At 36.9% G+C, this 68,824-nt stretch overlaps 1 long non-coding RNA gene across 1 annotated transcript; it reads right to left on the bottom strand.

Moving 5' to 3' along the window:
* Positions 1–18,081: 18,081 nt before the first annotated feature.
* On the bottom strand, positions 18,082–38,001 carry LOC113611050 (uncharacterized). The gene is made up of 3 exons (XR_003429339.1): positions 37,905–38,001; positions 27,997–28,075; positions 18,082–18,131 (listed from the first exon to the last, which is right to left on the bottom strand). It is a non-coding gene; the product is annotated as an uncharacterized LOC113611050 (long non-coding RNA).
* Between the last annotated feature and the right edge of the window lie 30,823 nt (positions 38,002–68,824).

The raw sequence follows: 68,824 nt of genomic DNA, 5'->3' as shown, positions 1-68,824 counted from the left end.
ACACACACACACACACACACACACACACACACACACACACACACACACACACACACAGCACTCACACAGAGGATAACTACTTTCCAAATCAATAAAATCCTTTGTAAGTAGGAAGAACATCTGCATCTTTGAAAACTCAGGTGAGAATGACAGAAATACACACTTAGTTCATTTGCCTTTAGAATTAAGTTTTATTCACTAACCATAATTTTGCATTTGTGAATCAAGATAGTTAAGTCACTGTAGTGATCTTAGATTTTGGCTGTAAGCTAAGTAAGAGTTGCAAGTTAGAGTGCCCTATATGATTTACTTTTCCTTCAGGAGACCAGGAAAGAATCCTAATCCAAATTCAAACCCTAACCCTAAATATGCTGCTGATAACCAAAGGAGAAATCTCTACCTAGAATGTTTGTCTTCCCTAGATTTGAAAGGTTCTAAAGAGAAAATATTGTCCTACAATTTCCACTTTTTTTAAATAAGGAAACAGGAATGGGTGATTTGCAAAATCCCTGCCATCTCCAAAGGGCCATGCATCTCTCATTTTAGGAAATTTACACTGAAGAGAAGTTTGAAGTCAAACAATCTCCCTAGTAAACAAGTTGTTGTTTACAAGAATCACTTTTTTGTCACCTTATAGACAAATAAGGAGAAACAATAAATTAAATGTATCTGAATCTATAGGTTAAACTGTTGTAAAATTGACAATATAAATTTTTTTTGATCTACAAAAGCAGCATCTTTATATAGCTCAATCTGTTAGAAAAACACAGTTGAGATAAATAGAAAATATACTCCAAGTATTTGCCACATCAAATTTCACACTCCATTTATCACATTTTCATTGAAGTTTATTCCATGGCAAGCTGTATTGAAGAAAACATAGAGATATATACCTTTGGGTATGGAAGAGGTTGCTTTAGTATAATATACTAATCTACAAGAATTTAAGTTATGAGGGTTTTACCATATCATTTAGTCTTTTCTTTTTCCAAAAACTTTATATTATACACTGTTCTAGATTCAGTAAGTGAATTGGTCCAATTGAAAAGTGTTTTCCTCTAAACTTTTACATAGTGAGGTGTCCTTTAGGGTTTTTTATTTTATTATAGATCAAAAGAGTTCATGAACATCATACTTCCATGGAAATATTGAGATATTAATTTTTATGTGCAGGATGCAAACATAACTTTGACAAACAATATTTAAATAGTCAAAGTCAGTGTTCTTTTTAAGTAAAAGGAAATTTCTAAAAAGCTTAAGATTTGGAAATGTATCTGCTCTGGGGATCTAGTAAATATTTCTTCAGGGAATATTACCTTTCAGGGAATGACTGTTAACTAAAAACTAAATTTTCTGATAGATATTTGACTCTGTTTGCAAATAAAATCAAACTAACATTAAGTGTTTTTAAACCAATCAACATTTAGCATAGTCATTTCAGTGAAATGTTGATATATATATCAGATACATTTTTCACACACACAAACATACAAGCATACCTGGAATATTGTATGTATGGGTATATACTATATAAAATATATAATATAAATAAAATATGTATATTATGTTAGTAATATAAATATGAAATATTTATATTAATATATATAAACCAAACATAAAATACAAAAATATGTTATGGACTGAACTGTGTCCCCTCAAAATTCATATATTGAAGTCCTGACCTAATACCTCAAAATGTGATTGTATTTGGAGATAGGGTCTCCAAAGACACCTTAGGTTATGAGGAGGTCATTAGGTGGGCCCTAATCCAATGTAACTTGTGTCTTTATAAGAAGAGGAAACTAGGACACAGACATGTATAAAGAGAAGACTATGTATAGACATAAGGAGAAAAATTCATCTATAAGCCAAAGAGAGAGGCCTCAGAAGAAACCAAATCTGCTGAAACCTTGATCTCAGACTTCTAGCCTCCAGATGACTTCTGAAGGCTGTTTTGATTAAAGCATTAAAAAGGCAGACTTGAGTCCTAAAATACTCATAGTTACTTTAAAGCTAAATAGCCTAAATATACCAGTAAAAGACATATATTAACAGAATGGATTGAAAAACATAATCCAGTCATATGTTGTCTACAAGAAACTCACTTCAAATATAACAATATAGGCAGATTAACTGTAAAAGAATGGCAAAAAGGCCTATCATGTAATATTATTTAAAACATTACTCAAAGGAAAGCAGGAGTGGCTAAATTAATATTAGATAAAGAAGTAGACTTCAGAGCAAAGAAAATTACCAGAATGGGACATTGTATAATGATAAAAGAGTCAATCAACCAAGACGACATACCAACCCTAAAAGTGTATGTACCAAACAGAGAAGCAAAATATGTGAAGAAAAGAAACTGAAAGGAGAAATTCAAAAGTCAAAATTACAGTTGTAGACTTCAACACCTCTCTCTCAATTGTTGAATATCTATGCAGAAAAACAAGATATAGAATAAACAATGCCAACATCAACAGGAGCTAGTCGACATTCATAGAAAACTCCAACAACAGCAGGACACATTCTTTTTAAGGACCCATAGAACATATGCCAAGATATATTCAGTGCCATAAAACAAACCTCAACAAATTTAAAAGAATTTAAAAATCATATATAGCGTGTCTTTCAACCACAGTGGAGTTCAACTAGAAGTCAATAAGGAAAAGGAGTATCTCAAAACACTTGGAAACTCAACAACACATTTCTAAGTAATCCAGAACTCGAAGAGAAATTCTAAAAGGGTGTTTTAAAAATACATGGAATGAAAATGAAAATAAAATACATGAAATTTGTACGACACAGCTAAAACAGTGGTGAGATGGAAATTTATAGCATTAAAAGCATGCATTAGAAAAGAGAAAAAGTCTCAAATCAATAATTTAGGCTCCCAGGGAGCTTCCCTGGTGATGTATTGTTTAACAATCCACCTGCCAATGCAGGGGACGTGGGTCTGAGCCCTTGTCCAGGAAGATCCCACATGCCACGGAGCAACTAAGCCCGTGCACCACAACTACTGAGCCTGCGCTCTAGAGCCCACGAGCCACAACTACTGAGCCCACATGCTGCAGCTACTGAAGCCTGCACACCTAAAGCCCGTGCTTCACAAGAGAAGCCACTGCAATGAGAAGCCCACACACCGCAACTAAGAGTAGCCCCCACTCCCCGCAACTAGAGAAAGCCCGTGTGCAGCAATGAAGACCCAATGCAGCCAAAAATAAACAAAATAAATAAATTTTTTATAATAATAATTTAAGTTCCCACTGCAAGAACTTAGAAAAAGAAGAGTAAAGGAAACCCAAAGCAAGCAGAAAGATGGAAATAACAAAGATAAGCACAGAAATTAATGAGATGAAAAAAGAAAACAATGGTTCTTAGAAAAAAATCAATAAAATTAGCAAATCTCTGGAAAACTGACAAAGGAAAAGAAGAAAAAACACAAATTACCAATATCAGGAATGAAACGGGATATAGGTACATGTAGACATCAAAAGGATAAGGGAATACTACCAACAACTCTACACACATAAATTTGACAATTTGGACAAAATGGACCAATTCTTTGAAAAACACAAACTATCCCAACTCAAACAATATGAAATAAATCATTGGAATAGACTCATAATTATTAAGGAAATTGAAATTGCAATTTAAAAACACACACACACACAAAATCCAGTGAGGTTTATGCCAGAGGTGCAAGGCTGGTTCAATATTTTTTTTAAAAGCAATATAATCCACCATATTAACAAACTAAAGTAGAAACGTTACATATCATTGGATGTAAAAAGGTATTTGACAAGATTCAACACTGTTTCATGACAAAAACTCTAGGGAAAATAGGAATAGAGAGAAACTCTCAACTTGAAAAAAAATCTACAAAAAACTTAAAATAATGGTGAAAGACTAAATGCTGTCCCACTAATATCAGGCACAAGACAAAAATGTCCACTCTCATGACTCTTTTTTTTTATTTTTGCAGTACACGGGCCTCTCACTGCTGTGGCCTCTCCCGTTGCGGAGCACAGGCTCCGGACGCACAGCCTCAGCAGCCATGGCTTACGGGCCCAGCCACTTCGTGGCATGTGGGATCTTCCCGGACCGGGAGCATGAACCCGTGTCCCCTGCATCGGCAGGCGGACTCTCAACCACTGCGCCACCAGGGAAGCCCATGACTCTTATTTAACATAGTGATGAAGTTCTGGTCAGAGCAATCAGATAAGTAAAGAAAATTAAAAGCTTACAGATTGGATAGTAAGAAATAAAACTGAGCCTATTTGCCAATAGGACCAATAGGACATGATTGTCTACATAGAAAATCCCAAGGAATCTGAAAAAAAATAAAAGGCTACTTCCTAGAACTAAAAAGTGAGCCCAACAAGTCACAGGATGCAAGATAAACTGCAAAAATTAATCGTATTTCTATATAATAGCAATGAACAATGGACTTCTAAATCAAAACATAATACTATTTACAATTGCTTAAAAAAAAGAGCGAGAGAAAGAACTTAAGTGTAAACAAAATATTGTTTTGTTTACAAAATATTTATAGGATTTGTATGCTTAAAACTGCACAACACTGATGAAAGAAATCAAAGACGAGCTAATTAAATGGAAAGACATGCTATGTGGATTAGAAGACTCAGCATAGTAAAGATGTTAATTATCTCCAAATTGATATAGTGTTTTACAGCAAAGCCTATCAAAATCAAAGCAAGATTTTTATTTAGATATACACAAGATTATCTAAAGTTTATGTGGAAAAGCAAAGAAACTAGAAAGCTAAAAAAATTTTCACAAAGAAGATAGTGTGGGAGGAATAGTTCTACCTGATTTTAAGACTTACTATATAACTACAGTAATGGAGATTGTGTGGTATTGGAGGAAAAAAAGACACATAGATCAATGGAACAAAAGAGAACTCAGAAATAGACCCATATAAATATGCCCAACTGATTGTTTGACCAGAATACAAAAGCAATACAATGGAGGAAAGATAGACTTTTCAGCAAATGGGGCTGGAGCAACTAGCAATCCGAAGGAACAAATTAACCTCAACCTAAGTTTCTTACCTCATGTAAAAATTAATTCTAAATGGATCATAGCATAAAATGTACAAAATTTTTATGAAAAAATATAAGACAATCTAGGTCAAGGCAGACTTCTTAGATTTGACACCAAAAGTGTCGTCCATGAGAGAAAAATTTGAGAAATTCGCCTTCATCAAAATTAAAAACTTTTGCTTTGTGAAAAGACTGTTAGGAAGGTGAAAAGACAAGCTACAAACTGGGGGGAAATTATTTGCAAAACACAGATTCTACAAAGGACTAGTATCTAGAATATACAAAGAATTCTCAAAACTCAACAGTTAAAAAGAACAATCCAATTATTAAACAGACAAAAGATATAAACAGACATTTCAGAGGATAGGCATATAACAAATTAGCACACATGTAAAGATGTTCAACACCATTAGTCAATGCAAATTAAAACTACGGGGTACCTCTCTATACCTATCAAAATTGTTAAAATTAAAAATCATGATAAATGTTGACATGGATGCAGAGGAACTGGATCACTTATGCATTGCTGGTGGAAATATAAAATGTTGCATCCACTCTGGAAAACAGTTTGGCAGTTTCTTAAAATTTAAACATACAACTACCATATGTCTCAGCAATTACACCTCCAGACATTTATTCCAAACAAATGAGGACATGTTTGTGCAAAAACATCTATGTATATAGCACCTTTATTCCTAACAGCCAAGAAGTGGAGATAGTCCAGATGTCCTTCAGTGAGTAAATGATTAAACAAACTATAGTACATCTATACTATGACTTACTTCTTAACATAACTGTTTTAAAAAAGAACTATTGATACATGCAACAACCTGAATGAATTGACAAAGAATTTTGCTGAGTGAAAAAGCAAAATCCAAAAAGGTTTCATATTTATATAACATTCTTGAAATTATAGAAAAGGAGAACAAATTAGTGGTTACCAGGGTTAAGGAGGGCAATGGTACTGGAGGCAAGTGAATGTGACTATAAAAAAGGGCAACATGAAGAACGCTTGTGATGGAAATCTTGGTATCTTAGTTTCTTGGTTAGTTTTCTTGGCTGTATCAATGTAAATATCCTGGTTATGATATCATATATAGTTTTGCAATTTGTTACCATTGGGGGAAACTGGGTAAAATATATAAGGGATCTCTCTGTATTATTTCTTATTACTGCATGAGAGTCTAATTGTCACAAAATGTTAATTTTTTTTTAATTTATTTATTTTTGGCTGTGTTGGATCTTCGCTGCTGCACACAGGCTTTCTCTAGGGGCAGCGAGCAGGGGCTACTTTTCGTTGCAGTGCGAGGGCTTGTTGTGGTGGCCTCTCCTGTTGCAGAGCATGGGCTCTAGGCACGCGGGCTTCAGTAGTTGTGGCATGCAGGCTCAGTAGCTGTGGCTTGCAGGCTCTAGAGTGCAGGCTCAGTAGCTGTGGCACACAGGATTAGTTGCTCTGCAGCATGTGGGATCTTCCCAAACCAGGGATCCAACTGGTGTCCCCTGCATTGGCAGGCGGATTCTTAACCACTGCGCCACCAGGGAAGTCCACAACATTTTAATTTAAAATATTTGAAAAATATACAAACTTCTCTTAGTAGAACATTCTGACACAACTGACCCAGTACTTTCAATAAGTCAATGTCACAAAAAAATTAAAAAGGAAAGCAGAGTATGAAAGGTATTCTAGATTAAAAGAGACATAAGAGAAATAATAACCAAATGCAATGTGAGGGTTTTGATCTGATTTGTGTTCAACAACAACAACAAAATTTGTAAAAGACATTTTGAGGACATTTTAAGTACAAAAAGGGATGTTTGAATATGAACTTGGTATTAGAGTATATTAAAGAATTATTGCTAATTTCATTAGAGGTGATCATTTTTTAAATGCCCTTATTTTTTAGATGGAAAAATCTAAAATGATTTTTCCATTGTGAATATCATAAGGCAATTATTTTCCTGGAACTATTTTTAAATGCTTCAGAAAAATAGATGAAATCTTGCAAAATGTTCAACTTTTAAATCTATGTGATTGATAAACAAAAGTTTATTAAGCTATTTTCTCTACTTTTATGTATATTTAAAATTTTCCATAATAAAATAAAATTTCTCTTGATCCCATTTCCTTCACCATGTATATATTCCCATTTCTTTACACCCCTTTTTCAGCAAAATCTTTGAAAGAGTGGTCAGTGGTCACTGTCTCTAGCTCCTCTACTTCCATTCTCTTTCAAACCATCTCTAACCATTCTCATGCCCCTTCCACTCCTAAAATTTCTTGCATCAAGGTCACCAATTACCTCCATAATGCTAATCCAATGATCAATTTTCAGTGCTCATTTGCTCATCTTGTTTATGAGCCATCAGCAACATCTGACACAGTTGATCCCCTTCACAAATCTTGGTACACTTCTATGGGCTCCCAGGACACCACTTTTTCTTGGTTTTCCTCCTACCCTCACTGGTTGCTTCCTCTCAGTGTCCTTTGCTTGGTCTTCCTCTTCTCCCTGATCTCTTAATATGGGAATGTCCCAGTGATCATCTCTTGGTCTTCTTCTCTAGCTACACTTGCTCCCTTGGTAATCTCATCTAGTCCCAGAGCATAATCTCTATGTTGAAGAATGCCAAATGTACATCACCAGCCCAGACCTCTATCCAAAATTCCAGACTTGTATATCCAACCTGCATCTTCACTTGGATGAATGACTAGTGAACATCTAAAACATAAAACTGAAATAATAATCATCCCCTCAAAACCTGCTATATCAGCAACCTTCCCATCTCAGAAGAAGACAACTCCCTCCCTCAAGTCCTCAAGCTAAAGAACTGGAAACCATCTTTGACACCTCTTTTCCATTCACATTCCACCAATTCATCAGGAACTCCTATCAACTCTGTATTCAAAATATATCCAAACTTCAAACACTTTTCATTTCCTCCACCTCCACCACTCTGGTCCAAGCCAACATCATCTTGTGCTTCAATGATTAGAATCAATTCTTATCTTGTCACTCTGCTTCCACCCTTGTACTGTATAATTTACTTTCCAAAAAGCAGTCAGAGGGATCGCATTAAGAAATTAGGCCAAATCATCATAGTCTTCCACTCAAAGACTTCCAAAGCTCACATTTAACTCAGAGGGAAAAAACCAAAGTTATTACAATGACCCACACGTCTCTATATGATCTGGGCCCTCGTAACACCAAGAAGTACTCTTACTACATTACTCCTCATTCACAGTGCCCTCCTAATATGCCCCTCCTTCAGGGCCTTCGTAGGGTCATTCCCTCTGCCAGGAACATCCCAGATACCTGTATGGCTAACACCATTGCCTGTTTCAAGTCTGCTCAGATTTTACCTTCTCAATAGGTCTAATCTGACCACTCTGTTTAATATCGCATCCTGCCACCACCACCACCATCTCTCACACACACCCCACATTCCTGATCTTCTTTACCTAGCTCTACTTTTCCTACAGTATTTATTACCTTTTTACCAGTTATGTATTTTATTCATTAATTATACTTCATTTGTTGTCTATCTCCGCTCAGTAAAATGTAATCTCCATAACAAAAGAGATTTTTATTCCTACAACTATGCCTAGTAGGTCATCTATAAAAATTTGCTGAATGAATAAAGTTTGATTTTAGTATATTATTCATACATGCTGAAAAATAAGCAGGTCAAATATTAATTCACTACTTCTGCTTGTTGTTCTACAAGCTAAGCAGTCCACTGAGTCCATAATTAATGTAAAACAAAATATACTTCTACACTTAACATCAAGTCCATATGTATTTCTGAAAGTATCCTATATTTTGCTCATATTAACACTTGCTTCCCTGTCCTTTCTGCTCAAAAGAACAGATTCAAACACAAAAATGAAAATCACAAGCTGTGGAAAGATTACCCTGTGTATCTTAATGATGGTCATCACCATTGTAGTCTTCAGACTCATTGTTTATTTTGTCACTTATGCTGAGTACTCAATATGTCTTTCTAATCACACAGAAATATTGGTTCCATTATTGGGAAAATTAGGAATTTTGAGAATGAGGGAAGAGAAGCAGTCAGACAATATTATTAGGCAGAGAAAATTTCTTATGGTTAATAACATTTAACGAGATTGTTCTTTAGCAAACTTTGGTTTAGGGCACTCTAAACCAAAAGATTTAGTGTACTCTTTTTAAAATTTCTGATAAAGATTTAGGTTCTTGGAAAATATGAGTGAAGCAAGTAGTCATTCTCCCTACCTTAGCTAAACTTGTAACTATCTGAAGAGATAATCAATGAGTTAACAAACATTAAAAGTCTATAATATGGGATTCTAAGCTTTCTTCTTTCAAAGCCTATAATTTTTTCTCTATACAAAGTTTTCTTCTGATAAAATTCTTATTAAAAAGTAGAGTATTCCCTATTATTGAGGAATAAAATTTAAAAGGTCAGTAAAAACTTTTATATATATTTTCCATACAGGAAAAATTCTGGGGTTCTCATATTGATTTTCCTTAAAAACAGCTCTATGTGCCAAGTTCTCTGTCCTATTCTTCTTACTATCTTTTTTTTTTTAATCTTTATTGAGGTCTAATTGCATTACATTGTTGTGTTAGTTGCTGCTGTATAACAAAGTGAATTAGCTGTACATATACATATATCCCCATATGCCCTCCCTCTTGCATCTCCCTCCCAATCTTCTTATCCCCACCCCTCTAGGTGGGCACAAAGCACAGAGCTCATTTCCCTGTGCTATGCTGCTGTGTCCCACTAGCTATCTATTTTACATTTGGTAATGTATATATGTCCATGCCACTCTCTCGCTTCGTCTCAGCTAACACTTAGCTTTCCCCATGTCCTCAAGTCCATTCTCTACGTCTGCATCTTTATTCCTGTCCTAACCCTAGGTTCTTCAAAAACAATTTTTTTTTTTTTTTAGATTCCATATATATGTGTTAGCATATGGTATTTGTTTTTCTCTTTCTAACTTCACTCTGTATGACAGACTGGGTCCATCCACCTCACTACAAATAACCCAATTTTGTTTCTTTTTATGGCTGAGTAATATTCCATTGTACATATGTGCCACATCTTCTTTATCCATTCATCTGTCAATGGACGTTTAGGTTGCTTCTATGTCCTGGCTATTGTAAACAGTGCTGCAGTGAACATTGTGGTACATGACACTTTTCGAATTATGGTTTTCTCAGGGTATATGCCCAGTAGTGGGATTGCGGGGTCATGTGGTAGTTCTATTTTAAGCTTTTTAAAGAATCTCCATACTTTTCTCCATAGTGGCTGTATCAATTTACATTCCCAGCAACAGACCAAAAGGGTTCCCTTTTCACCACACACTGTCCAGGATTTATTGTTTGTAGATTTTATGATGATGGCCATTCTGATCGGTGTGAGGTGATACCTCATTGTAGTTTTCTTTGTTTTTCTCATTGTAGTTTTGATTTACATTTTTCTAATGATTGGTGATGTTGAGCATCCTTTCATGTGTTTCTTGGCAATCTGTATGTCTTCTTTGGAGAAATGTCTATTTAAGCCTTCTGCCCATTTTCGGATTGGATTGTTTGGTTTTTTTTAAATTGAGCTGCAAAAGCTGCTTGTATATTTTGAAGATTAATCCTTTGTCACTTGCTATGTTTGCAAATATTTTCTCTCATTCTGAGGGTTGTCTTTTCATCTTGTTTATGGTTTTCTTTGCTGTACAAAAGCTTTTAAGTTTCATTAGACCCCATTTGTTTATTTTTGTTTTTATTTCCATTTCTCTAGGAGGTGGGTCAAAAAGGATCTTGCTGTGATTTATGTCATAGTGTGTTCTGCCTATATTTTTCTCTAAGAGTTTTATACTTTCTGGCCTTACATTTAGTTCTTTAATCCATTTTGAGTTTATTTTTGTGTATGGTGTTAAGGAGTGTTCTAATGTCATTCTTTTACATGTAGCCATCCAGTTTTCCCAGCACCACTTTTTGAAGAGGCTGTCTTTTCTCCATTGTATATTCTTGCCTCCTTTATCAAAGATAAGGTGACCATAAGTGCGTGGGTTTATCTCTGGGCTTTCTATCCTGTTCCATTGATCTATATTTCTGTTTTTGTGCCAGTACCATACTGTCTTGATAACTGTAGCTTTGTAGTATAGTCTGAAGTCAGGGAGCCTGATTCCACCAGCTCCATCTTTCGTTCTCAAGGTTGCTTTGGTTATTCGGGGTCTTTTATGCTTCCATACAAATTGTGAAATTTTTTGTTCTAGTTCTGTGAAAAATGCCAGTGGTAGTTTGATAGGGATTGCATTGAATCTGTAGATTGCTTTGGGTAGTAGAGTCATTTTCACAATATTGATTCTTTCAATCCAAGAACATGGTATATCTCTCCATCTATTTGTATCATCTATAATTTCTTTCATCAGTGTCGTATAATTTTCTGCATACAGGTATTTTGTCTCCTTAGGGAGGTTTATTCCTAGATATTTTATTCTTTTTGTTGCAATGGTAAATGGGAGTGTTTTCGTAATATCACTTTCAGTTTTTTCATCATTAGTGTGTAGGAATGCCACAGATTTCTGTGCATTAATTTTGTATCCTCCTACTTTACCAAATTCATTGATTAGCTCTAGTAGTTTTCTAGTAGCATCTTTAGGATTCTCTATGTATAGTATCATGTCATCTGCAGACAGTGACAGCTTTACTTCTTCTTTTCCGATTTGGATTCCTTTTATTTCTTTTTCTTCTCTGATGGCTGTGGCTAAAACTTACAAAACTATGTTGAATAATAGTGGTGACAGTGGGCAACCTTGACTTGTTCCTGATCTTATTGGAAATGTTTTCAGTTTTTCACCATTGAGGATGATGTTGGCTGTGGGTTTGTCATTTATGGCCTTTATTATGTTGAGTAAGTTTCCCCCTATGCCTCCTTTCTGCAGGGTTCTTATCATAAATGGGTGTTGAATTTTGTTGAAAGCTTTCTCTGCATCTATTAAGATGATCATATGGTTTTTCTCCTTCAGTTTGTTAATATGGTGTATCACATTGATTTATTTGCGTATATTGAAGAATCCTTGCATTCCTGGAATAAACACCACTTTATCATGGTGTATGATCCTTTTAATGTGCTGTTGGATTCTCTTTGCTAGTATTTTGCTGAGGATTTTTGCATCTATGTTCATCAGTGATATTGACCTGTAGTTTTCTTTCTTTGTGACATCTTTGTCTGGTTTTGGTATCAGGGTGATGGTGGCCTCGTAGAATGAATTTGGGAGTGTTCCTCCCTCTGATATATTTTGGAAGAGTGTGAGAAGGATAGGTGCTATCTCTTCTCTAAATGTTTGATAGAAGTCGCCTGTGAAGCCATCTGGTCCTGGGCTTTTGTTTGTTGGAAGATTTTTAATCACAGTTTCAATTTCAGTGCTTGTGATTGGTCTGTTCATATTTTCTATTTCTTCCTGGTTCAGTCTCAGCAGGTTGTGCATTTCTAAGAATTTGTCCAGTTCTTCCAGGTTGTCCATTTTATTGGCATAGAGTTGCTTGTAGTAATCTCTCATGATCCTTTGTATTTCTGCAGTGTCAGTTGTTACTTCTTTTTCATTTCTAATTCTGTTGATTTGAGTCTTCTCCAATTTTTTGTTGATGAGTCTGGCTAATGGTTTATCACTTTTGTTTATCTTCTCAAAGAACCAGCATTTAATTTTATTGATCTTTGCTATCGTTTCCTTCCTTTTTCATTTACTTCTGATCTGATCTTTATGATTTCTTTCCTTCTGCTAACTTTGGGGGTTTTTTGTTCTTCTTTCTCTAATTTCTTTGCAAGGTTAAGTTGTTTATTTGAGATGTTCCCTGTTTCTTAAGGTATTGCTATTAACTTCCCTCTTAGAACTGCTTTTGCTGCATCCCATAGGTTTTCGGTCATTGTGTTTTCATTGTCATTTGTTTCTAGGTATTTTTTGATTTCCTCTTTGATGTCTTCAGTGATCTCTTGGTTATTAAGTAGTATATTGTTTAGCCTCCATGTGTGTATTTTTTACAGATCTTTTCCTGTAATTGATATCTAGTCTCATAGCGTTGTGGTCGGAAAAGATACTTGATACGATTTCAATTCTCTTAAATTTACCAAGGCTTGATTTGTGACCCAAGATATGATCTATCCTGCAGAATTTTCCATGAGCACTTGAGAAAAAGTGTATTCTGTTGTTTTTGGATGGAATGTCCTATAAATATCAATTAAGTCCATCTTGTTTAATGTATCATTTAAAGCTTGTGTTTCCTTAATTTATTTTCATTTTGGATGATCTGTCCACTGGTGAAAGTGGGGTGTTAAAGTCCCCTACTATGATTGTGTTACTGTCGATTTCCCCTTTTATGGCTGTTAGTATTTCCCTTATGTATTGAGGTGCTCCTATGTTGGTGCATAAATATTACAATTGTTATGTCTTCTTCTTGGATCGATCCCTTGATCATTCTGTAGTGTCCTTCTTTGTCTCTTGTAATAGTCTTTATTTTAAAGTCTATTTTGTCTCATATGAGAATTGCTACTCCAGCTTTTGATTTCTTTTGATTTCCATTTGCGTGGAATATATTTTTCCATCCCCTCACTTTCAGTCTGTATGTGTCCCTAGGTCTAAAGTGGGTCTCTTGTAGACAGCAGATATACAGGTCTTGTTTTTGTATCCATCCAGCCAGTCTGTGTCTTTTGGTGGGACCATTTAATCCATTTACATTTAAGGTAATTATCGATATGTATGTTCCTATTCCCATTTTCTTAATTGTTTTGGGTTTATTATTGTAGGTCTTTTCTGTCTCTTGTGTTTCCTGCCTAGAGAAGTTCCTTTAACATTTGTTGTAAAGCTGGTTTGTTGGTGCTGAACTCTCTCAGCTTTTGCTTGTCTGTAAAGGTTTTAATTTCTCCATTAAATCTGAATGAGATCCTTGCTCGGTAGAGTAATCTTGGTTGTAGGTTTTCTCCTTCATTACTTTAAATATGTCCTGCCACTCCCTTCTGGCTTGCAGAGTTTCTTCTGAAAGATCAGCTGTTAACCTTATGGGGATTCCCGTATGTGTTACTGGTTGTTTTTCCCTTCCTGCTTTTAATATGTGTTCTTTGTACTGAATTTTTGGTAGTTTGATTAATATGTGTCTTGGCATGTTTCTCCTTGGATTTATCCTGTATGAGACTCTCTGTGCTTCCTGTGCTTGATTAAGTATTTTCTTTCCCATATTAGGGAAGTTTTCAACTATAATCTCTTCAAATATTTTCTCAGTCCCTTTCTTTTTCTCTTCTCTTCTGGGACCCCTATAATTCGAATGTTGGTGGTTTAATGTTGTCCCACAGGTCTTTGAGACTGTCCTCAGTTCTTTTCATTCTTTTTTCTTTATTCTGCTCTGCAGTAGTTATTTCCACTATTTTATCTTCCAGGTCACTTATCCGTCCTTCTGCCTCAGTTATTCTGCTATTAATCCCTTCTAGAGTAGTTTTAATTTCATTTATTGTGTTGTTCCTCATTGCTTGTTTCCTCTTTAGTTCTTCTAAGTCCTTGTTAAGTGTATCTTGCATTTTCTCTATTCAATTTCCAAGATTTTGGATCATCTTTACTGTCATTATTCTGAATTCTTTTTCAGGTAGACTGCCTATTTCCTCTTCATTTGTTAGGTCTGGGGGGCTTTTACTTTGCTCCTTCATCTGCTGTGTGTTTTTCTGTCTTCTCATTTTGCTTATCTTACTGTGTTTGGGGTCTCCTTTTCGCAGGCTGCAAGTTCGTATTTCCCGTTGTTTTTGGTGTCTTTCCCCAGTGGCTAAGGTTTGTTCAGTGGGTTGTGTAGGCTTCCTGTTGGAGGGGACTAGTGCCTGTATTCTGGTGGATGAGGCTGGATCTTGTCTTTCTGTTGCGCAGGTCCATGTCTGGTGGTGTGTTTTCGGGTGTCTGTGGCCTTATTATGATTTTAGGCAGTCTCTCTACTAATGGATGGGGCTGTGTTCCTGTCTTGCTAGTTTTTGGCATAGGGTGTCCAGCACTGTAGCTTGCTGGTCGTTGAGTGAAGCTGGGTCTTGGTGTTGAAATGGAGATCTCTGGGAGATTTTCACCATTTGATATTATGTGGAGCTGGGAGGTCTCTTGTGGACCAGTGTCCTAAACTCAGCTCTCCCAACTCAGAGACACAGGCCTGACACCTGGCCAGAGCACCAAGAGACTGTCATCCACACAGCTCAGGATAAAAGGGAGAAAGAATAGAAAGAAAGAAAGAGAATAAAATAAAGTAAAATAAAATAAAGTTATTAAAATAAAATATAAAAAATAATTAAGAGAAAATTTTAAAAAGTAAACAAAAAACGGACGGACAGAACCCTAGGACAAATGGTGAAAGCAAAGCTACACAGACAAAATCACACACAGAAGCATACACATACACACTCACAAAAAGAGAAAAAGGGGAAAAAATATATATCTTTGCTCCTAAAGTCCACCTCCTCAATTTGGGATGATTCGTTGTCTATTCAGGTATTCCACAGATGCAGGGTACATCAACTTGATTGTGGAGCTTTAATACGCTGCTTCTGAGGCTGCTGGGAGAGATTTCCCTTTCTCTTCTTTGTTTGCACAGCTCCCGGGGTTCAGTTTTGGATTGGGCCCCGCCTCTGCGTGTAGGTCGCCTGAGGGCGTCTGTTCTTTGCTCAGACAGGACGGGGTTAAAGGAGCAGCTGATTCAGGGACTCTGGCTCCCTCAGGCCAGGGATAAGGAGGGGTACGGATGCTGGGCGAGCCTGTGGCAGCAGAGACCAGCATGACTTTGCACCAGCCTGATGCGCGCCGTGTTCTCCCAGGTACCTTGTCCCTGGATCACGGGACCCTGGCATTGGTGGGCTGCACAGGCTCCTGGGAGGGGAGGTGTGGATAGTGACCTGTGCTTGCACACAGGCTTCTTGGTGGCTGCAGCAGCCTTAGCATTTCATGTACATCTCTGGGGTCCACGCTGATAGCCACGGCTCGCACCGCTCTCTGGAGCTCCTTTAAGTAGCGCTCTTAATCCCCTCTCCTCGCGCAACAGGAAACAAAGAGGGAAGAAAAGGTCTCTTGCGTCTTCGGCAGTTCCAGACCTTTTCCCGGACTCCCTCCCAGCTAGCCGTGGTGCACAAGCCCCCTTCAGGCTGTGTTCACTCAGCCAACCCTCTCCCTGGGATCCGACCTTGAATCCCAAGCCTCAGCTCCCAGCCCCCACCCGTCCCGGCGGGTGAGCAGACAAGCTTCTCGGGCTGGTGAGTGCTGGTCAGCACCGATCCTCTGTGCGGGAATCTCTCCGCTTTGCCCTCTGCACACCTGTGGCTGCGCTCTCCTCCATGGCTCTGAAGCTTCCCCCCTCTGCCACCTGCAATCTCCGCCCGTGAAGGGGCTTCTAGTGTGTGGAAACCTTTCCTCCTTCACAGCTCCCTCCCACTGGTGCAGGTCCCGTCCCTATTCTTTTGTCTCTGTTTTTTCTTTTTTCTTTTGCCCTAGCCAGGTACGTGGGGAGTTTCTTGCCTTTTGGGAGGTCTGAGGTCTTCTGCCAGCGTTCAGTAGGTGTTCTGTAGGAGTTGTTCCACGTGTAGTTGTATTTCTGATATATCTGTGGGGTGGAAGGTGATCTCCGCATCTTACTCTTCCACCATCTTGTCCCGGCCCAACGTCCCCACGACTGTCGCGGCCTCGGCCGCCGGGGCCCCTCCAGAGCCAGCAGCCTCAGTGAGGCCCCCCTCGCCTCGGGCTCCAGGGCAATTCCGTGACGGCGGAGGGAACAGACCCTGAGCCGGGTGTTCCAGCTCTGCGGGCTCCATTCTGCCCATTACCATTTTAAGATTTTCTAGTTCACTATTCTAGACACCAAACCTGGAAGCTACTACTAGCCATATCCTCAAAATAACTACTCTTTCGCTTGGGCCAGTAACTAGTTAAACAAAGACAGCTAGACAACCAAAGCACAGCACAGATATTCACTCCACAAAACCTACCTTTTTATACTTCACATGACTCTATGTAATAATAATGTTGTGTTATCTATTTGGTTAACTTTTTAAGAGAAGATAGATAAATAGATAGATGGATAGCCTTCCTCTTTCTCCCATTCTATCTGAAACTGCATACAGATTCAACCCAACAAGCCATTCATTGGGTGACTACTGTGTACTTAATGGCAGGTAGTAGGCTAGGTGCTATAATGGGAGTAATGGAGTAATGAAGGAGAGTTTCTAGAACATCACACTAGTCCTTGCCTTAAAGTGCTCAGCATCTAGAGCAGGGTCAGCACACTTTTCCTGTAAAGGATCAGACAGTATACATTTTCCTCTCCGTGGGCCATAATAGTCTCTATCACAACTTGAGTCTAATGTTGTAATGCTAAAGTAGCCAATATGTAAATAAGTGAATGTAGTTAATTTCCAATAAAACTTTATTCATGGACACTGAAATTTGAACTTCATGTAATTTTCACATGTCACAAAATATTATTATTTTGACTTTTTTTCAACTTTTAAAAAATGTAGAAACCTTCTCAGGCACAGACCATACAAAACTAGGCAGCAAGCTAGATTACACAGTTTGCTGATCCCTGATCTAGATTAATAAAATTTAACCCTGACTGCACCTTAGAATCACCTGGAAAGTTTTTTTCAAATACTACTAGTACAAAAGCCCCACTCAAAGATGCTGTCTGGAGTGGAAATTTTAACTTTAAAAGCTCCCCAGGTGGTTCTAATGTTCAGCCAAGATTTGAGAACCACTGATCTAGGGGGAAACAGATACATATATTTATAAGATTCAGACACAAATATGTTCAGAAGTCAGTGACTCAGGTTCAGTATGTCACTTCAAGATGTCAGAGACCCAGGCTCCTTCAATCTTGCTATGCTACCATGACCTATATTGCCCAGATCATCTCACTATTCAAAGTGACTGTGCCAGTTCTGACCATCATGTTCACATTCCAGCCAGACAGAAGGCAGAATAGGAAGAAGAGCACGGCTTGTATTAAGAAAACATGTCATAAATTGCACATACCACTTTCCATTTCATTCCACTTGTCAGAACTTAAATGTACTCCATCACTCCTAGATGGAACAAACAGAGACAGGAAAACATAGTTTTTATTTTGGGATAGAATCTGCTCAGTTAAAAATCACAAACTGTATCACTATAGGAAAAGAGAAGAAAGAATATCAAGAAGTAGCACACAATTTCATCCTCAGGAGGTTAAAATTCTCTTGCAGTAGTTTAGGATGTGAGTAATTGATGAGGAAATGAACAGATGAGATTTCCAGGAAAGTTTCTGGATATGCATGGAGAAAGTTAATCTATCTTGCTGATTTTCTCACTACCACTAGTTCAGGATATTTCAAATACTCCTGTGCCAACTGTAAATGGAAATTGTTAATCCCAAAATAGCAACTTCACTTTCAAGGAATAGGAAATGAAAGGGAAAGCATTAGAGTCAAGGCAAAAATAATTTCTTCTCAAATTCAAATTTATTTTCTTTTTTTTCTTGCTTCTTAGCCAAAGGCCAAAATGGTAAATATGTGAGGTACTTTTTCTAGACTGTCTCTTCAGGGCCAAGTTTAATGTTAACTAATAGATTTTGTAAAAGGCATCTCTTTGACTCTCTAGAGGCACATTTGGGAGATCCTGGCCTGGAGAACTACTTTCAACAAGTCTTTTTTTTTTTTTTTTCTTTTTTTTTTTTTTGCGGTACGCGGGCCTCTCACTGTTGTGGCCTCTCCCGTTACGGAGCACAGGCTCTGGACACGCAGGCTTAGTGGCCATGGCTCACGGGCCCAGCCGCTCCGCGGCATGTGGGATCTTCCCGGACCGGGGCACGAACCCGTGTCCCCTGTGTCGGCAGGAGGACTCTCAACCACTGTGCCACCAGGGAAGCCCAACAAGTCTTAAATGTTGAGAATAGAAGCCAAGGACCAAGCTGAGGGTATTTAAGGTGATTCATCTTCTAAGATAATAGCAGACAAAAGTGAGAGCAATTGGTGGCCACCAGAATGCAGTTTTGAGCAAGTAAGTCACCATGTGTGAGAAAGATCTAGGTGTGGAAATATCTAGGGACAAGTGTACTGATACTGTTATCAGTTAATTATAAGCCCACAATATATTTATAGTCCTGATCACAGAAAGAATTCTATGGGGCAAGAATTCTCACAGGACAAGTGGTATTGTAAAAGAAAATTCAACATAAAACCATTTCCTTGAACACCATTTTTAGATTACTTTTCAGTAGTTTTGAAAAGATACAAAGAGTAGGGGAGGGAATCTGCCGCATGAACCAAGTGAATGAAGTTAACATCAGCTGTAATGGGACAAACTGATATCAGGTGCCTAATGTTTGCCAAAGGACATATAACTGCTGTGATATTTACTGGCCAGAAAAATAAGCAAATCATAATCTAAATCTAGTCATGAAAAACATCAGTGTTATTCAAATGTCAAGCCACATAGAGTGCCCATATTCCTCAATCTCTAATACAGTAGTGTCTTTAAATAATCTTTCTTTAGCATTCTAGAGAGGCAGTGTCTCCTAATTACTCTTATCTTTCAGAAATTTCTGCATTATTCTGGGCCATAAATGCCATCCTGTTTAGATGTGCATTTTCTTATTTATTTTTTTTTATTATAATTTTTTTTGGCTGCTTTGGGTCTTTGTTGCTGTGCATGGACTTTCTCTAGTTGCAGCAAGTGGGGGCTACTCTTCGTTACAGTGCACAGGCTTCTCATTGCGGTGGCTTCTCTTGTTGCAGAGCATGGGCTCTAGGCACACGGGCTTCAGTAGTTGTGGCTCAGAAGCTCTAGAGTGCAGGCTCAGTAGTTGTGGCACAGTGGCTTACCTCCTCCATGGCATGTGGTATCTTCCCGGACCAGGGCTCAAACCCGTGTTCCTGCATTGGCAGGCGATTCTTAACCACTGTGCCACCAGGGAAGCCCTAGATGTGCATTTTCTTAATCCTGATCTACATAGAGCTGACAGACCATCCATATGGGAACTAAACACTACACTTCCCTTCTTCACTGATATCCCAGGTCCCCACTTCATCCTACATATGAATCTTAGCTATCAATAACTTTCCAAAGTGATCTGTCACAAAGGGAACATTATCTGTAGTTTCAGATCATTACTTCATGGTGGCAAGTGCTCAAGGCCCATCAGAAGTCTGAATGGAGAAAACAAAGAAGGATCTGGGATACAAGGGAGAAGTGTTCTTAAGAGTTAACCTTGACTGTCACAAGAAAGAAGAAAAAAAAGGTAGTTGAAAAAAACTTGTTAGGCAGAAACACCAGAAGTACAGAAGTAAAATTTTGCATGTTCTAAAACCATGGCATTTCAAGAAGTAAGGAGGACATAGCCCCTGACCCAAGACAGGACATTTACCTGAGAACCTGCCATTTCTTCCTCTTCTGCTTCCTCCTCTAGGTTTCTTCCTCAGGTGAGATTATGTGGAGAAATCACGTCAGCATCTTGAGAATATGCCTTTAAAGGCTTCGGCACAGATCCTTTACCTGCTACCAATGTGGCCATGGGCAGAAGGGCCTTGAAACTTAGGAAAGTCAACCCTTCCTCGTCTCAGGAGAGATTCAGGAACAATGAGCTCCTACCTGGAGAACAAACTTTGAGCTTCTTCTTTCTTGTCTTCGATGACCCTCCCTTCCCACAGATGCCCCTAAATTTTGCTACACAATAGCTAATGTGGGCTCCACCGCCCTGCCTCTACCAAACCCACGTAGAACAGACCCTGTTACCTCCCCTTGGACAAAAGCCTGGACTCAACTCTCATAAATATACTCGGAAGCCCACATACTTAACCCTGGCCTCATTAGAATCACCTGGAGCACTTAATTAAAGCAACATTGACGTTCTCACCCAGACCAATGAACAGAATCTGTGGGAGAGGACCCAAGATTTGATAGTTCTCAAAAATCCACATGTGATCTTTGTTGAAAGCCCAGGCTGAGAGCCACTTATGTAAACCTTGCTTCTCAAGCTTTAATGTGCATAAAAATCGCTTGGATGGATGTTAACTAGACTTATTGTGGTGATCATTTTGCAATATGTACATATATTGAATCATTATGTTGTACACCTGAAACTAATATAAAGTTATATGTCAATTATATCTCAATTGTAAAAACCACTTGGAAAGCAAATAAAAATAAATAAATAAAGATACAAAGAGAAGAATTGGTCAGGATCTAGTCCTCCCTGGAGCTCTTAGCCCTAGCCCAGAATGTGACCTGGATTATTTGAAAAACATGACTCTTATAGGGAGGAAAAACCAATCAAAATAACACTCAGAAGAGATCCTAGATCATAATTTTTCCTTTTCTCTGCTCAAGGTCCAGGTTACATTTGAAGGAGAGAAACGAATCCTTTAGTATAATTGCCTGTTAGTTCCTCTGAATACCAACAGTAGCACCTAATTTATCACTACACCTTCCAATTCAGGACTTAGTGCTCTAACAGGATAACAGAGCTAAGGAATGGCTTTCCTTTCTAGTGTTTAAAATTTGTTTAGTACTCCAACAAGTTAATAAAGCCTAATACTGTCTTAATGCCCTAGATTTTCAGCCCTGATATCCTAATAGAAAATTAAGGTCATATAGTATTTATAAATAAAAATATATAATAACAAAAATATTATGTTCCTTTGGAATTTTCTTCTTCCAGCTTTATTGAGATATAATTGACATATAACATTGTGTAAGTTGAAGACATACAATGAGTTGATTTGATATATATTGCAAAATTGTTACCACCATACACTTGTATATTGCAAAATGATTATCATAATATGCTTATGTGTATATTTTTCTAATAGATCTTTTTTGGAGTATAATTGCTTCACAATACTGTGTTAGTTTCTGTTGCACAACAAAGTGAATCAGCCATATGCAAACACATGTCCCCATATCCCCTTCCTCTTGAACCTCCCTCCCGTCCTCCCTATCCCACCCCTCTAAGTCATTGCAAAGCACTGAGCTGATCTCCCTGTGCTATGCTGCTGCTTCCCACCAGCCAACTATTTTACATTCGGTAGTGTATATGTGTCGATGCTACATTCACTTCGCCTCAGCTTCCCCCTCCCACCCCATGTCCTCTTTATTCCTGCCCTGCAACTAGGTTCATCAGTACCATTTTTTTTTTTTTAGATTCCATATACATCCGTTAGCATACAGTATTTGTTTTTCTCTTTCTGACTTACTTCACTCTGTATGACAGACTCTAGGTCCATCCACCTCACTACAAATAACTCAATTTTGTTTGTTTTTATGGCTGAGTAATATTCCATTGTATATATGTGCCACATCTTCTTTATCCATTCATCTGTCAATGGACATTTAGGTTGGTTCCATGTCCTGCCTATTGCAAATAGTGCTGCAATGAACATTGTGGTACATGTCTCCTTTTGAATTATGGTTTTCGAGGTATCACCTCACGCCGGTCAGAATGGTCATTATCAAAAAATCTAGAAACAATAAATGCTGGAAAGAGTGTGGTGAAAAGGGAACCCTCCTGCATTGTTGGTGGGAATGTAAATTGATCCAACTACTATGGAAAACAGTATGGAAGTTCCTTACAAAACTAAGAATAGAACTACCATATGACCCAGCAATCCCACTACTATGCTTATATATTATTTCAGATGTTTCATTGTTAGTATATAGAAACACAACTAATTTTGTGTCCAGCAGCTTTACTGACTCAATTAGTTCTAACAGTTTTTTGGAAGAGTCTATAAGATTTTCTATACATAAGGTCATCAATGTGCAAATAACAACTTTCCTTCTTTCTTCCTAGGTTGGATGCCTTTTAATTCTTTCTCTTGCCTTTGCTCCAGCTAGGATTTCCAGCACTATATTGAATAGGAGTGGTGAGAGTGGGCACCCTTATCTTGTTCCTGACCTTGGAGGAAAAGCTTTCAACCTTTCACTCTTGATTATCATGTTGGCTGTGGGTTTATCATATATGGTCTTTATTATGTTGAGGTTTGTTCCCTTTAGACCCAACGGGTTTTTACAACATGAAAGGTTTTGTATTTTGTCAAAAGCTTTACTGATCTATTGAGATGATCATATGATTTTTATCTGTCATTCTATTAAAATGGTATATCAGGGGCTTCCTTGGTGGTGCAGTGGTTGAGAGTCCACCTGCTGATGCAGGGGACACGGGTTCATGCCCCAGTCCGGGAAGATCCCACATGCTGCAGAGCGGATGGGCCCGTGAGCCATGGCCGCTAGGCCTGTGCGTCCGGAGCCTGTGCTTCACAACGGGAGAGGCCACATCAGTGAGAGGCCCACATACCGCAAAAAAAAAAAAAAAAAAAAAGGTATATCAAATTTATTGATTTGTATATATTGATCCATCCTTGGATTCCAGGGATAAATCTCGATTGTGGTGTATGATCCTTTTAATGTGTTGTTAAATTCAGTTTGCTAGCATTTTGTTGAGGATTTTTGTACCATATTCATCAAGGATATTGATCTATAGTTTTATTGTAGTGTCCTTATCTGGTTTTGGTCAGGGTAATACTGGTCTTGTAAAATGAGTTTAGAAGTGTTCCCTTCTCCTCCTACACTATTGGTGGGAGTGCGAATTAGTACAGCCACTATGGAAAATAGTATCGAGGTTCCTTAAAAAACTAAAAATAGAGCTACCATATGATCCAGCAATCCCACTCCTGGACATATATCCAGAAAAAAACACAATTCGAAAAGATACATGCACTCCAATGTTCATTGCAGCGCTATTTACAATAGCAACCTAAATGTCCATCAACAGAGGAATGGATAAAGAAGATGTGGTACATATATACAATGGAATATTACTCAGCCATAAAAAAGAACAAGGGCTTCCCTGGTGGCACAGTCGTTGAGCGTCTGCCTGCTGATGCAGGGGACACGGGTTCGTGCCCCAGTCCAGGAAGATCCCACATGCTGCAGAGCGGCTAGGCCCATGAGCCATGGCCACTGAGCCTGTGCGTCTGGAGCCTGTGCTCTGCAATGGGAGAGGCCACAACAGTGAGAGGCCCATGTACCACAAAAAAAAAAAAAAGAACAAAATAATGACATTTGCAGCAACACAGATGGACCTAGAGGTTGTCATACTGAGCAAAGTAAGTCAGACAGAGAAAGACAAATATCATATGATATTGCTTATATGTGGAATATAAAAAAAGGCTACAAATGAACTTATTTACAAAACAGAAATAGAGTTACAGATGTAGAAGATAAACTTATGGTTACCCGGGGGTGAGGGTGGGGGGAGGGTTAAATTGGAAGATTGGGATTGACATATACACACTACTATATATAGAATAGATAACTAATAAGGACCAACTGTTTAGCACAGGGAACTCTGCTCAATACTCTGTAATGGCTTATATGGGAAAAGAATCTAAAGAAGAGTGGATACATATATATATATATATATATATATATGTATAACAGATTCACTTTGCTCTACACCTGAAACTAACACAACATTGTAAATCAACTATACTCCAATAAAATTTTCTTTTTAAAAAAAGTGTTCCCTTCACTTCTATTTTTTAGATAATTTTGAGAAAGATTAACATTAATTCCTTAAATGTTTGGTAGAATTCACCAGGGAAACCATCTGGTCCTGGGCTTTTCTGTTTCGGGAGGTTTTTGATTATTGATTCAAACCCCTAACTCATTGTTGGTCTGTTCAGATTTTCTGTTTCTTCATGATTTAGTCTTGGCAGGTTGTATATTTCTAGGAATTTATCCGTTTCTTCTAGGTTATTCAATTATTTGGTGTATAATTATTCATAGTAATCTCTTATGATCCTTTGCATGCCTGAGGTATCAGTTGTAAAGTCTCCTCTTTCATTTCTGATTTTGAGTCTTCTCTCTTTTTTCTCAGTTAGTCTAGCTAAAGTTTTTTTAATCTTGTTTATCTTTTCAAAAAACCTTGATCTTGACTATTGTTTTTCTGGTCTCTGTTTCATTTATTTCTCTGATTTGGTTATTTCCTTCCTTCTGGTAACTTTGGGCTTAGTTTGTTCTTCTTTTCCTAGTTCCTTGAGGTGTAAATTTAGAGTTTTTATTTGAGATCTTTCTTTTGTCTTCATGTCAGTGTTTATCACTGTAAAATTCCCTCCTAGAACTGTTTTTGAAGCAACCCATAGATTTTGGTATGTTGTGTTTCCATTTTAATTTGTTTCAAGATATTTTTCAATTTCTTCTTTGATCCATTGGTTGTTCAGGGGTGTGTTGTTTAATTTCCACATATTTGTGAATTTTCCAGCTTTATTTCTGTTAACTGATTTCTACTTTCATACCATTATGGTAAGAAAAGATAGTTGATTTCAATCTTCTTAAATTTTCTAAGACTTGTTTTGTGACCTGTCATATGCTTTATCCTGGAGAATATTCTGTGTAAACTTGAGAAAATGTGTATTCTGCTGCTGTTGGATAGAATGTTCTACAGAAGTCTGTTAAGTCAATTTCTCTAAAGTATGATTCAAGTTCAACGTTTCTTTGTTGACTTTCTCTCTGGATGATCTATCCATTATTGAAAATGAGGTATTGAAGTCCCCTACAATTACTGCATTCTTGTCTATTTCTCCCTTCAGATCTGTTAGTATTTGCTTAATATATTTAGATGCTCTGATGTTGGGTACATATATATTTATGATTGTTATGTCTTCTTGATGAATTGACCCCTTTATCATTGCATAATAATAGGTCATATTATATTATTTAATATGTATATAATATTATATAATGAACTTCTTTGTCTCTTAATACTATTTTTAGCTTAAAGTCTATTTTGTCTGATATATGTATAGCTACTCCAGCCTATTATTATTTTTGTCATCTTTGCCAATACAATCCAGGAAAAATGCTATGTCATTTTTTTGTTTGTTTTTTTAAGTTATTTGTGACTGTATAGGAAAGATTTTTTGGATAATTAACTGCAGCCACTAACATGAAGAATTTTATCAGAATGTTACAAAATGGTTTACATTCTTGGGCAAGGTTATAATTTAATAGACATGTCAAAGTTATTTCCACAATCACTAGGTATTAAGACTATTTAAATGTTAAGTTACTTGAAATTTAATCAGAGTATTCTGTTTCACATTATTCCTTAAGAATGAAAGGAGTTACACAATAAGCAAAGTCAGAACTATTTTTTCTTTTTTCTGCTTCTCAGGAAAAACATTTTTTACTATCACATGAGCTTTAAAGTCAGTAATATTGACTATGACAGCAAGTTCAAAAAACCATATTCACAAGAATATATGGACCTAACTAAAAAGATAGTATCTTTGGTAAGATGAAATTCTTTTCTTAGCATTGTTTTTTTAAAATGCTATGCTCTTTAAAATGCCAGAATCCTAGCACTCACCTTCCAAGTTGGAAATGATTGATAATTTGATATTATTTCTTACCACTACCTCAGTTCTAGATAAGGATAGTGAGCCCTTTCAGAAAGTCAGTTAGAATACATGTATGGGAGGAAAAATGTAAGAGGGACACATTTTGAAACATCTAAGAAATGCCTGACATGTGATAGACAGTCAAAGAATATTTCTAACATATTAATAAATTGAATGAATAAAACTTACTCTACCTCAAAGATACCTGACCAAGGCTATGCTGTTTCTGCTCCTAACTTAAACAGTCCTTCAAGGAAGAGAAATGGCCAGTGTAGAAGAGAACATACAGCCCAAAATAAAAATCTTCTTGTTGATCCTCAGTGTATGTAAAATTTTTAAATGTCTACTTAAGAATATGCTTGTTATAATTTAAACTTTACTTGACTAAAGACCTAGTGAAAAGTCTTGACTGCCCCTTGGACATAAACTTCCTTTATCATAGATACCACTCTAACTAACTCAAATAATTCTATCAATCAAACCAAATTCTGCCAAGAGCAATGGTGTCATCATTCATCTCCTGTTTCCCTGAGCAGATTCCTGACAGGACATTTTCAGACCTAACTGTCTCTGAGTAAAGCTTGTAGTTTTCCCACAGCATTCCACTACCTCCAGTTTCTAATAAATCCAAAGACTTTAAAAGTTTTGGTGTGCTTTTACCATTAGAATAAGAGTTAGCATATAGAAAATGAAGAAAGAAAATTCCCACTTTTAATTTAGCTTTATGATAAAGAAGGAAATGACAAGGAAGCAGTATAACACAAGGACTAATAAATAGTAGACTTTGGACTCAGAGTTCTTGTTCAATTCTGTGTGTAGCCATTTACTACCTGTATGACTTCAGGCAAGTTATTTAATCTTCCCACACCTCAGTTTCTTCAACTAAAAATGAGATGACAAATACCTATACCATGGAAATGTTCTTGGCATGACATAAGGTTAAATATGTCATAATCTTAACAGAAGTCTTATTATTCTGTAAACCCTTAAAATAAGGATGGTCTAAAACAATTACCTAAAATAAGAGTGCCAATAGACTTAATAAATTATAAGTATATAACAAAGCTAATATGTAAAATAAATAAAATTAAAATAACTCCATATATGCCCACGCTAAGAAATTCACCTTTTCTGCTATAAATTCAAATCAACACGTTCAAACCAATTAATCTATGTTTACATCACAAATGAATATTCCAAAACTATCAGTCTGATCTATTATCATATCATCTTGGTCAATCAACCACCGATCCTGACATCTTCCTTCAGGCTCCTTTAGCAGTCCTCATTCCCAATTTGTAAGTCACCTGTATTAAAACAATCACCAAATATTTCTCATACTTTTTCATTTACATGGGTCAGAATGCCTGCTTTTACATGCCTTTCCTTCTATTTTCATTTAATTCAATGCTCCTTATATTATAATTGTTACCATATACACAACATTCAAAAGTACAACACTGGTGATGATAGCATGTACCAAATGGACTTGTGAATCATTCATCAAACTTACCTATTAGTCATTATTATTATAATGCACACAGCCTGTTTTTCTTCTGATTTCCATTAAATAATTCGTGTGATGATTCACTCTAAAAGGAGAAAAGGAATTAAATAAAGAGAGCTGCTGCTTTACTATGAATCATAGTTTTTTTTCACTACAGAGAATACACCTTCATAGAGAACATTTTCATGTTTTAGATATATGGTTTTCTAGTGGGAAACTCAAAAGAAATCTCGTTCTTTCTTTCTTTTTTTTTTTTTTTGTAGCTCTCCAGCAGATATGATGTCCAACTACAGTGAATATAAATTCTAAAATTTAGGAATGAGGTAATACCTTAACAACAAAAATTAGCTTTACTAATTGTCAGGACTGGTCTAAGCACTTTATATATTAACTTATTTGATTCTCCTGATATCCCCATTTTCCATATGAGGAAACTGAGGCATGAAGAGGTTAATTTACCCAAAGTCATAATGCAAGTATGCTTCCTTCTACTTTATGATTTATTGTCCTATAATTAATGAGCATGCAAACATAAAATCTCAAGCACATTTCCAATTACATCAATTTTCACATGACAGGTCAAATATTCCAAAATGTTTAACCAAATACTATGTGGTTTTCACATATAAATGCAGTGGATTATAGATGACCAAAATGATACCTGATATGTGTAAGATATCTAAGATTACCCATAAGAAACAGGTCAGCCAAGCTTATACATCAAACCACTTACCAGAGTATCCAAGAGCAGGGGGCATCTTTGGTCATTATATAACCAGGGTATTCATCAAATAACAAATTTTCTGCTGAGCCAACCTAAACCTGGTATGGGCATATGCACCTTTAAACTTATGTCTCTCTGTGCAGCCTACCAAATGACAGATTATCTATGGAATTCATCAGGATTAGAAGTATGTAATTTTTAAAAGGTAACAAAGTGAAGGATAATATGCAGGATTCCTGTCCTATCTAATATGAGTAAAAATTATGCCAGTGTTCATTCAGTTTCATGCCCTTCAAAACTTATAAGAAAACTAAATTCAAGATTACTGTACTCTCCAATATAGGCTATTGAAAAAAATGCTGATCTGACATATTAAATGAAAATCATTGTGCGTTAAATTTTTAACCATGAAGGAATTGAGAATATCCCAGGTTTATCAAAAAAAATGCAACCAACATTATGGAGATATTATTCATATTTCAAATGGTATGAAGAAAACTTAAAAAATTACTGATGCGCTAATTTTCTACAATTGGAAAATAAGGAGAGAAGAAATATTAGATGCTCAGGACAGGATGTCTGCAGACATGGTTATGGAGGGTGGGAATGGTAATAATGAACACTAACATAATTCTAAGTGAGTTTCTGAAACTTGGCACTTAGTTTCAGGTCAAATATCTAACAACCCTTTTCCTACAGGGTGTACCAAGAGACTGAGCTTCTTAAAAACAAGGATTGCATGAGTGCTACTGGGGAAACTTCTATAAATCCACCTTACAGCTTCTTGGAACACCCTAAGCCTGAAGTTACTGTTCACTCTAAGGATGGTTCTACATCTTCCATATATCCACACCTTATTAAACACATATTATATGCTAAAGCTGGGTGTCTGAGTTCATTCTGAAGCTTATTTTTTTCAAGTATCATTTAGCAGGCATCATTTTTGGTCTTCAGTCTAATCTCTTTCCCTGGTTTTGGTTCATAGTATTCCCATTCTCCCACTCACCTAGTCACCATATCTTAAAGTCAATTTTGACCCCTCCTTCTCCATTATCTAACCATTATCTCCATTATCTAAACATTATCTCAATTATCTAACCATTCACCAAATTTTATTAATTATTTCTTCAAAGTATTTCTAGCCTGACTTCCAAAGCAAGATTGCTGATTAAAAGCAAGCATTTATCCCTCTCTGTCTCTCCTCAAATCTCACTGAAATGACAGAAGACAAATAAAAACAATACAATGTGTCTTACAATGGTGGAAATGTTGCCACCCAAAAGACTAAAAGAGTGAGGAGTTTCTGGAAGATAAAAACTAGAGCTCCACTAAGAGTAAAATCTCAGCAGCACAGTTGCTGACAAACTCCAGAGCCCTGGAGGTAAAATACCAGCCTCCAAGAAAGTGAGTCTTCCCAACAGAAGCTTCAAATAAACTCAAGATCAGAGAAAGCAAAGGTTGAAAGGAAGTCATAGTGGGTAACTAATTAATTAACATAAGGTATTAATTATTCCAACAGGAAGTAATATATTGTAAATTAATTAAAGGACTGAATCAAACATTCTACTGGAAGTCTATACCAATGCAATTACAAAAAGAAAAGGGAGTAATATGTGTACATTGAAAAGAATGAGGGGAAAAGGTCATTATATACTGACAATATTACTAGATACTTAAAATATTCAAAAGACTTAGTTGAAAAATTACTAGAAATAATAACAGTTTTGCAATGTGGCCAAATACCAGACCAACACACAAAAAGTAATAGTTTTCTTAATCAGCAAAAATAACAAAATATAAACATTATTTTTAAATTCCACTTAATAGCAACAAAAACTATAAGATATACATGAATAAAACTAACATAAATTGTACGGAAGACTCATTATTTTAATTATATCAATTCTGTTCAAATTAATGATAAATCCAGTACAATAGTTTATGATAAAGATGCAATTTCAAATTCAATAGTGTTGGGCCAATCAGCTAGCCATCTGGAAAACATAGGAAGTGATATTATTTGTGTTTCTGGTGTAATCACTCAATTACATAAGTAGTTAGCTTGTGCAAGATTCTGTTTACTTATCTGAAGAACAGGACTGGTTAAGATTATTTATAAGGTGGTTTATAGATTTAAATTCCATGAATCTGTGGATTTATTACTATCAATTCTAGGATGCTATTATCTAACCACTCCAACTCAAAATGTTGTCTTCCATCTCTGAATACCGACAGAAAACACAATCTATGGTACTAATTTTGTCACTTACTGTGTCTTCTCTTTGTAGCTACAGGTATGCTCCCTGTACCTCTTGCCCCAGTCATCTCCTTATATTCAAATAATATTTGAAAAAAAGGAGAAGAAAAAGTCAGGGGGAAGGGAGTTAGGAAGGAGTGAGAAAGAAAAATGATGAAACAGCTTAAAGAGGAAAAGGCAGATTTACGGATCAGCAGAAAATTTCTGCAGCCTAACAGAGTTGACAACAGTTGAATTATTCTGAGCATATAAGTAGCTATATATTTTCTCTCATTTCATAGGATTTTCTTTTCCACAGGAAACAAGATACTGGAATACTATTGCTCTTCTAGAGTGCAGTACAGTATTTCATTGTCTTTTCTTCAGAGATATCAGTAGCTAGCTCACACACTCTCATCTAAAAATGTTGCTCTTGACTCTATGTTCTCCTCCAGCATCATTTTCCTGCTCTCCTTCTCAGTAAAATTTTGTTGAAAAAGTTAGATATGCTTGCTGTTTCCACCTCCTTTGTCACCTGTTCTCACTTTAACCCAGTCCAGCTGGAATTTCTCTCTCCCGCACGCATTCAACTACTCTCATAGAGGTCACCAAATACCTCACTGTTGCCAAATCCGATGGTCACTTCTTACTTGAACTTCTCACCATTACTTATGTTCCTTCCTGAAACTTTTCTCTTTTTCGTTTACAAGATACCTCCTTCTCCATATTTTCTTCTTCACTAACTGCTTTTCCCAGCTGCCTTTGCTGGTTCCTTATCATCTGTAGATCTCTAAATATAGTTGGTCCCCTCTGCATTGTCCAGAGTCTCCCTTCCTTCTCCATCTTTCCCCCTCCTTTTATCTTCTCCTCTCTTCTCTATCTGTACTCCCTCTACTTCATACTTTGTATGTGTATGTGTGTGTGTGTGTGTTTGTTTATTTTTTGCTCCAGATTTCTTTGCCTTTTGGCCCTTTGGTTGCTTGCTCAAACTTCATCATCCCAAATCTGTTGCTTGATATATGTTTTCAGATTCTAAACTCTGGCTTTCCTGTACTCACCCCTTAGAATTATTTAACAAGCCCTTATATAGCTTTTATTTATTAGGACAGTGTCTGTCACTGTTCTAAGCATATGACATATTATCTCACTTAATCATCATAACAGCTCATAAGCAGCATATAATTACTGTCCCCATTCACAAAAGGTTTGACAACACATATGAAATATTGCCAACCAGTGAATCTCATCCAAGCCTTAGGGGATCCAGGGTAATTTCTGGGGGACAGTCACATAAGCATGGAGTGTCCACATGACTCTCCTTAACTACTTAGTCTGCAGCCCCTCCAGAGGTGAAACTGTTATACCATGACCCAGGGCCCCAGGCAAGTAAAAAGCAGGCATCCCCCACAGGCATCCAGCACAGTGTTAACATAAACCATCTGGTGTGGCCCAAAGCCCCAGGTATACAAACACACTCTTCTCAGGCAGGACATTCCAAGGGCTTAAAGGTTATCCCTCAGAAGCTGGTCAAGGGTCACTCCTTCCTTTGGAATGTACAGGGATTAAACACCCTAAGCCTACTGAGTTAACTCTTTACTGCACATATAGCTTCTAAAACTTATGCATCTCACAAGAAAATTAGCATTGTTATTTGAGGAAGAGGGTTGGGGCCCTAGAATGATGATGAATGCATCATGAGCATCAACAGTGGAAGTATGTGGTAGAGGGGGATAAATGAATCTTGGTATTAAGGAGCTAGAATCCAGTGTGTGGGAGATTCTTCCAGTCATCAGACATGTAAAATTTTTTAAAGGCTTCAGTTTTTGTTTTTGTTTTTTTAGGTATAATTGACATTAACATTGTCAACATTGTGTTGGTTCCAGGTATACAACATAATGATTCCATCTACATGTATATTGTGAAATGACCACAATAGGTCTGGTTAACATCCATCAGTACACATTATTTCAGTACATGATCAAATGGAAGTTCCCTTGTACTAGGAACATATTTGATAAGGCAGTATGTAAAATCATAAATATACCATTACATTTTTTTCTCTTATAATGGAAATCATACAAACTAAAATATATCAGAATTTCTGTGTTTTAGGACTCAAACCTATGGTACTTAAACAGTTAGTACACATGTTCATACATGAAATAAGCCTAGATCTTCCCTAAACTACATTTTTCCAAATAAAATTTTAATGTTAATTTGAAAAATAGATAAAATAAAATGCTATCCTTGTTGTATTCTAAGTCCGTACATAATCTAGGATCTATTTTTTTGATTCTATATTGTGTTCCACATTAATTGTATAGCATTTCTTTCTCATAACTTCATAATCAACGGTCTTTTTTTTTTTTTGTCAAATGTGCATTCCTTTAATTTTTAAAAATATACACAGGAGAAGCCATGGGTTTTATATAAGAATATACACATTACCAAAGCATCTCTTATTGTTTTCCAAAACTCTATCAGTCTGAGCTTTATAAATTAAATATATCAGAACATTTTAAGTTAAAATGATATCTGTGAAACTACTGGATATGCTAGACTTTTCTCAAGATCAAATGAACAGGGAATGTGAATATGGTTTGTGCTAAATAAAGTTTAGTGTTAGCTTTATTGCCTATAGTCTATAAGATGCAACTTTATTGTGCCTTTGCAAACAGGATAATTTTCTTTAAAAAACTGATCAAAATTTTCCATACATATAGCTCTATATGATAGATTACTGTGCAACACCATTGTTACGTAATTACAAAACTACCATAGAACCCAAGAGCACAGGGTAAGCAAAAGAAAAACAATCCTGAGCTATCTGAACAAGATGATTTGATGAATCCTTTTAGTGTAAGTTTAGAAAACATGGAAGAGGGGGAAAAAATACGTGCACACTACAGCCAGGAGCAAAATAGTCAACAGTCTTTCATCCCTTTATTTACAAGTACGATTCTTTTAAATAATAGATAACTAGGTTCTGGTTTTGAATGCAATTTCATAGATTCTTTAATGACAAAGTTTTATCTATTCTCATTAATTGTAGCAGGTAATATACTTGATTTTATTTCTCCATCTTTCTTTAAGTAAATAACATTTTATTTTTTTACTTTCTTATCCTTATTCTTGCTGAGTTTCACTGTTTTTCATTCTATATTTTTCCACTTGAAAATTTCAATGTACTTAGTTAATAGTTAACATCCATCCTGAAACTCAAAGTTAGATGAATATTTTTCTTTATTAAAAAAATTATTAGCCCTATCAAAACATTATTTTCCTTACCTAAATGCCAACCCAAGGACAGGAGGCCTTTAACATACTTTCATTTTTATCCTCTCCTCACATTCCCATTCCCCACTCCTGATAAGGCTTTTTAACACTTGTTTCCCCTCTCTCTCCTGCCCTCCTTTCCTATTCCTAATAGGTGAAATAGCACCTCAAGTTCTAATGTTAGGCTGTTTCTTAAAGTTTGTTGCTTCTGCTGCAAGCATTTCCATTATACATTCATTGTATTGTACACACACCCCTCAGGTTTCATTGCTCAACATTTGTTCCCTCTCCTCTTCACCTCCCCCTCTATTGAGACCTCAATTCTGTTTTATATCTTGCTTTCCTAGAATCCTGAGTCATGTATTCTCCTCAGTTGTGATATGTGAATGCTATATTACTGAATTCTTGAATATCCATAAATAACTTTCTTTTACTCTAACGAGAAATTATACCTTGACTGAGAATAGGATTGTTAAATTGTCAGCTTTTTCTCTCAGAGTATGAGGATATTATTCCACCAGCTTCCACCTTCAAATGTTACAGATGAAATGATTCTATTTCTTCTGACAACATATTTTTACTTCAGTATTAAAGTTTATAGCTAAAATTCGAAAATATTCCCCTGATGCATCAAATATGCCTGAAACTCAGTCTATCCCTTTGAATCTGTAGATTTTGATCTTTATTTAATTCAGAACCACCTCCTCCTACTACTTATTTTACTATTATTATTATTTTTTCCCTCTATCTCTTTCTCTCTTCAAGATCCTATTATTTACAGCCACTTCTGGAATCATGATCTAAGTGTTTTGTTTCTCTTCCCTCATTGTTTTCTTCTTTTTAAATTTTACTATTTAAAGTATTTATTCTTTTTGGCCTTACAGGTCACAAATTTGGATCTCAAGAATGACACTCATCTTTTTAAATTAACCCACTAAATTTTTAACTTGAAAATTGTGCTTTTTAGTACCACATAGTCTTTTTTTGATGTACCTGAATGTTCTTATGTGTGCTTTTTTGCCATTGTTGTTAGGTTGCTGTTTTCTCCAGAAGTTCTCTTTTGATGAGCACCTAATCTGTTATTTCCTTTCTCTGGCTGCTGGGTTTCTTTATTTGTATTATCATTTTTCCTTGTTGGTTTATTCGGGCCACTGTCTTGTTACTGGAGACAATCCTACAAGATAGAGCATGAGCTATTCTTAAATCCTGTAGTCTGAATGTGGGCAGCAGGCCTTCTGCGTCTCCAAACCAAGGACCCAGGAGGAAGTCTTCCAGCTCCCCATGTTCTGCCCAGTACTAGCCTAGCATCAGGAGAAAGGAGGCTTCAGCCCCCTTTTCAGTTCCTTCTTGGCTTCTGTGGAGCCATGGAAACACACTCACATGGTTCAATGTCGACCTCATCCCTGGGTATTCAAGCACCTCTCTTGACCAAGATCTTCCCAGGGCCTGTTTTGATTCTATCCTTGCACAGGACTCATACTATTTTCTAGGTTCTTCCTTGACCTGTGGAAAAGAAATTCCTCATCACCTTCCTGTTTCTAGGACTCCCATAAAACCCAATTCCACCTGGCCCCAGGAGTGGCAGATTGGAATAGAGAATAGAAGAAAAGTACAGTATAGTTAAGTTACCATCTTGTCAGGATTCCTCCATTCACTATATTTAGGAATAACATCCAAACTTATTACCATGGCCAAATAGGCTGTCTGTAATCACATTGCTATCTACCTGGGCAACCTCAGCTTACACACTCTCCCTTACTCATTTTACTTGAGTCACAGCAACTTTGCTTCTATCCCTCAAATATACTAATCTCATTTTTACCTAGGATTATATCACTTGCTGTTCACTCCTTATAGAATATTCTTCTCCCCTTGATAGTCAACTTTACATCTTTCAGGTCTCAATCAAATGTCACCTCTTGAAAGAGATCTTATTTTATCATTCAAGTACTATTCCCTAAATCACTCCATCACATCATTTTACATTTTTCATATCACCTAACACTATCTCAGATTATCATATTTATATATTTATTTCTTGGTCTGCTTATTATCTGTCTCCTTCATTGAATCTCCAAGAAAGTATGGATCTATCTAATTTGTTAGTAGTTTTATTTCAATAGATATTTATTGAATAAATGAACATATTCCAATTGCTTTGGAGCAAGAGAAAAAATATAAATTAAATCTTTGCAATTCCAAAAATGAGTCACTGTTTCTGAAGGACTATCTTTGCCAAAGTAAAAGCTATGGACAGTGCAACATTTTGTCTTGTCCTCTGTGAAGGTCCTGCTGTGAGAAATCATCATTAGGTTAAGATCAAGAACAGCTGAGAAAATGACTCTTACGTGAGATTTCTCTGAGAGATTTCTACATATCCTGCTTTGAACCCGTCGGTAGCATGTAACTGAAAGATCAGGGAAAATGGTTTGCAGTCCAGAGGTGAAAAGCAGGCTGCCATAGTACAAAAAAAAAAAAATAGAGAGAAATATTTCCTCCTTCTCGGGACACTTCTGCTTAGTTTTATGGCATTGATGTTCAATGGAGGCTGAACATGGAAGACAAACTCTATTCGTTGGACCTTTGAATTTATCTCTCTAAAATGAATATTCTTCCCTATCATGCTGTTAGGAAGCAAATATTATTGCCTCACCTTGCCACACAATTTATTGATTTAAGGATATTTGAGAATTAATTGAGCTAGTATAAAGGTAATTTTCAAAAAAAACCACACACGTTTAACACACATTGCGTCTCTTTCTTAAATGAGATCTGGGGAAATTTTAACACTATGTATTTGATGATATTAAGGAGTTATTTGATCCCTAGGATGTGGATAATAGTAGAATGAAACTGGTTTGGTCCTTGATTGATAACTGCTGAAGATGAATGATGGGTACATGGAGTACATTATACTATTCTATTTATTTTCATGTATATTTGAAGTTCTTCACAGTGAAAACTTTAAAATTAAAAAATTAAAAGCGTAAGTTATTCATTTTACTGTTTAACAGATAAATGAAACATTTCATGGATCCAGACTGAGAAGACAGTATGTCAAATCTCATGTTGCCCCAGTAAGGTATGTAAAACAGCCTGAGAGGTGCAGAGAATAAACTTTTCCTTTGCCTTCATATCTCATATTCAACAGAATATCTTTGCATAGTATATAATCGAAAGGTTAAATTTGAGGCTTCAAAACCACTAGCATTTTCAAATGTGAAAAAATGTATTCAAGGTCTGTTGGAAAATTATTAAACCAGAGCCAAGAGTTCCAGCTGATGGTGAGTATCAGGTAAAGGTTAAATGGGGTTGTTTTTTATTTGAAGGCACAAAGTCAAAAAGCAAATCTAAAATCAGATAATTTCAACGTAAGAATGGATAAGATAGGAGAGCCACATATAAAATGTCTGACCCAGGAGTGGCACACTGGTAGATAATGTGCCAAATCTTGCTTAGAATTGTGGATTAAATGTAAAAGTTTGAAAATTTCACATAAAAGCAGGATTCTCAGAATGCGTTAAAAAAAAATCAAAAGATCTAACAACATGTGACCCACATTCCCACACAGTAACAATATTCTGACACTGAAGCTTCACTGTTTGCAGCAGGCCCTAACACTCACACAAATGTATACATATGTATTTACACCCAACCAGCTTCACTCTTTTACCTTACCTTCCTAATTCTACGGTTATTTTCTAGCAGCAAAGATGTTTATCCAAACACTGGTGAGGAAGAGGTAAACTGCAATAGATATGGAAAAATAATAGCCACAATCTCAAATAGAAAAGCTAATATGCTTTGGAATATACCTCCTCCTAAAACTAGAACTTGTGCTATTTAATTTTCTTGGTTCCTTTTTAAATAATCCATGCTCTCAACCAGAACCCCCAGAGAACTTATATTAACTCATTTAACCTGATAGCAACCCTGTATGGTATATACATATTAGTTTCTCATTTTACAGAGGAGATTGAAGCAAAGTTAGGTTAAGTGACTTGCCAAGGTCACATATTTAATAAGTAAAAAACTGTAGTCTGGGCTTCCCTGGTGGCACAGTGGTTGAGAGTCCACCTGCCGATGCAGGGGACATGGGTTCGTGCCCCAGTCCGGGAAGATCCCACATGCCGCGGAGTGGCTGGGCCCATGACCCATGGCCGCTGAGCCTGCGCGTCTGGAGCCTGTGCTCCGCAACGGGAGAGGCCACAACAGTGAGAGGCCCGCGTACCGAAAAAAAAAAAAAAAAACAAACTGTAGTCTGAACCCAAGCAATCATATCTAGATTATTGCATCAACTTGTCTAATCTTCAGCTTTCACTCTTGCTCCACTATTATACAAACTGCATGCAGCAATCAAAATGAATTAGAAGAGGCCATCATCCCCTTCCTTAATATCCTCTGGCAGTTTCCCACAAATTCCACACTTCTTACATAGTGCACATAACCTTACCTGGAATGGCCCTGCTTCTCTCTGACCTCATCTCATACCCTCATCCTCATTCAACACTTATATCCATACAGATTGCTATTATTCCCCCAATAAACATGATAAAATTGTTCCCATCACCGGGCTGTCAAAGCACAAATTGCACCATACAAAATTGAACAGACAAGGAAGATATTGTTCAAGGCTTTTGCAACAGAGTAGATGGTTGAATATGAATGTGAAATGGTGAATCTAGAGTACAAACTCAGTTCCTGTGAATCTAAATCACACTCTCTTTGCTGTTCACCATGTCAATAAAGTGCCGTTTCCACTCCCTTCGGAGGAACTAGAAAACTGCCAGGAGCTCTGCTTAGCAAAGGATAGAATGACTCCACTAAGAATGATAGAGGCTTAGTAATAAAAGCATAATTTCTTTGTCTGTTTCTGTTCTGCAGCCGAGCCAAAGGAAAAGTGATAACACATGCTGTGCTTAAGTTTAAATCCTGTTATATGAATAATGAAGCAAAATTTTGGGATAGGATCGAAACCATTTTACATCAGAAGCTAAAGGGCAAAACTGGGTCTTTATGTATAGATTCTTCTTCATTTAGATTTTCAGGTAAGCTTTTTATGTATGGTACAGAATGATTTTCATCTTTTAATTTGAATATGGTGTTTTGCTGTACAAATGAAAACAATACTTCTCTCTTTAAATATCATTTCATACATAATGGTAATTATTTTTAACCACTGTTAAAGTAATCAAGGTCTCTGTTAATCAATTTTTTGATATAGAATCATCCTTGTATTCTTGAAATTAAACTTTATTTAATGATAGATTTTTTTCAAAAAAAGCAATCATGGTCCCAAATAACATTTCTTTGCAAAACAAGGCAGCCTTAAGCTCTAACACTTATGGTTTGTTCTGTGGGTCATGATTTCTCTCTCAGTTCTTTTGGATGTCTTAAGAATCTAGACTCCCAAATTCAAGAACTGAGTTTGAATATCTTTAACATCAAACTTATTTCTTGATAGGCCTTTAATGGATTTCATCTCTCTCTTATATCCAATCTAATTCTTATTATTGGTCACATAACAATATTGTGAAAGATGGCTTCTAAAAGATAGTGACACATGTCCTCCATTCCCAGGATAATCAGTGTCTCCCTGATCTTGATAAATGTATAGCCAATGCCTGGCACATCTAAGCTAGGCTATCAGTTCTCTGCTACAACAAATTTGATCAAGGGCAGAAAAGTATCCTATCCCTACAGGAAGGACTAAAGGACTAAAGGTTTATGAAAAAAAAAATCTAGTCCAAGTGTTCATTTGTCTGGAACATCAAAAGGATCAAAAAGCAAAACCTGAACATGCTTCTCCTGGATAAAAATCCATCATGTTGTTGAAATGTGACTCTCCTCGGGTTATATTAGACGCTTTGTCTTAGAACCTTCCTTCTCACACAGCTACGTGTGATTACCTTAAAAAAACACGGAGAAATAAAGCAGTTCTCTGATTTACAGAGAATCAACCACCAAAGATATATTTTTGGAAACTCATCTGCTAAAACCATGAACTCACATAGTAAAGAAACAGCATTATATTCCTGGTATTCCTCCAAACTTTAAGAACATTATGTAGGATCCCAGGAAAACAGACTTTCTGGGAGGTATTTCCTAGGTTTATGGTTTTCCTCAGTAGTTTTATTTATTATAATGCCATCCAACAAGTTTATGGAGAGCAGTGACTGATAAGTGTAATACTCTTAAGTACATGCAGTGCTTTGGTAATGTCTTAGCCTCTACCTGTTCCCTAGAAACTCCTTATCTCTCCTCCTTCACTTCTCATCAGAAGCTAGACGTCTCATGAAACTGACTGGGCATTCACAGGTGCAAGATCAAACTCAGAAGCCGACTGGGCCAGGCCTCCAAAACCACAATGAAGTGAGTTAACACAAAGCTCACATTTAAGACAGCTCTTAAAGAGATTATGAACCTTCGTTAGTCAACACATAAATGGGTCTCTGGCTTAGGGATTTATGAAAGCTTATTTAGGTAGCCAAGGTTGCTGTCACAGCATCTTATTGAATAGCCTGACCTTCTTATGCTGCCTGGTTAGTTTGGTTGCTTAGCGCCTGCTCCTAAGTATGTCAAGGTTGTGGATTTCATTTTCATACAAGCTGCTAACATAGAGGAAAAAGACATCACTGGCCAGTGCTATTAGTTACAATGAATGCCTGAATACAATACCAGTGTTCCCATATGATTATGCCTAGAAAGAGGGCATATAGAATAATGATATGCATAAACTGTGTATCATTGGTGCTTAATAGAGATGTTCCAGATGCATAGAAGAGAAGTTTCATTAGAACAAAAGCCACCTAGGACTTTAGAGCTTAATTCCCTTACAGAACCCCAACTGAGGAAGGCTGATGGCAAGTTTGGCACATGTACGCTGCTAGTAGGCACTGCTATCCCCAGATTTAAGATGCAAAGAGTGCTTCAATTATTAAGACCTGTGAACATAATATGCAATTTAATTTTCCACTCACTCTTGAATTCCAGGGAAATGACACTGCTACTATCTTCCTAGGTACTAGCAATCAGTATTTACAGTGTATTCTTCGGTGAGAGGTAAGTATTTTCTCCATCAATTCTAAACTTACTAGATCAGAGAATTTTCAAATTGACTACCAGGCATAAAGCCTAGAAAAAACATTGATGGAATAGTTTTCCTCTGCCCATAATAGAATATTTTCCAGAAAAATCTCTCAAATGGCAAATTTCTTAACCTAATACCATTGAGTTCAGTGGTGAAAGTTTTTATGCATTCCCAAACCCCTGAATTTATATTCACTTATACTTTATCCTTAAACAATATCACATTATTTTAAAAATAGAGATGATAACCTCAATAGTTAAGATTAGTTAACACAATCAATACTTTATAAATTATTTCCTTTATAAATTATAAGATCATGCTTACATGATCTTGTTATTTTATAGCTTAACAGGCAGAACATACATGTGATACTTAATGTTTATGCAAACTTTAATGCAAAAAAAAACAGAACATACATGTGATACTTAATGTTGTGCAAACTTTAATGCAAAAAAAGAAAGAAAAGAACAAGTAAAGCAATGCAAGTGATATCCCACCAAACAAGTTGACCTCACAGCATGATGCACTTGACTGTCACTGCCGTAAACTATCAAGCCAGCAGCTAAGAAGAAAATGTAATGCTAGACTAGATCTACCAACTACACAACTGCAAGGATGACCACATGGTGTTTCTCTCCTGGAAGCTTTGGAAGGAAAAATCTAAGTCATTCTTTGTAAAAACAAAGAAATGCCTCATAAGCTGAAGTGAGGGTTTTAATGAAATGCCTTATAAAGTTGAATGCTCATAACTTTAATGGGCATACTTAAGGATATGACTGTACCTTGTTTTAAAAAATATTTATTATTTCCTACAGAAAAATGCCTTGTACCTGCTGCTACACTTAATCATTTACTGATTAAGCATGAAAAATAGTTTAAATACTTATGCTAAATCATAACTGGTTAAAGTAAAAACTCAAATTATGTGACAGTAATAGAAATTCATACACAAGATGACGGTCCTGACCCACTGTTAAGGGTTTTACAAGAAAAGGAATGAAGCTCTGGCCTAGCACTCATTTGTGTGTCGCTGGGCAAAACTGAGATATAAATGATGCTAGTAGAACACAGCTTTTTCATGTGACTTGATCCTGAGACACTGCATGGCTTCATTTGTACCATGTTTTAACCAACTTTAACCAATCATTCTTTGATAACTTCTAGAGGACATTTTGTTAAAGTATACTGTTTCCCAGAGACATGTTCTCTTTCTTCAAGTATTTTTCAAATGCAAGCTTGAAATATATATATTATTGAATGATACAGCTATTAGACACAGTCCAGATACTTTAAGAGAATTTAAAAATTATTAATAGTCATTGCATTAAAGGACTTGCTATCAATAGGGCACACAACACATACTGTCACAGAATTATCTGTAAAACAAGAATGTTCTTCCAAATGAATAATCCTTATTTTCTAATCTCTATAAAAGGAAAAACATTATAATTTATATTGGTTATTTTTGATAATCAGGCACTAATTTTAAATGCTTAACACTAAGACACTCCATCTAGTGGGCCAATTCAGTTACTTGCCTGGACTACCTGCTACATCCATGTAGAATGACTGAGACTCGATCAAAATAGGCTTAGTAGACCAGACCCCAACAGATTTTATTTAGTGGAGTTCTAGATTCATCTTGCCAATTTAGATCCAGGATACCTGAAATGAATCCTGAACTTTTTTTTTTTAACATCTTTATTGGAGTATAATTGCTTTACAATGGTGTGTTAGTTTCTGCTTTATAACAAAGTGAATCAGCTATACATATACATATATCCCCATATCTCCTCCCTCTTGCATCTCCCTCCCACCCTCCCTATCCCACCCCTCTAGGTGTTCACAAAGCACAGAGCTGATATCCCTGTGTTATGCAGCTTCTTCTCACTAGCTATTTATTTTACATTTGGTAGTGTATATATGTCCATGTCACACTCTCACTTTGTCCCACCTTACCCTTCCCACTCCCCATGCCCTGAAGTCCATTCTCAATGTCTGCATCATTATTCCTGTCCTGCCCTTAGGTTCTTCAGAACCTTTTTTTTTTTTTTTAGATTCCATATATATGTGTTAGCATATGGTATTTGTTTTTCTCTTTCTGACTTACTTCACTCTGTATAACAAACTCTAGGTCCATCCACCTGACTACAAACAACTCAATTTCATTTCTTTTTATGGCTGAGTAATATTCCATAGTATATATGTGCCAAATCTTCTTTATCCATTCATCTGTTAATGGACACTTAGGTTGCTTCCATGTCCTGGCTATTGTAAGCAGTGCTGCAATGAACATTGTGGTACATGACTCTTCTTGAATTATGGTTTTCTCAGGGTATATGCCAAGTAGTGGGACTGCTGGGTCATATGGTAGTTCTATTTTTAGTGTTTTAGGAACCTCCATACTGTTCTCCATAGTGGCTGTATCAATTTGCATTCCCACCAACAGTGCAAGAGGGTTCTCTTTTCTCCACACCCTCTCCAGGATTTGTTTGTAGATTTTTTGATGATGGCCATTCTGACCACTGTGAGATCATATCTCATTGTAGTTTTGATTTGCATTTCTCTAATGATTGGTGATGTTGAGCATCCTTTCATGTGTTTGTTGGCAACCTGTATATCTTCTTTGGAGAAATGTGTATTTAGGTCTTCTGCCCAGTTTTGGATTGGGTTGTTTGTTTTTTTGATATTGAGCTCCATGAGCTGCTTGTAAATTTTGGAGATTAATCCTTTGTCAGTTGCTTCACTTGCAAATATTTTCTCCCATTCTGAGGGTTGTCTTTTCATCTTGTTTATGGTTTCCTTTGCTGTGCAAAAGCTTTGAAGTTTCATTAGGTCCCATTTGTTTATTTCCATTTCTCTAGGATGTGGGTAAAAATGTCCTTGCTGTGATTTATGTCATGGAGTGTTCTGCCTATGTTTTCCTCTAGAGTTTTATAGTGTCTGGCCTTACATTTAGGTCTTTAATCCATTGTGAGTTTATTTTTGTGTATGGTGTTAGGAAGTGTTCTAATTTCATTCTTTTACATGGAGCTGTCCAGTTTTCCCAGCACCACTAATTGAAGAGGATGTTTTTTCTCCATTGTATATTCTTGCCTCCTTTATCAAAAATAAGGTGACCATATGTGCATGGGTTTATCTCTGGGCTTTCTATCCTGCTCCATTGATCTATATTTCTAGTTTTGTGCCAATACCATACTATTTTTTTTAACATCTTTATTGGAGTATAATTGCTGTACAATGGTGTGTTACTTTCTGAGTTATAACAAAGTGAATCAGCTATACATACACATATATCTCCATATCTCCTCCCTTTTGCATCTCCCTCCCTCCCACCATCCCTATCCCACCCTTCTAGGTGATCACAAAGCACTGAGCTGATCTCCCTAGGCTATGCAGCTGCTTCCCACTAGCTATCTATTTTACATTTGGTAGTGTATACATGTCCATGACACTCTCTCACTTTATCCCAGCTTACCATCCCCCTTCCCATGTCCTCAAGTCCATCCTCTAGTAGGTCTACATCTTTATTCCCATCCTGCTCCTAGGTTCTTCATGACCATTTTTTCTTTTGTTTTGCTTTTTTAGATTCCACATGTATGTTTTAGCATACAGTATTTGTTTTTCTCTTTCTGACTTACTTCACTCTGTATGACAGACTCTAGGTCCATCCACCTCATAACAAGTAACTCAATTTCGTTTCTTTTCATGGCTGAGTAATATTCCATTGTGTATATGTGCCACATCTTCTTTATCCATTCATCTGTTGATGGACACTTAGGTTGCTTCCATGTCCTGGCTATTGTAAATAGACCTGCAATGAACTTTGTGGTACATGACTCTTTTTTTTTTTTTTTTTTTGTGGTACGCGGGCCTCCCACTGCCGTGGCCTCTCCCATTGCGGAGCACAGGCTCCAGACGCACAGGATCTGGACGCGCAGGCTCAGCGGCCATGGCCCACGGGCCCAGCCGCTCCGCGGCATGTGGGATCCTCCCGGACCGGGGCACGAACCCACGTTCCCTGCATCAGCAGGCAGACTCCCAACCACTGCGCCACCAGGGAAGCCCCATGACTCTTTTTGAATTATGGTTTTCTCAGGGTATATGCCCAGTAGTGGGATTGCTGGGTCGTATAGTAGTTCTATTTTTAGTTTTTTAAGGAACCGCCATACTGTTCTCCATAGTGGCCATATCAATTTACATTCCCACCAGCAGTGCAGGAGGGTTCCCTTTTCTCCACACCCTCTCCAGGATTTATTGTTTGTAGATTTTTTGATGATGGCTGCTCTGAACACTGTGAGATGATATCTAATTGTAGTTTGTTTTTTTGTTTTTTTGTTTTTTCTGTAGGTGGGCATCTCACTGCCCCGGCCTCTCCCGACACGGAGCACAGGCTCCAGACGTGCAGGCCCAGTGGCCACGGCTCATGGGTCTAGCCGCTCCGCAGCACATGGAATCCTCCCAGATTGGGGCACGAACCCGTGTCCCCCGCATCGGCAGGCGGATTCCCAACCACTGTGCCACCAGGGAAGCCCTCTCATTGGAGTTTTGATTTGCATTTCTCAAGTGATTAATGATATTGAGAATGCCTTCATGTGTTTGTTGGCAATCTGCATATCTTCTTTGGAGAAATATCTGTTTAGGTCTTCTGCCCTTATCTGGATTAAGTTGGTTGTTTTTTTGATAATGAGCTGCATGAGCTGCTTGTAAATTTTGGAGATTAATACTTGGTCAGTTGCTTCATTTGCAAATATTTTCTCCCATTCTGAGGGTTGTCTTTTTGTCTTGTTTATGTTTTCCTTTGCTGTGCAAAAGCTTTTAAGTTTCATTAGGTCCCATTTGTTTACTTTTGGTTTTCCTTCCATTTCTCTAGGAGGTGGGTCAAAAAGGATCTTGCTGTGATTTATGTCATAGAATGATCTGCCTATGATTTCCTCTAAGATCAGGAACAAGACAAGGATGTCCACTCTCAGCACTATTATTCAACATAGTTTTGGAAGTCCTAGCCACAGCAAACAAAGAAGAAAAAGAAATAAAAGGAATCCAAACTGGAAAAGAAGAAGTAAAACTGTCACTGTTTGCAGATGACATGATACTATACATAGAGGATCCTAAAGATGCCACCAGAAAATTACTAGAGCTAATCAATAAATTTGATAAAGTTGCAGGATACAAAATTAATGTACAGAAATCTCTTGCATTCGTATACACTAATGAAGAAAAATCTGAAAGTGAAATTAAGAAAACACTCCCATTTACCATTGCAACAAAAAGAATAAAATATCTAGGAATAAACCTACCTAGGGAGGAAAAAGACCTGTATGCAGAAAATTTTAAGACACTGATGAAAGAAATTAAAGATGATACAAACAGATGGAGACATATACCATGTTCTTGGATTGGAAGAATCAATATTGGGAAAATGACTATACTACCCAAAGCAATCTACAGATTCAATGCAATCCCTATCAAATTACCAATGGCATTTTTTATGGAACTAGAACAAAAAATCTTAAAATTTGTATGGAGACACAAAAGACCCCGAATAGCCAAAGCAGTCTTGAGGGAACAAAATGGAGCTAGAGGAATCAGGCTCCCTGACTTCAGACTATACTACAAAGGTACACTAATCAAGACAATATGGTACTGGCACAAAAACAGAAACATAGATCAATGGAACAAGATAGAAAGCCCAGAGATAAACCCACTCACCTATGGTCAACTAATCTATGACAAAGGAGGCAACAGTATACAATGGAGAAAAGACAGTCCTTCAATAAGTGGTGCTGAGAAAACTGGGCAGCTACATGTAAAAGATTGAAATTAGAACACTCCCTAACACCATACACAAAAATCAACACAAAATGGATCAGAGACCTAAATTTAAGACCGGACACTATAAAACTCTTAGAGGAAAACATAGGAAGAACACTCTTTGACATAAATCACAGCAAGATCTTTTTTGATCCACATCCTAGAGTAATGGAAATAAAAATAAACAAATGTGACCTAATGAAATTTCAAAGCTTTTGCACAGCAAAGGAAACCATAAACAAGACAAAAAGACAACCCTCAGAATGGGAGAAAATACTTGCAAACGAATCAACGGACAAATGATTAATCTCCAAAATATATAAACAGCTCATGCAGCTCTATATTAAAAAAACAAACAACCCAATCCAAAAATGGGTAGAAGACCTAAATAGACATTTCTCCATAGTAGACATACACAAGGCCAAGAAGCACATGAAAAGTTGCTCAACATCACTAATTATTAGAGAAATGCAAATCAAAACTACAATGAGGTATCACCTCACACCAGTTAGAATGGGTATTATCAGAAAATCTACAAACAACAAATGCTGGAGAGGGTGTGGAGAAAAGGGAACCCTCTTGCACTGTTGGTGGGAATGTAAATTGATACAGCCACTCCATACTGGAGGACAGTGTGGAGGTTCCTTAAAAAACTAAAATTAGAATTACCAGAGCTTCAAGATAGTGGAAGAGTAAGACGCGGAGATCACCTTCCTCCCCACAGATACATCAGAAATACATCTACACTTGGAATTGCTCCTATGGAACACCTACTGAACACTGCCAGAAGACTTCAGACCTCCCAAAAGGCAAGAAACTCCCCACGTACCTGGCTAGGGCAAAAGAAAAAACAGAGACAAAAGAATAGGGACAGGACCTGCACCAGTGGGAGGGAGCTGTGAAGGAGGAAAGGTTTCCACACACTAGAAGCCCCTTCACGGGCGCAGACTGCAGGTGGCAGAGGGGGGAAGCTTCAGAGCCACAGAGCAGAGTGTAGCAACAGGGGTGCGGAGGGCAAAGTGGAGAGATTCCCGCACAGAGGAGAGGATCGGTGCCGACCGGCACTCACCAGCCCGAGAGGCTTGTCTGCTCACCCGCCGGGGCCGGCGGGGCTGGGAACTGAGGCTTGGGCTTCGGTCGGATCCCAGGGAGAGGACTGGGGCTGGCGGCGGGAACACAGCCTGCAGAGGGTTAGTGCACCACGGCTAGCCGGGTGGGAGTCGGGGAAAAGTCTGGAACTGCCAAGAGGCAAGAGACTTTTTCTTCCCTCTTTGTGTCCTGGTGCGCGAGGAGAGGGGATTAAGAGCGCTGCTTAAAGGAGCTCCAGAGACCGGCGCGAGCCGCGGCTATCAGCACAGACCCTCAGACGGGCATGAGACGCTACGGCTGGTGCTGCAGCCACCAAGAAGCCTGTGTGCAAGCACAGGTCACTATCCACACCGCCCCTCCCGGGAGCCCGTGTAGCCCACCACTGCCAGGGTCCCGTGATCCAGGGGCAAGTTCCCCAGGAGAACGCACGGCACGCCTCAGGCTGGTGCAACGTCATGCCAGCCTCTGCTGCCGCAGGCTCGCCCTGCACTCCGTGCCTCTCCCTGGCCTGAGTGAGCCAGAACCCGGAATCAGCGGCTCCTTTAACCCCATCTTGTCTGAGTGAAGAACAAACGCCCTCCGGCGACCTACATGCAGAGGCGGGGCCCAATACAAAGCTGAGCCCCAGGAGCTGTGCGAACAAAGAAGAGAAAGGGAAATCTTCCCCAGCAGCCTAAGGAGCAGCGGATTAAAGCTCCACAGTCAACTTGATGTACCCTGCATCTGTGGAATACATGAATAGACAACGAATCATTCCAAATTGAGGAGGTGGACTTTTGGGAGCAAAGATATATTACTTTCCCCCCTTTTTCTCTTTTTGTGAGTGTGTATGTGTATACTTCTGTGGGTGATTTTGTCTCTATAGCTTCCCTTTCACCATTTGTCCTAGGGTTCTGTCCGTCCATTTTTTTTGTTTGTTTGATTTCTTTCTTTCGTTTTTAACTTTTTAAAAGTTTTTTTCTTAATAATTATTTTTTAATTTAATAACTATTTTATTTTACTTTATTTTATTTTATCCCCTTTCTTTCTATTTTTTCTCCCTTTTATTCTGAGCTGTGTGGATGAAAGGCTTTTGGTGCTCCAGCCAGGATTCAGTGCTGTGCCTCTGAGGTGGGAGAGCCAACTTCAGGACACTGGTCCACAAGAGACCTCCAGCTCCATGTAATATCAAACGGTGAAAATCTCCCAGAGATCTCCATCTCAATGGCAAGACCCAGCTTCACTCAACGACCAGCAAGCTACAGTGCTGGACACCCTATGCCAAACAACTAGCAAGACAAGAACACAGCCCCATCCATTAGCAGAGAGGCTGCCTAAAATCATAATAAGGCCACAGGCACCCCAAAACGCACCACCAGATGTGGACCTGCCCACCAGAAAGACAAGATCCAGCCTCATCCACCAGAACACAGGCAGTAGTCCGCTCCACCAGGAAGTCTACACAACCCACTGAACCAACCTTAGCCACTGGGGAAAGACACTAAAAACAACGGGAACTACGAACGTACAGCCTGCAAAAAGGAGACCCCAAACACAGTAAGTTAAGCAAAATGAGAAGACAGAAAATCATACCGCAGATGAAGGAGCAAGGTAAAAAACCACCAGACCTAATAAATGAAGAGAAAATAAGCAGTCTACCTGAAAAAGAATTCAGAATAATGACAGTAAAGATGATCCAAATCTTGGAAATAGAATAGAGGAAATACAAGAAACGTTTAATGAGGAGCTAGAAGAACTAAAGAGCAAACAAACAATGATGAACAACACAATAAATGAAATTTAAAATTCTCTAGAAGGAATCAATAGCAGAATAACGGAGGCAGAAGAATGGATAAGTGACCTGGAAGATAAAATAGTGGAAATAACTACTGCAGAGCAGAATACAGAAAAAAGAATGAAAAGAACTGAGGACAGTCTCAGAGATCTCTGGGACAACATTAAATGCACCAACATTCGAATTATAGGTGTCCCAGAAGAAGGGAAAAAGAAAGGGACTGAGAAAATACTTGAAGAGATTATAGTTGAAAATTTCCCTAATATGGGAAAGGAAATAGTTAATCAGGTCCAGGAACCACAGAGAGTCCCATACAGGATAATTCCAAGGAGAAACACGCCAAGACACATATTAATCAAACTATCAGAAATTAACTAGAAAGAAAACATATTAAAAGCAGCAAGGGAAAAACAACAAATAAGACACAAGGGAATCCCCATAAGATTAACAGCTGATCTTTCAGCAGAAACTCTGCAAGCCAGAAGGGAGTGGCAGGACATATTTAAAGTGATGAAGGGGAAAAACCTACAACCAAGATTACCCTACCCAGCAAGGATCTCATTCAGATTTGATGGAGAAATTAAAACCTTTACAGACAAGCAAAGGCTGAGAGAGTTCAGCACCACCAAACCAGCTTTACAACAAATGTTAAAGGAACTTCTCTAGGAAGGAAACACAAGAGAAGGAAAAGACCTACTATAATAAACCCGAAACAATTAAGAAAATGGGAATAGGAACATACATATCAACAGTTACCTTAAATGTAAATGGATTAAATGCTCCCACCAAAAGACATAGACTGGCTGAATGGATACAAAAATAAGACCCGTGTATATGCTGTCTACAAGAGACCCACTTCAGACCTAGGGACACATACAGACTGAAAGTGAGGGGATGGAAAAAGATATTCCATGCAAATGGAAATCAAAAGATAGCTGGAGTAGCAATTCTCATATCAGACAAAATAGACTTTAAAACAAAGACTATTACAAGAAACAAAGAAGGACACTACATAATGATCAAGGGATCGATCCAAGAAGAAGGTATAACAATTGTAAATATGTATGCACCCAACATAGGAGCACCTCAATACATAAGGCAGATACTAACAGCCATAAAAGGGGAAATCAACAGTAACACAATCATAGTAGGGGAATTTAACACCCTATTTTCACCAATGGACAGATCATCCAAAATGAAAATAAATAAGGACACACAAGCTTTAAATGATACATTAAACAAGATGGACTTAACTGATATTTATAGGACATTCCATCCAAAAAAACAGAATATACATTCTTCTCAAGTGCTCATGAAACATTCTCCAGGATAGGTCATATCTTGGGTCACAAATAAAGCCTTGGTAAATTTATGAAAACTGAAATCATATCAAGTATCTTTTCCGACCAAAATGCTATGAGACTAGATATCAATTACAGAAAAAGATCTGTAAAAAATACAAACACATGGAGGCTAAACAATACACTACTTAATAACCAAGTGATCACTGAAGAAATCAAAGAGGAAGTCAAAAATACCTAGAAACAAATGACAATGGAGACATGATGACCTAAAACCTATGGGATGCAGCAAAAGCAGTTCTAAGAGGGAAGTTTATAGCAATACAATCCTACCTTAAAAAACAGGAAACATCTCAAATAAACAACCTAACCCTGCACCTAAAGCAATTAGAGAAAGAAGAACAAAAAAACAAAAGTTAAACAGAAGCTAGCAGAAGGAAAGAAATCATAAAGATCAGATCAGAAATAAATGAAACAGAAATGAAGGAAATGATAGCAAACATCAATAAAACTAAAATCTGGTTCTTTGAGAAGATAAACCAAATTGATTAACCATTAGCCAGACTCATCAAGAAAAAAAGAGAGAAGACTCAAATCAACAGAATTAGAAATGAAAAAGGAGAAGTAACAACTGACACTGCAGAAATACAAAGGATCGTGAGAGATTACTACAAGCAACTCTATGCCAATAAAATGGACCACCTGGAAGAACTGGACAAATTCTTAGAAATGCACAACCTGCCAAGACTGAACCAGGAAGAAATAGAAAATATGAACAGACCAATCACAAGCACTGAAATTGAAACTGTGATTAAAAATCTTCCAACAAACAAAAGCCCAGGACCAGATGGCTTCACAGGCGAATACTATCAAACATTTAGGGAAGAGCTAACACCTATCCTTCTCAAACTCTTCCAAAATATAGCAGAGGGAGAAACACTCCCAAACTCATTCTACGAGACCACCATCACGCTGATACCAAATCCAGCCAAAGATGTCACAAAGAAAGAAAACTACAGGCCAATATCACTGATGAACATAGATGCAAAAATCCTCAACAAAATGCTGGCAAACAGAATTCAACAGCACATTAAAAGGATCAGACACCATGATCAACTGGGGTTTATTCATGGAATGCAAGGATTCTTCAATATACACAAATCAATCAATGTGATACACAATATTAACAAATTGAAGGAGAAAAGCCATATGATCATCTCAATTGATGCAGAGAAAGCTTTCAACAAAATTCAACACCCATTTATGATAAAAACCCTGCAGAAAGTAGACATAGAGGGAACTTTTATCAACGTAATAAAGGCCATATATGACAAACCCACAGCCAACATCATCCTCAATGGTGAAAAACTGAAAGCATTTCCAGCAAGATCAGGAACAAGACAAAGTTGCCCACTGTCACCACTATTATTCAACACAGTTTTGGAAGTCTTAGCCACAGCAATCAGAGAAGAAAAGGAAATAAAAGGAATCCAAATTGGAAAAGAAGAAGTAAAGCTGTCACTGCAGATGACATGATACTATACATAGAGAATCCTAAAGATGCTACCAGAAAAGTACTAGAGCTAATCAATGAATTTGTAAAGTAGCAGGATACAAAATTAATGCACAGAAATCTCTGGCATTCCTGTACACTAATGATGAAAATCTGAAATCAAGAAAACACTCCCATTTACCATTGCAACAAAAAGAATAAAATATCTAGGAATAAATCTACCTAAGGAGACAAAAGACCTATATGCAGAAAATTATAAGACACTGATGAAAGAAATTAAAGATGATGCAAATAGATGAAGAGGTATACCATGTTCTTGGATTGGAAGAATCAACATTGTGAAAAAGACTCTACTACCCAAACCAATCTACAGATTTAATGCAATCCCTATCAAACTACCAATGGCATTCTTCACAGAACTACAACAAAAAATTTCACAATTTGTATGGAAACACAAAAGACCCCGAATAGCCAAAGCAATCTGGAGAATGAAAAATGGAGCTGGAGGAATCAGGCTCCCCGACTTCAGACTATACTACAAAGTTACAGTAATCAAGAGAGTATGGTAGTGGCACAAAAACAGAAATAAAGATCAATGGAACAGGATAGGAAGCCCAGATATAAACCCATGCGCATATGGTCACCTTATCTTTGATAAAGGAGGCAAGAATATACAGGGGAGAAAAGACAGACTCTTCAATAAGTGGAGCTGGGAAAACTGGACAGGTACATGTAAAAGTATGAAATTAGAACACTCCCTAACCCCACACACAAATGTAAACTCAAAATGGATTAAAGACCTAAATGTAAGGCCAGACACTATGAAACTCTTAGAGGAAAACATAGGCAGCACACTCTATGACATAAATCACAGCAAGATCCTTTTTGACCCACCTCCTAGAGAAATGGAAATAAAAACAAAAATAAACAAATGGGACCTAATGAAACTTAAAAGCTTTTGTACAGCAAAGGAAACCATAAACAAGATCAAAAGACAACCCTCAGAAATGGAGAAAATATTTGCAAATGACAAAGGATTAATCACCAAAATTTACAAGTAGCTCATGCAGCTCAACTCAACAAAACAAACAACCCAATCCAATAATGGGCAGAAGACCTATTTCTGCAAAGAAGATATACAGATTGCCAACAAACACATGAAAGAATGCTCAACATCATTAATCATTAGAGAAATGCAACTAAAAACTACAATGAGATATCATTTCACACCAGTCAGAATGGCCATCATCAAAAAAATCTAGAAACAATAAATGCTGGAGAGGGTGTGGAGAAAAGGGAACACTCTTGCACTTTTGGTGGGAATGTAAATTGATACAGCCACTATGGAGAACATTATGGAGGTTCCTTAAAAAACCAAAAATAGAACTGCCATATGACCCAGGAATCCCACTACTAGGCATATACCCTGAGAAAACCATAATTCAAAAAGATCATGTACCAAAAGTTTCATTGCAGCTCTATTTACAATAGCCAGGACATGGAAGCAACCTAAGTGTCCATCAACAGATGAATGGATAAAGAAGATGTGGCATGTATATACAATGGAATATTACTCAGCCTTAAAAAGAACCGTAATTGAGTTATTTGTAGTGAGGTGGATGGACCTAGAGTCTGTCATACAGAGTGAAGTAAGTCAGAAAGAGAAAAACAAATACCGTATGCTAACACATATATATAGAATCTAAGAAAAAAAAAAAGGTCATGAAGAACCTAGGGGCAAGACAGGAATAAAGACAGAGACCTACTAGAGAATGGACTTGAGGATATGGGAGGGGGAAGGGTAAGCTGTGACAAAGTGAGAGAATGGTATGGACATATATACACTACCAAATGTAAAATAGATGGCTAGTGGGAAGCAGCCGCACAGCACAGGGTGATCAGCTTGGTGCTTTGTGACCACCTAGAGAGGTGGGATAGGGAGGGTGGGAGGGAGATACAAGAGGGAGGAAATATGGGGATATATGTATATGTATAGCTGATTCACTTTGTTATACAGCAGAAACTAACACACCACTGTAAAGCAATTATACTCCAATAAAGATGTTAAATTAAAAATAATTTATAAAAGGAAGGACACACAAACTGCCAGAGCAGTGACTCAGTCGAAAACAATGACAGCTTAAGTCATTTCCCCATTCGTGGTACCTGTCTTCCACCTAACCAAGTGATAGTTACTGTATTAAGCTTTGAAATAATACAACTATTAAATGTAAGTTCTAGCTCAAAAACATTTCTTCTCTTTAGAAAGTCATGCATTGCTAATGCACATATGTGGAATCTTAAAAAACGGTACTGATGAACCTAGTGGCAGGGCAGGAATAAAGACGCAGATGTAGAGAACAGAATTGAGGACACTGGGTGAGAAGGGGAAGCTGGGACGAAGTAAGGGAGTAGCATTGACATATGTACTCTACCAAATGTAAAATAGGTAGCTAGTGGGAAGCAGCCGCATAGCACAGGGAGATCAGCTCGGTGCTTTGTGACCACCTAGAGGGGTGGGATAGGGAGGGTGAGAGGGAGGCTGAAGAGGGAGGGGATAAGGGGATATATGTATACATATAGGTGATTCACTTTGTTGTACAACAGAAACTAACAGAACATTGTAAAGCAATTATACTCCAATAAAGATGTATTAAAAAATACAAAAGTAAATTAGGTACTGAGGCCATATCAGAATAAAGCTGTAACTTTTGTAGTGTTAATCATACCTTAAAAAAAAAAAGTCATGCATCAGTTAAGAAAACCTCAAAGGAAGAAGAAAGTCTGTGAACAAAGTAGGGTTTCTAAATAATTAGTTTTTAAGATATAGGAATTAACATTTTTCCAGTAGAGTCATAGTAGTTTAATTATTTCCCAAAATCTTGATATGGTTTGATACATTTTACCAACCACACAAAGCTCAAAATCAAACTCTACTGATATCATGTTGAATAAAAATTAGCCTCTGGAAAGCAGACATAAAGGATTAGAGAGAAATATGCCATCAGTTTAAGTAGGTGTGGCACACATTTACTCCTAGTCCTTCTGACTGCTGAATTGCTCCTGCCTTTTTGTTCAGACAGGTTGACTTTCTGGTAAAGGATTCTTTTGTCTCTCTGAATTTTTGTGCAACCTAATACAAGAGTGTGTAATTGTAATTGGCATACATAACTGGATACTCCCTCCTGGATTTATAGAAATCCAAGAACATAATAAAAATGAAACTACTTTGACATTTACAGTATTTAAGTTACAGAGTAACTGGTGATTTCTTTTTGAAGAGAAACTCATAAGTCGAAATGGCTACTGGATTTACAGTTCTCTGCATCTGAAACTTGGGACATAATTGTAATTCACTTACCCTCTCCTCACACACTTTGCACATGAATTAAACAGGTTTGCCATTCTCCATAGATGTGGGGTCCATACCAAAATTATGAGGAGTAAATCTCACTCTATGATATTCCCTAGATGTCTAGGAATGAGTAGACAATGTTGAAGTGTACCCTCTTCTTAAAATATATTTTTATCCAAAATGAATGAGAAATGGAATGGCATGCTTAATTGAATGTTCTGAATAATTGAAATTTACTGCACAAAATGTATATATTTTTAAATGAGCAAAATGCACACAACACCGAGAAATGCACTAACTATAAAATTTATGTACTCTCTCCTAATTACAAGCATTATTTGTTCTGGTATGTAGTTATTTGAGTGTCTTAATCTGTTTCCTCAAAAGCAGAGCCTGAGACAGAGACTTGCATTCAGTAGTTGATTTGAGAAAGAGTAAAGGACAGAAATAGTAAAATGGGGAGAGGAAGTTGGTCATCACTAGCGGCAACTCTAGCTCCATCTGGTAGGACCTTACTAATTGTATTTCAGAACTGTGTTCCCCTGTGACTAAAGGGGGAAGCATTTGTCCATCAGCTCTCAGCCAATTCTGGCTCCAACAGTTACCTCCCACATCTCCTATTGTCCATCTTGGAATGTCCGGTGGGTTCCTTCTAGCAGAAAGTGAGAAGTCCTAGGTGCTGACTTGAGAAGGGCATTTGTTACTCCTGAGTAGAGAAGATCCAGATCTGTGTGGACTAGGTCACCATACTGTGACTGGGATAAGATGGGCCAAGAGTATTTAAAATGGCATTAAAAAGTGTCAAATGCATTTAGTATCTGGTGGTTTGTATTCAAGATGTGGTGAAAGATTACCATTTTTCATATATTTTAGTAATTTCTAGAACCCAGACCTCTTTTTCAAATATCTTGTGATGGGGAACTTGAGAGTCTTTTTAGAAACAGAATAATAAATACTAAGATTTTATTACTCTCTATGCTAATCTATGAACATAGAAATTACATAGTCAGGATTGAATAAAATGATTATGCCTAAAGAATAATGTGTTCTCCAAAACCAGATAATTAATATGAATTAATATTAAAACAAAATGTGTTCATAAATGTAACTATTTCCCTTTTCTTCCCCCTTGACTTTTAGACATTGCAATGCCAACAGCAGAAAATCCTCTCAATACATGTAAGTTCACTAATAAAGAGTTATTTTCTAGTAAGAAATTCCTTAGATGGAAAAAAAAAAAACCAACCCTCCACTTGAGAGTCAATGTGGTATCCGTAAAGGTGTAATGGGAACCTTTCTTCTGGAAACTCGTATGAAGGTGACTGTAGATGGTCTTTGACTGATACCATGGATTTAAAATGAGGAACACATTATCTCATGCCATGATGGCAGAGGGGATCTAAGGACTGCAGTGATAATTAAGAACTTAGACTCTAAAACTAGCTACACATTAGTTTTGAGCCCCAGATCTAGCACTTCCTAACTGGATGAATTTACACAGGTTATTTAACTTCTCAAACCTTCCGTTCCAAGCTATTGTGATGATAAAAGAAGGTACAAGTAAAGTACTTAAAAGAGTATATGCTCATGATAAGCACTCAAAAGATGTCAGCCCTTTGCATTTTCTACTCTGCCGATGAAAACTTCAGGCCTAGGAACTCACTGTGGAATTCTGATCCTAGAAGCCAAGTTTAAGTCAGCTGCCTTACATGCAAGCAGCTGCTTGCTGGCCAAGGCATTCTGTTTCTACTCTCCCACTAGCCGCTTTGGGAAATGTGATCCCCAAGGTTGCTAGAACCTGGAGCACACTGTCAGGAGAAGCACTCCTCTTATCTGAGGTTGATTGGAGCAACTGGATTAGAGGAATTGCTCTCCAGAGCCAGGTGACACCGACCCCAATGGCTCTTGCTATCCCTCAGTCACATCACGGTTATTTCTGAGCAACCTGGCCAAAACTTAAACACAAATCTGTATTAGATTGTTTTTCTCTGTGATATATTTTGACTGAACAACGCTTAAGCAACTAATAAGACGTTTTTAAGTCAATTATTCCAGTTAAAATCTTCAGTGCTGATATGATCAAAATCCACAATTAGGAATTTGTCAGGTTGGTAGAGAGAGGTAGTCAACACAGAAATAAAAGCAGTGGTAAGAAAGAGATTAGCCAATTTGTCCATCCCCCCATCTGGGACACTAAACAACCATCCAGACCAGTATCCTGAATTTGCCTTGGTTTATCTGAGATTTTAATTTAAATAAGAAGGGAGAAGGGAGAGGTAGGCAAGAAAAATCGAACAGTGTTGAAGAGAATAGAGTTCGGCATGTGACGTAAAGTATATTAAAGTGCAGTAATAGGATAAACAACAAGGTCCTATTGTATAGCACAAGGAACTATATTCAATATCATGTGATAAACCATAATGGAAAAGAATATGAAAAAGAATATATATATATATATATAAAACTGAGTCACTTTGCTGTACAGCAGAAATTAACACAACATTGTAAATCAACTATACTTTGATAAAAAAATTTTTTTAATGCAGTAATAGCTGATGGAGTAGAAGTTAGAAATGTAGCGAGACTGTAAGAGCTTGGTAGATTATCTGATTTTTCGATAAGTATCACCCAGAGAGTCTTCATTTTATTCCTTAAATCCTTGAAATTTGTCAGATGACCTCTTTCGACATAACAAAAGCTCTAAGGTGCCAGGTAAGATTTTGGCAGAGGTAATAACAAGGTAGTACTGCAGAGGTGGTGGCTAAAAGCTTAACAGACATAACAATCATGAGTAAATAAAAACTCAGAATAAAGATTGGTGCATGGATATAAATTAGATTAAAATTCTGAGTAACAGCAGAAACAGAGAAGTACAGTCACCCAGGGGAGGTTCTCCTAGCCCACAGATTATCATCTTTGTTTTTACATTCCTCTGAAGGAAGTTGAGTAAAAGCCAACTTCCTTTAGGAGTTGTCCAAACAGAAAGGAAGATCAGGAGGAACGCTTATATCTTCACATTCTGCATCATTTTCTTTATCCTCTGTAGCGTTCCTGATAAGGGAGTGGATAGAAAGAGGGAAAGAAAAGGGAGTCACACTTAGTGAGTCAGTGTGAGCGCTGTCTCATTCAAATTCAGTGATGTTTATCAAGAGGATGCCTTAACAACTGAAGTTTGGGTTTCATCAAAGAGAACAGTCTAGAATCAGAAGCAATATACAAACTTAAGGATTTCAAAGGGCTAGTGAAGGTTTTTTAAAAGTCTACATGTCCCTCCCCTGTGCTTCTAATCCTTTCCACCCTCAGGAGAGAATACCTCAAGATACATCTTGTCACATATAACAAACAACATCTCTGTGAAGCAATTGACCATCTAACCTTTCCAATTAATTTAAATATTCTCATTCTTGATACAAACATCTTTCTTTAATTCAGAGTTTCTCAACCCTAACTACTGCTTTGGGCCAGATAATTCTTTGTTTCAGGGACAGTCCCATGCATTATAGAATTTTTAGCAGGATTACTGGCCTCTACCCACTAGATACCAGTAGCCCAATACTGCCCCCCTCCCAGTTATGACAACCAAAAATGTCTCCAGATATAGCCAAATTACTCCTGGGGATGGGAGGTGGTATGCAAAATTGACACTGACTGAGACCACTACCTTAATCTACGCCCACTGCATTGATTTTGGCAAATTTTATTCACTCTCCAAATTCTTAGGAACAAACCTAATACAGAAGAGGGTTTTGCAGTCAAATATTTTTATTTTAAGATGTCTCATGGATTACACTATATAGACTTCATTTCTACAAACATTTGAGAACTTGTTTGCGCTCCTTTTATGTGATGGGTTCTCTCCAGTAGGTTCTGGAGATACCTTTTTATTTAAAGATACGATTCTTGCCCTCTAAAAATATTTATTAGTGAGGCTGATGATCTCTAGCAAAAGGTACCATAAACTGTTAAGGGACAAGCTCAGTGCTTTAGTTGGAGTAAGACGAGATAGTCACGAGAATCAGAGAGAGGGTCAGATGGATAGAATAATAATGAAGTTACACTATTACTGTAGATTTGCTTTAAAGACTTAAGAGTCTAGCAGTTTCTCTGGATCTAAATTGACACTAAAGCACAGTCCTGATACAGAGAAGCATATAACTTTGGGAAAACTGTTGGCTGTCTTCATGTGTTTTTCCTTTTATCCAAGTATTGTTTGTTGTAACTTGAATGCAAATACATTTCTGTCTGCTCTGTCTCTCATCAATATCTCATTCACATTGACATTCATTCACACTTTCTTATGAATGTTTAATAGCAATTATTGCTTTAAACAACTGTTCACAAAATTAAAAAGCACACATTTCCCCATGCAACTTTGTAATTTGTTATGCAATTATTTTCCAAATTTAAACATTTAATTCCACCTACCTCTTTCAACAGGTCATAGCAAGGCCGAACCACGCACAAAAAGATGTATGTGAGTGATGAGGATGGGGGAGGAAGATGTCAATCTATTTTGAATGAATTCTCAGGAAATCTCATGTCATTAGTAAATTAGTCCTGACTTTTCCAAGACTGTGTTTTTTCTCAGTTAAAAGTTAACAGTGACCCATATTATAGGAAGGTTGTTTACTATAGGAATGCATACATAAGTGGTATCAATATTATATGCTAATGACTCGATTTTGAAAAGGCTGAGGACAGCACACAATAACTCCCGAAGGGGAATGGCCCTGGCAAGCTAGCCTTCAACAGAACAATGTCCACCAATGTGGAGCCACTCTGATTAGTAACAGCTGGCTTGTCACTGCTGCTCACTGTTTCTTAAAGTAAGCTCTGGACCACTTAAAGGCCTCAAATTCACTCAAGTACCTAAAAGTCTGGTACATATCTTTCAAGAATATAGTCATACAACTATGCTTCCAGCTGTACAATATTGTGAGGTATAGCTCAAAATTACTCAATGAATTATCAGTATATATATATATATATATATATATATATATATATATATATTCAGACTAGAGCAGGGTTGTCAACAGTGGCACTACTTTTTGGACCAAATAATTCTTTGTGGTGGGGGACTAGCCTGTGCATTATAGCATGTTTAGGAGCATCCTTGTCCTCTAAACACCAAATGTCAGTGTCTAGAGGACAAGACTGACAACCAAAAGTGTCTCTAGACATTAGCAAATGTCTCTTGGAAGACAAAATAGCTCTCAGTTGAGAATCACTAAGCTAAATCTACTTAATCAATTTTATAAGGAAATTATAAATCCCAAATTGAATATGGGTCTTCTATTCCTTTCTCATCATTATTACATTTGGTCATATTTACTTAATCATAAGTATTTGAATCCATCCTGCATCCTCCCATATATGTTATATCTCTACTTGAAATGATTATTTCTTTAAAGGATATATTATTACACCAAAAGTTTACTTTTTTTATACCTAAAAGTTTTTTACCCTTTTGTTTGATGGTTCATTTCACTAATTTCTGTTGGTTCTATATAGCACTTATTGTTTTTATATGTAAACAAAAATCCCTCCCAAACTTGAGAGTTTTAAAATGTTCCGGCAGTACTACTTTCAGTGCTTAATGTACAACCCTTGATTAACAAGTAATAGTAAAAGTCGGAAATATTTTCTATTTATAGTTTTTAATGCATATAAAAGAGGATTTAAAAAAAAAGAGGATTTAGACTATTTCCTTAATTTCTACAAGTTCACTCTGTCCCATATTCTTGCCCACTTTTTATTTAATCTTATTATCTTGTGTTATTATATTTATCTTTCTAAACCCCCTTGAGTCTTTTCTGTACAAAAAAGAATAAAATGTAGTTTACATGAATTATCCTTTAAAATAGAGCTTATTGAGTTATTCCAAGTCTATTCATGTTATCATTATTTTAACTTTTTTCTTACATATAGCTTTGCTTTTGTATGCTTATATGCACTATGAGAATTCAAAACTTATCTAGTTCTTTAAAAAATATAAGATATTAATTCCTACAACTCCAATATACAGGACTTTTAATAAATAAATTCATTTTCTTTAGGGCCAGGGATCCCAAAGAATGGAATGTTAGTTTGAGGCTTCTTTTAAGTGATCCACAAATACAGCAAAGTGTCAAGGATATTATAATTCATGAAAACTACCACTACACCAGCAGCACACGATAATGACATTGCTCTTGTGCATCTGTCTTCACCAGTATTATACACAAGCAACATCCGAAGAGCATGTCTTCCAGAAGCTTCTTATGCATTCCCACCCAGTTCCGATGTGGTGGTCACTGGATAGGGAACATTAAAGTCTGATGGTGAGTTCCTAACCTTCCATCGTTACATGGTTTGAGTTTTAGGAGTCAAAAAAAATACTCAGAATTACAATTAAACCTGAGAAATACTCTCTCTCTCTGGGTCATTTTAAAGGAGGTAATGTGCAATGGGTTGAAAATCATCCTCAACAACATTCATATAGAAACTACAATTTCATAGAACTGTTTACCTTAATTTCCCTTAAGAATGGCAGTTTTTACAGAAATGATTATTTGAATAAGTAATTCATTTTCCTCCATTTCATTTATTCATTCACTCATTCAATAAACATTTATTTTGATTACGACCTTTATTCCAAGTACTGTCCTAGGTCGTTTGGATATATTAATGAATAAAATAGGCAAATATTCCTGCCCTTACAAAGCTTACATTCTTAGCAAAGAAAGACAGACAATAATCACGAGATACAATAAATAAGTAGATTACATAGCATATTTTATGCAGGTAAGTACCATAGCAAAAGTAAGAACTACAGGGGATTTGGACATTTGTGATAGGGTAAAATGAGTAGCTCTCTGTGACAAAGCAATACTTGAGCAAAGACCATTTAAACCATGACCCTAATAATGTAAAGATTTAGTGGCTGTTTGTGTTCATAAATGCATTTGAAAGCAGAAAAAAATAAACCACAAAATTCCAAGACTCAGAATTGTAGTCACAAACAGTAGAAACTCTAAAAATGATCATAAAATGTGTATTTCTGGAATATGAATTTTTTGTTTTGTTTTCTAAACCATACAGGTAATAAATATAAACTTCCAAAACAATTCAAAAGTAAAAACGATCCCATCACACATGGATGGACACACTAAGTATTTCTAAATATGATGATTTTTAACAATAGCTTGGTGTATTCATAACATTACTTCTTTGTTATTAAGAAAGCACACAAATACAAGTTTAATTAAAACATGTTTTACATTGATTTGGAAATTTTACATAGTGTTAGATACTAATAACCTAGCCAGAGAGATTAATATTGACTTTAGCAAATGTTATATATATATTTTTTCCTTTAGGAACAAATCCTAATATACTCCAGAAAGGATTAGTGAAGATTATAGATAATAAGGCCTGCAACAGTAAAGTGGTATATGGTGGTGCAATCAAACCCGGAATGTTGTGTGCCCGGTTCCTGAAGGGAAGTGTGGATGCCTGCCAGGTAAATCTGCTTATTCCATTTTCAAAAAGGTTTTTTTCATACGATTTTTAATTTCCAATTAACCTGTTCAATTGTCTCGAAAGACTGATAATTTTTAAAGATTTACGTTAGCCAAAGTACCTGATTAAAATTATATTGCTATCTGATAGGTCTCATTAAAGTACTATAGAGCTAAAGCACCCTTATTGTTATAAGAAGCTTTGAATGGGAGTGGGGATGAGACTCAACTTGGAATAAGCAATGAAGAGATGAAATTGAACATTGGTGACTTTAGTTCAACTGGCCCTCTTTGACTGGGAATCACAACTGGGTCCAACAACAAACCTATGGATCATGGAGCTTTCTTGATTTAGGGTGGCTCCAACATCCTAAATGTTTTATTTATTTGACAAACCTTATATAGCATCTTCATGCCCATCCTAGAACTACTAAAGTATTACTGTAAGTTATCTAAGCAGGCAGAATCAGTGATAAATCCAGAAGGACCCTTATTTTATTCATTCAATTCAATTTACTCATTATTCTTGTACTCTAGGAGCTAGAAGACATGCAAACAAGCACTTGTAATACATAATTATCATTAATTATTACAGATTCCCATTTCGCAACTGTCCCATTAAACCTATTCTTCAAAGTCATGACAAACTTAAATTCTTGTTTCTCTCAATTTTCTCGCAGTCCATCACTCTCAAACCCATGACTCTCTTCTAAATTTGTGCAGCCTAGAGCCCATGTTTTATTATTTCAACTACTCTATTGACAGCCCCTCAATGATTTCACCATCTTCTAATTCCCCCACACCCATCCTAATCTCCAAACACATAGCAATCTATTTACCTTATTTGCTTTTATATGCGATCTCCTGAGCACAGCTAAAGCCTTGTGTCATGTAGTTACAGCTGGGTCCTTAACACACTGTAGAATCCTTTAATGCATCTTTTATGGTGCTATGTCAAACTTTTATTATGTTCTTTGAATGTATCCCACCACGCCCTTATATTCCTTAGCAAATGACATTTCCTACTACTAACTAGAAAAAAAAAATGACAGCAACTACTCCTTTAATTTCTTTCCTTCCTGATTGAATAGTAGAAGAAACTTGTTCATCCTCAGCTTAGAAGGTAAGGATAAGTACAAATATAAATCTATTAGGAAGAAAAGAAAAGCTAATCTCTTACATTGTGTTCTTTATCCACTCTGTTTTCATCTACACAGGTATTTGAACTTCTCATTAATTTTGAACTTTTCCCATATTTTCCAAACTTCCACTCTAATACAGTCTTCCACATATTCTGCAAACATTATTAGATCTCTCCTTTAATATATCCTACTCTGTCTTTCTTATTCCCTTCTTGGTCAAATCTTTAAAGAATAGTTTACAACAATGTTTCACATTCTCAATTTATTCACTCACTGACCCATTGCTTGCAGACGTTTGCCCTACTAGTCCATTGAAAGTATTCTAGCCAAGATTACTAATGATTTTCTAACTGCCAGATTCAATACACGCAGAGTGTCAGATGAACTAGAAGGAAGAAAGCTAGAGATAGTGGGCTCTATTAAAATATTTTGCCTGTGAAAGGTAATAAGGGCTTCAACTAAGACACAGTAAGAATGAAAAGACCATAAGACAGTTGAGTGACCAGGACTGTGAGACTGATTAGATACGAGGAAGAAGAAAATGGAGTTATACCTGCTAACTCTATATTATTCCCTGAGCAACTGGAGAGAGGGTATATAGGAGAAAGAGCAGGTTTAAGGAGGGTAAAAGTTCAGTTTGGGGTTTGCTAAATTTGAGATGCCTGTGGAATATCCAGGTACATATGTCCATTATATCATTGTAAATAAAAACCTTGAGCTCAGGAAAGAGTTTGTCTAGAGATATATACCTAAAAGTCATTGTCATCTGGGTGGTAGTTAAATTCATGAGTATGGATACAATAGCTCAGATAAAGTATATAAAATAAGAAGCAGCTAAGTAACAGAACTCAGGTATACATGCTTTTAAAGGGCTAACAGTAAGAGATAAGAAAGATCAGAAAGACAGAAAAGCATAAAAAATTGGTCTCACGGGGGTCCAGGGATCAGAAAAAAAGGGGATGGTTAGTGACACATGACATCAAGAGGTCAAGTAAGGTAAGTGCTGGAAAGTGTCTATCAAATTCAACAATTGCTTATTGGTAAAGTTTGGAAAGGTGCACTGGTGGAAAAACCATTTAGAAGTAAGCTGAGTAAAAGATTTTTAGTTTGTAGTCTCGTTTATGTTTGCTTTTATTGCCCTTGCCTGAGGAGACATATCCAAAACAATATTGCTAAGATCAATGTCAAAGAGGTTACCGCCTATGTTTTCTTCTAGGAGTTTTATGGTTTCAGGTCTTACATTTAAGTCTTTAACCCATTTTGAGTTTATTTTTGTATATAGTGTAAGAAAATGGTTCAGCTTCATTCTTTTGCATGTAGCTGTCCAGTTTCCACAGAACCATTTATTAAAGAGACTGTCTTTTCCCCATTGCATACTATTCTTGCCACATGAAAAGATGCTCAACATCAGTAATCATTAGAGAAATGCAAATCAAAACCGTAATGAGATATCACCTCACACCTGTCATAACGGCAATTATGAAAAAGACAAGAAACAAGTGATGGAGAGAATGTGAAGACAAGGAAACCCTTGTGCACTGTTGGTGGGAATGTAAATTGGTGCAGCCATTTTGGAAAACAGTATGGAGGTTCCTCAAAAACTTAAAAATAGAACTACCATATGACATGGAAGCAACATAAGTGTCCATCAATAGGTGAATAGATAAAGAAGATGTGGTGTACACACACACACACACACACACACACACACACACACACACACACACACTGGAATATTATTCAGCCATAAAAAAGAATGAAATCTTGCCATTTGCAGCAACATGGATGGACCTGAAGGGTATTGTGCTAAGTGTAATAAGCCAGACAGAACAACAATTACCATATGATTTCACTTATATGTGGAATCTGAAAAACAAAACAAAACAGAAGCAGACTTATAGGAACAGAGAACAATCTGGTGGTTACCAGAGGGGAGGGGGTGGGGGAACAGATGAAATAGGTGAAGGAGATTAAGAGATACAAAATTCCAACTATAAAATAAATAAGGTTGTAACGTACACATAGGAAATGTAGTCAATAATATTGTAACAACTTTGTACGGTGCCAGATGGTACCTGGACTTACAGTAGTGATCATTTCATAATGTATAAAAAATCAAATCACTATGTTATACACCTGAAACATATAATACTGTATGTTAATCATAATTTAATTTTAAAATAAAAAAAGAAGTAAGTGGAGAATGGAATGAGAAACTGGAAACTTCAGTATAGACTACTACTTCAAGTCACTTAGCTATGAGAGAAAGATAATTAGGGCAATAGGGGAGGTCTTAAAATCCAGAAAGTTTGTCATTTTTCACGCAGGCAAGACCAAAAACAAACGAACAAAAAAATGTATATGCCTGGAGAGAAATGACAGTGGAGGAAATGAAGACATATTAGGAAAAAACAAATACACAAAGCAATTATTCATAGAACAAGGTCCTTGATTCAAAGAACAGATGGGGGGATTAACCTTGGAAAGAACCAAATACATCCATTTGTCTGAAAAGGAGAGTAAATACAGATGTAGGCTGATGTAGTTGAGCTGGGAAATCAAAAGGGCCTTCCGAGTGTATAAACAATCCCCTGCCGAATCACATGGACTCCACAAGATCCCAATATTGGTGGGTTTTTGGCTAGTGAGTTGCAATAATACAGACTATAAAAATTTTTCAGGAAAATCTGTCTACCTGTTTTCTTTCTAGTCTTTGTACCAACGCTAATCCCTTCTCTATTTATGGCTTCCTCACCTTGAGTGACGCACAACAGCATGATAATCGTTGATAGATCCCTTGACGTATGCTGATGACTGTTGATTTGTCCCTATTTCTCTTTCATGTGAAAGTGAGGTAGAAGACAGTTCTCACATATACACATACAATAGTAAAATTATCCTCAGACACATGGGCTATATTTCATTATTAGGCTTAAATACACTATGTCAATAACACCATATTACATGTCTCCAATCTCTTAAAATTCCTCAACAATACAAATTATCAAACAGAATAAATAATATGAAAATGTTGCTTCTACTTTACTTTCCTTTTGCCCATATAGAAAAATTCTAGATGATGGCATATATATCTATAAAATTCACTGTTATGCCTCATGCCAACTTGCCAAATAAGCAGATCAGTTGGCTTTTATCTGGAATACGATTTCATCAGGGTGCTTTCTGAGACTGCAGTCCACCACTATCTCTATAGCAGTTTTCCCTTCTCTTTTCATCACTGACATTCCTACAGCTACCAATAATAGCCTTCATTATGATATAATTTTTTTCAAGGACCCAAAGAATAATTGCATTAATAATAGTAGCTAATATTCATAGACCACTTACTATGTGCCAGGCACACTTTACATGTATTATTACATTGAACTCTCACCATAGTCCTGTGAGGATTGTCCCCTTGTAAACTTAATTTTATAAATAAGGAAACTGAGGTAAGGAGAAGTCAAGATCAGAGAGTTTATAATTAGCTGAGCTGGGATTCAAAATCGGACAACTGAATTCCAGAGCCCACACTTATAACAACTATGCTATGTTATGTAATATAGTTGTAACTAAGTATCTGCCTAACATAGTATTCTAAAATGAAATATTTGTCATAAAATTTTGGGATGAGTTAATAGAGTGTGTTTATTATTTGATTGGTTTTAAAATATTTTGATATACCTTGAGTTATAAATATAGCAGAATTAATATTTCTATATTTTTATTGTCTAGAAATTAAGAATAAACAAAAAACTGTATGCATTTTGGCCAGAATTCTTTGGTTGCAAGTGACAGAAACTCAATTAATAGTAGCTTAAGTGAAAAGAAGAAATATATTGACTCATTTAATTAAAAATATAAGGATCTACAAATGGCAGAGTTGAGGCTAGATCCAGGAGCTCAAACAATGTCTTGATCTCTAGCCACATCTTAACTTTCCTCTCCTCTGTCTTCATTCATGGCCAGATACTACCCACTAAGGTGGTAAAGACAGGCCTATTGGCTCTAGACTTAG

This window comes from Aethalodelphis obliquidens, unplaced genomic scaffold (genome assembly GCF_003676395.1).
Source record: "Aethalodelphis obliquidens isolate GAN/ISIS:26980383/991018 unplaced genomic scaffold, ASM367639v1 scaffold67, whole genome shotgun sequence".
Classification (NCBI taxonomy): Eukaryota; Metazoa; Chordata; class Mammalia; order Artiodactyla; family Delphinidae; genus Aethalodelphis; species Aethalodelphis obliquidens.
This window is presented reverse-complemented; position numbering and strand designations above follow the sequence as displayed.